Raw genomic sequence first — 72,089 nt, 5'->3', positions numbered from 1 at the left:
TCCTTTATTCATCTTCTAATCATGGCAATTTTACCCTCCAAAGGGTCTTCAATATTGGAGTATGGAGGGTGCTTTGATCATCAAGATTCTTGTGACTCTCTTTTCCTAATCGTCCTTGTGTGTGCTTTTCATGGTGTTTTTTGAATACATGTATCTGCAATCACTCATGACGAGAAACTATCAACTTGAAAATCTCCTATTCTACAATGATCCATGCATCTTTTTTTCAGGCCTTTTCGGTGTGCTTAAGATGAAAAAAATGGGCTTCAAGGACATGGGTGCACTCTAAAAGGCTGAAGGGATAAAGAGGAGAGGATTCAGGGATTATTTTGTAGCAACTGATGAGCCTTAGTATTGCAGCAAGAATGTTGCAACTCCTAGGACTACCAACTTTACTTTATCAACCTGGGGTTTTGTACAAACTTAGAGGTGACAGTGCTATATACACAACATATGGATCATTCTACTCATGTCGCTTCTCAACTAGGGCACTTGACCATTAGGGTTCCAGACCATTCCTCTATTAAACTAAATGGAGTTTGACTACTGATAGTGGAATGTAAAACTAGTTCTAGTGCAGGAAAAGTAAATTCTTATCAATTCAGGAAATGAAAGTTGCTAACTTGTACATGTTATGATATGGCATAGATCATCTAGCTGTGAAATGACACAAATCACTTACAAGAAGGAAACTATCTAACCTTGCACTTGATAATATAGCTACCAAAATGGCTTTAAAATAGGAAGTTATTCTACCATTTCAAAATCCAAACATGCATGCATTTAATTATCTCCTTCACATTTGTAGAATAGATAAAAGTCTTGATTGCTAAATTCAGAAAAATAAAAGCTAATGCTATCTAATCTTACAGGAGAGAAAGGAATGAAAAGGCTGGTCTAGGTGGCACTTCTGGTCATGGATTCCAAGCTGAGGGGTTAACCAACTCCTACAATAGGCTATATTACCATTTTAGGTCACAACAAGGTCAAAACAGGAAGCTACAGGTTTGCTACAGGAAACTGCTATAGGATGTCCTGAACTTCTACAGGATATCCTGTACTGCTAGAAGAAGTTGGATGAGAGGTTTTGAAGGACAATAATGATGAGATGAACTGTTGGAAAGGTTCATGACAGTTTTTTAAGGTCCACGGGATGTGAACATCACCTAAGGACAAGACGAGCACTCCAAGAAGGCTAGATTTGCCTAAGACATCTTGCTCACGGTGGCTGGAAAATATAGGGTCAAAATATGGCTAGTATGCTTCAAAAAAAGGTGGAGAAGACCTAGGTGGAGTTGGTTGGAGGTGTCCCTTCCTATATATCAACAATCCCTTCAATAAAACATGTTTCTCTTTTCATTTACAAATAATTTCACGTCAACATGGAAAAGATGAGTTGAATTTAGAAATTATGACCCAACTATTAATAGAGACTAGATCTATGGAATGGACTGCCTTCTAAGCTACAACTGTTGAAAATGCAACAAGATGATGGAGCTTAGTGGAAAGGAGTCGCCTTCACTAAGTGGGCCCACAGGGTATTTTTAGACTACGTCTATTTTTAGACATATGGATCATGGTCTATGAGTTGCAGGATGTTGTTTATGGATGATTGGTCATGTTGGGAAAAATAGATGGACTTCTATTTTTGGTTCACAGCGGAGTGATCAGAGTCTATTTTTAGACTGCCAGGCTAAAAATAGAAACAATCAAATATTATTAGCCCTTAGTAATATTTGGACTCTAAACATTATCTTATTCTCTTGGAGCACTTCAGTTCGAGCTATGGATGTGGCACATGCAGCTGAAAAAAGGAATCACATGGTTTCTTATGTGTTAGTTGAGCTATTGCATGGAGGAATTCAGTTAGAACTCATGCATGTGAGTTCTGTGGAGTTGGATGTGGAGTTGATGGAGTTGTGTTCAGTTTGACTTAGTTGAACTAGTTGTATTTAGTCTAACTAAAGAATACACTAGTGATGAGTTGTGTGAATTGATTGTTAATTAATTCACTAATTATTAACTCATAAAGAAACTAAAGAATAAATCAATTAACTCAGTGCATGGACAGTTCAACAGAGACAGGTGTTAGAGGTAAGTGAAAGGGTGAGTTGTGACTATCAGTTGTGCATGAGATTTGCACATGCATGGATTGAGTAATGCCAATGAGGATTGCGCAGTGTGGGCCAATATCAAGGCAATTGTAGCTTGTGCTCACGTGATTTTCACTTTGGATTGTGCAGTGGAGGCAAGCAAAGCAGCTGTGGAGATTTGAACCTGTGACTTGTTCGGATCCGAGCTAGTTTTGTGTGTAACAGGTGGAGATAGTACTGAGTACTTGTGAGGAGTATTGTACTATGTATTGTTACATGTTCTCAATCATTATAATATAGAGATAGTGTGGGGTTTTTAGCTATATGCTTTCCCTGGGTTACATATTGTGTTAATGTGTGCATGCGATTGATGTTTCATTGCTTTTTATGCTGCTAAATTGATTATCAACGTAGAGGAGATTATGTATTGTGCATGTATTCCGCAATAGTGTATAATCAGGATAATATCTGTGAATAAGTGTTTATTATTCAAAATTTCTACATGTTATCGGAGCAGAGTTGATCATCAGATCTATTATTCAGAAAGTGATTACATTTTATTTCTTCAGGCAGAGTCTGTAATCGGGCCAAGTAGCCTCTGGATTCATCCTTATTTTGGAAGGTGAGATATCCAATGAATGGCCATACAGTCAATCTCTGTACGAGAAATGCTTTGTTCTCACGAATTTTAGATCAGAAGCGGTTGAGTTTTGAGCTGGTGGAATTCGAATTTGCAGCAGTGTTTTCTTGGTGTCAAAGTTGAAATGTCTTTCAACGGATTGCGATTGGAGTATTCTCTTGAAGGTAGCTCAAATTATATTGCATGGAAAGACAGGATGGAGGCAGTGTTAGATGACAATGGGTTGAAGGATTTCATAGAGGCTGAAGTCCCAAAACCTACTGATGCTGCTGAAGCTGTGGCTTGGCAAAAGAAGATAGCAAAGTGTCGAAGGATTCTGTTGGAGGGTGTGAAGGATCACATTGTATCCAACCTGCATGGAAAGGCTTCTCCATACTTGATGTGGAAATCATTAACATATCTATTCCAAAGCAAGAGAGACCAGAGGAAGCTAGCGCTCAAGGATAAAATTAGAAACATTAAGTGTGAGAATGGAGACAGTATGCCCACGTATCTCACAAAGTTCACCCAATGCCGAGATGAGCTAGGAAGTGTGGGGGTGACTGTTGATGATGAGGACTTGGTGAGCTTGGCTCTCCTTGGTCTTCCGAAGAGTTGGCATTCCTATCAAGACTCTATCAATGGTCGGGAGAAATTGTCATGATGGGAGAGACTTTGGTCGGATCTTGTGCAAGAGGAGATCAGGTGGAATACCAGGGACGAATCTTCATCAAAGGCATCTGATGAAGAAGATTGCGCTTTGGCTTCCAAAGTGAAGAAGGGGAAGGAGAAGGGTTCTCTTTCTGAATCTAGTTCTTCCAATGATGGGAAGAAGGTTGACAAGTCGAAGGTGAGATGCTTTCATTGTCATGAGTTGGGCCATTACGCTACTAATTTCCCAAAGAAGAAATCCAAGAAGGGATCCAAGGAAGGATCTGAAGGTGAGGCACTTGCTTCACAGTTTGAGTTGGATTTCACACTCTTCGCATGCATGGTTTCATCCATGGTGGGAAGTGGTTGGTTTCTTGACAGTGGAGCTTCTTTCCACATGACCGATGACAAGAGTTTGTTCAGTACTTTGGAGGAGAAAGATCTCCAGATACTCATAGCGATGGGTAATGATGAGAAGTATAGTGTCTCAGGTGTAGGCATGGTTATTTTTCAGAGGGATCATGGAGCTCACCTTACCTTGAACGATGTCAAGTATGTACTAGGACTGAAGAGAAACTTGGTGTCGATTGCAATGCTGGAGGACAGAGGCTATGATGTAGTCTTCAGTGAGGGAAAGGTTTTCCTTAGACACATCGTCACTAGATAGGTGAAGCAGATTGGTTCACGGGTCAAGAACCTATATGCTCTTGAGGTTCAAGATGCATGCAAAGCCTTGAGCAGCAAGGCAACTGATGGAGACTTGGTGGTTGAGAGGGAGCGTATATTACCTCTCAACATGTAGAGCCAGAAGAAGTCTCAGACAATTGTGGAGGAGCCACGATTGGTGCAGCAGCTTCAGGAGGTTGTGGAGCAGCCACAACAAGGGAAGCTGAGAGGAGATCGAGTAGAGACATCTACTCATGCAGAGACCTCCAGTAGGGGGAAACTTTGAGCCAGGTGGGCTGAGGGATCACATGCAGCCATACCTCCAGGTAGGAGGTGGGGTGATGTGGATTGATCGTTCCAAGGAGGAGGGGCAGGATCCTTGAGGTACCCAACCTCTTGGATGAGACCTTGCTACGGGAGCCCCGATGTGGAGTAGCAAGAACTGACTGATTGGGTAGAGATAGATGCGGATGGAGCGGCAGAGAGAGCGATAGTGTAGGGAATCCCAGGACAGTGCATAGCTAGCAGGCTGCAGCAATGCGAGAGGCACAAGTGTTTTGCACAGTGCTAGGTGGCACAAAGAAGTGTGCAATGGTGCGAGATGCATGGAGATGTTGTAGTAGCGCAGATGTCAGAGAGGGAGCACTTGTTAGCAGCAGGTAGAGCTTCAGCATCAGAGTATGTTCCTAGCCCAACAGAGTGGTCAGTTGGGAGTGTTTTTGTTTCAAGTGTTGTTGGAGCAAGTGGACCGGGCAAATGTGTTGCATGCAGAACATTCCAGAGTTGCAGGATATGGGTTGCAGATAATCCATATCTTGTTGAGAGGGAGTGTTGAAAATGCAACAAGATGATGGAGCTTACTGGAAAGGAGTCGCCTTCACTAAGTGGGCCCGCAGGGTATTTTTAGACTATGTCTATTTTTAGACATATGGATCATGGTCTATGAGTTGCGAGATGTTGTTTATGGATGATTGGTCATGTTGGAAAAAATAGATGGAATTCTATTTTTGGTTCACAACGGAGTGATCAGAGTCTATTTTTAGACTGCCAAGCTAAAAATAGAAATAGTCAAATATTATTAGCCCTTAGTAATATTTCGACTCTAAACATTATCTTATTCTCTTGGAGCACTTCAATTCGAGCTACGGATGTGGCACGTGCAATTGACAAAAGGAATCGTGTGGTTTCTTATGTGTTAGTTGAGCTATTGCATGGAGGACTTCAGTTAGAACTCATGCATGTGAGTTCTGTGGAGTTGGATGTGGAGTTGATGGAGTTGTGTTCAGTTTGACTTAGTTGAACTAGTTGTATTTAGTCTAACTAAAGAATACACTAGTGATGAGTTGTGTGAATTGATTGTTAATTAATTCACTAATTACTAACTCATAAAGAAACTAAAGAATACATCAGTTAACTCATTTCATGGATAGTTCAACAGAGACAGGTGTTAGAGGTAAGTGAAAGGGTGAGTTGTGACTATCAGTTGTGCATGAGATTTGCACATGCATGGATTGAGTAATGCCAATGAGGATTGGGCAGTGTGGGCCAATATCAAGGCAATTGTAGGTTGTTCTCACGTGATTTTCACTTTGGATTGTGCAGTGGAGGCACGCAAAGCAGCTGTGGAGATTTGAACCTGTGACTTGTTCGGATCTGAGCTAGTTTTGTGTGTAACAGGTGGAGATAGTACTGAGTACTTGTGAGGAGTATTGCACTATGTATTTTTACATGTTCTCAATCATTATAATATACAGATAGTGTGGGGTTTTCAGCTGTATGCTTTCCCCGGGTTACATACTGTGTTAATGTGTGCATGTGATTGATGTTTCATTGTTTTTTATGCTACTAAATTGATGATCAACGTAGAGGAGATTATGTATTGTGCATGTATTCCGCAATAGTGTATAATCAGGATAATCTCTGTGAATAAGTGTTTATTATTCAAAATTTCTACAACAACAATCTTAAGAAGTAAACTAACAACTATAAATATTTCCAAGGAATTATAAATATTTATCTAGCTAAAACTGAAACTTAATCTAAGCAATAAACAAAAGACAAACTCTTTTTTTGGGTTGTGAGAGTGCGATCCCCTAATCTTGATCCCATAAGGGAGATGAGCTAGGGGTCATGATCACAATATTTTCTGGTATATTTTTTCCTTCACTATACTTCAACACTAATCTACTCTTTAAGCTGATGAAAGCATGGATAAGCAACAACTTTGATCAACTTTCTAAGCTACATAGAAAATAGAAATAAACTTGATCACCAAATTAACATTCTAAGCTAAGAATACAGATACAAAGGAGAGGAACTTCACTAGGTTTGGGCGCTAACCCAAGAGCTTCAGCCCTCTGATTTAACTCAGTGCTGGATCAAAACAAAATTTCTCATTATCATAAAAATGTCAAATACATCATAACAAATAATAGTCAAATGTGCTCTAGCTTAATGGCATCTTGGCTATAATACAAATTTGAATTCTAATGAGTCCCTTAGCTTGCTTATTTATACAAAATTGGAGCTACCAACATCTTCCTAGAAAACAAGGATACTAGGCTCCCTAACTCAAGAATAACTTTTCCTTGACTAGCACTGGTTTGGCTGCCAATGGACTCGATTTGCTTGGCTACCAGTGACACTGAGTTGATGCGATAGAGTGGGAGAATCTTCTAATGATTAGAGGAGTTAAGGAGGGAGACCACTTCCTATAATCTCTCTTTCTTGTCTAATCTGAATCCCTCCACTCAAATCAAGTCAGAACTACTCCAATTTCCTACATTTAACACACATTAGGCCATAGGACATAGTAACTCACTTTTACTCTTCTCACTAAGAGAAATATAATAAAATATGTAAATAAATATGAGAAAGGAAAATTTAATAATCTAGAGAGTGGCATTGTGACCCATATAGTTTACCTATTTATGAGCCTCATCATTACCCCTGTACTAAAAATTTTTCTCATCCTATGAGCAAATTATTCATCTATATCCATATCCTTCATAGCCTTGGTGGCCTCCCTAACATCCAAAGCTTTTATGGATGGTGTCCCTTCCTGAGGATATAACCCTACATTTTTCTCGATCTCTTCCCACTGATTTATTTCCTCTTCTTCCTTCCTACCTTTCAGCACACCAAATAGTAAAGGTTGACTGATCTTAAGTCTAATCCAATTGATCTTCAGTCTTTGCTTGGCATTTTTATACAGGTGTGTTCTCTTTAATGCAATACACTCTCTCTCAGGAGAGTGATACTCCCTGATCCTAAGACTGTGTCGCGGGTTATTCCATCTCCTCTGGCATGCTTGTTGGCTCTCAGTCCCCAATATTCTTATAGTGTCCTCAAAAAGGGAGATGACCTGTTCTTGGGTAGCCAAGTATCTTGGTGCAAGTTGAGCATCATTTGAAATGATGATGTGGTTGTTGATTACAACACTTGAATTTATTTTCTCTGCCTTGATGTAGAGGGGTTCATTTTCCTCTTTTTCTACTATTCTCTTCACCTCCTAAGCCCGAGCTTCCTCATGACTCATCCATGATGCAAGGGCCATCAACTGCAAGTCTCCCAAATTTGCATTGGGGTTCCAAACATGCAGGTCAGTTAAGGCAAGGTTGTGTAGGTAGAATTTGGATACCTTGGCCTTGTCCTCAAAGGTACTCTTGTCACACCAATCAATGAACTAACTGTAATCCTAGAATGACATGTTCCCCTATTGTCCAATGTCTTAATTTGGAATTTCATCCATTGGTCCTTGAGGTAAATTGCATAGGATTTGGATGGCACTCTGCATTGAAGTGCCTCCATGGAGAGGCTTTCCATGTTGGAAAATTGGGTCTCCTTTTCTTGCAATTTCCTCCTCATCCATGTGTTTTTTGCCTACAACTGTTTTTTCATGGTGTATTCTCTATCTCTCAATTCACTCAACTCCTTTCCCATCTCTAGGATTTTTTCTTCCATAAGGCCCACATCTTCTACTTTCTTTGATTTAGCAATCTGCATCCATCAATGTGTCCTTCCTCTTTCTTTTTCAAGTTCAAAGAAGAGAGGGATTGCAAATTTCTGTGGGATCACTCTACCTCCTTCAATGAACTTATAGTAGGATCTCAAATTGGGTTGTGGACTAGGCTCTTATAGCTCTGTAAAATCTCCCTCAACTGTCTTTGGAGAAGTTTCCCCCTCCTATGCTTGTGTTTTTGCTTATTTGCCTCCTTGTTTCCGTTATTGCTCTTCCTGTAGCACTTTTTGCCTTTCCTGTAGCACTGTTAGTGTTTCCTATATCACTGTTTTGGAATACTCCAATAGGCCTTTTCCTTTCTATTGGAGTGTTATAGGTGCCTTGGGATGCTTGGTTGAGGTTGAACTGGTGATAGGCTTCCTGACATAGGTAATGGGAGGCTTTGGGGTTTCTCTTGGTGATGTGACTTTCTCAACTTTGATTCCCATGGATTCTAGCTCCACCTATTTAATTGGTGATTATTCAATTACAATATGGCATTTTGTGGGGGTTTATGGCTTCCGCTACTTAATCCTACTGCTTCTTCTTATTTTGAAATAGAGGTGAGTTTGTCTCTGCCTTTTCTTTGTGTATTTGATGGGTGTGATCAAAGCAGCTAAGGAAGCAGATGCCTCCTTTTTAGTGGGTTCAGGAGACAGCCTTCCCTAATCTAGGGATATATCCTCCTCTTAAATTGTATTGGTCTTCTCGAGGCTAGTCTCTTTTTGTTTCTCCTCCTCTTCTTCTCTCTTTTCTTCTTCCTTTTCTTCTTCCTTTTTTTTGTCTGTTTCTGCCTCCTCTTCTTCTCCTTCTCCTTATTCTTCTCCTTCTTCTTCTCCTTCGTCTTCTCCTTCTTCTAGTTCTCATTCTTATTCTTCTCCTTCTTCCTCTTCTCCTTATTCTTCACTTGAAGCTGGGTTCTCACCAAGTGCAAGGACTTGGGTCTCTAGGAATTCTTCTCTATCCATATCTTTAAATGTGGACCAGAGGATAGGGACTCTTGATCTACTCAAAGCATCCTCTACTATCAACTTGATGAGACCATGGTGTGTTAATTGTTGTTGCTTTCCCTCTTTCACCTTTTGGCTCATGTCTATGATTTATTATAGGATGAAATAGAGAACACTTAATCTTTGGGCTATGGGAAACCTAGTTTGAAATATCAATTCATGGAGCAACCTGAACTAGTAGCCATAGAATAAGCTCGGTATCCCCTCAAAATAAATGTATTTAAGGATGTGGTAGGCTACCTCATCCCAGGGATAAGGAAGACTCCCACTTCTAACCCCATTTTTTTCTTCAATTGATCTCTCATCATTGGTGAAGAAAATTTTCTTAGAAAAGGTGTTGTTGGCCTTGTCTTCCCTTCTCCAATTGACCCCTAGAGGAAGTGTGTGGTGTAGGAATATCCTCTCTGCGGACAAAGATGATCCCTGTATTCCAAGAGAGTGGTTCTAGCCACAATCAAGACAATATATTGTAAATTTCCTTAGATTAGAGTTGAATAAGAGGGCCTACCTCTTATAATGCTAATCCACTTGATGGTGATCTTTGTTCCTTGCTCCAGCTTCCTTTCATTCCTTTCGTTCAAGTACATGAAATAAACATGCAAGAAACAACAGCAAATGTGATACCATAAAATCAAATCCAATCTACTTAAAAGGTCATGGAGTTATAAGCTATCAAATGTAATATTACACCCGATATAGGAAATAAACCATTAGTTGTTTTAAAATAAACTTCAAAGAGAAATACAACTGAAGCCTTGACATTGGAGATCTCCTTTGTTGTATCGAAGTCCTACTGCACGCGTTTTCATCACTTGTTTCCTCCTCTAGCTTGACATGAAATGGCTTCCAAGATCTAACTCTCTCTCCTCATGCTCTAGCTACCAAAGACTAGTATTTTTTCATCTAAGACTAATCTTCTTCTCTTAAAAGCTAAAGATTTCATAATTTTGCAGCCGGTTCTATCTCTCCACAACTTTCACTATGTGTTGTATTGTAACCTAAAAGGGTAAGATGAAGCAACTTATATAGGGAGAGGAGGCTAAGAATGAGATCAAATCAAGGGGGGAAGAAGGTCTTATCTCCTTTGGAAGGCCCACTTTTAAGGGGGAAAAAAACCTTATATGGAGTTCTTGACCCTTATCCAACCAAATGAACATCTAGCACATTGCCATTAGAAGTTTCTAGACGTGAAACTCTGTTTCCTTTTATAAAAATAGTCTGGAAGTAGACTAGCGCAGGTATTGAGATAACAATAGCGCTGATCAGTGTGGGTCACAGTTCAAAACTCTGCCATCGGTGCAGGTGAGACAATGGGAAAGAGCGTTGATCTTAAAAACTGGGTTTTAGGAAGGATTCTCTGGAAATGTTCTAAAGGGAGCGGGGACTACTTTCTTCAAACTTAAAGGGATGCAAGAGCATAGGTTCCATGGTGAAAGTATAACACATTAGTCACTACTATGGTTCTCTAGGATCAAGAATGGGGAGTGATAGGAGAGTGACAAATTACTGTGTAGCAGATGCCCCGTAAAGCATGAAGTCAGAGATGAGAGCGATGGATGAAATTCTTTAAGATGGAGGAAGGACTTGGAATACCAGCATTAGAAGACTTGCAACTCAAACATACATGTACATATCTGAAATTTGATAGTCATTCCTGATAAACATGACAGGCATATAACAATACATGAATCCATGGTATAGGCGTAGCTATCCATTAAGAAAAGGATCATGTACATGGATCCTCAGCATGGACGCAACCATACAACTCAAGGGATCATATGAAATACATCCATAGCATGGGTGTAGCCATGCACATATAGAGGATCAAAATGAAAAGACCCATGGTATGGTCGAATCCATTTGACTAAGCAGGATCAAAATGATACCCACTACATGGTTGCAACCATCTGTCTAAAGAATCATGTATATAATCATGAATTACTCATCACTCCTCGCAACTTGGACTTTTTTGATCTAAGCCTAGGGTCTTGCGCTCCAACACGACCTTATCAAAGTACAAATTCTAACATGTGAATAGACGTGTTGAAGTCGAACATGCTAGAAAATCACTTGATTAACAGCCAATGATGTGAACCGTTAACAAGCGCGAGAGAAACCACCCATAATGTCAATGGCTCTCAAGGTACTACCAGTACAATTCATGAAGTGTGAATAAGGAACTGAAGTTGAACACCTGTGAAATCACTTGACTGAAGGGCAATGATGAGAACCTATCGTTGAGTGCAAAGAACTTGCCATTGAGGCATGCAAGCTCTAAGGTACCAGAAAGGAGTTTCTAGATCATCTTCCTGGATAATAAGCTGAAGTCGACATGAAGTGATCCATCGAAGGAAGGTCATAATGGATCCTTCATAATCAGCATGAAACACGAACACAATGAATGAGAGTAATCCAAGAATGTGATAGATGATCAAACAATGTACAGGCAAGAAGACTTATTTTGAACATGTGGATGATAGGACTCGAGAGTTTGACATCATTTTACATCGTAGGATCAAAGGTGATGGTGACATGGTAGAGATCAGATGATAGGTTAAAATGGATAACCCAAATCCAGGAAGGAAAGTGACAGAGTGAGGATGTCCCAAAACCCGACACAAACAACAAATGAGTTTCATTGTTCAAGAGCAACATGTTGCCTCAAGTGAAGAATACAACTGATGAATACTTCCAATTTTCCCCCACCTTTTCTGGCGAGTACCCTAGTTATTTTTGAAACACAATCTTGAAGGGGATAGCATATGCTTGTAATATAGTCCCATCCTTCGGATGGATCCTACCTAGTAAATTTTAATGAGCCCTAGGAAGGATAAGCTCGGTCTCGTCATAATGACAAGTCATATGTCATTTAATCTTTTAACAAGTCCGACAAAGGTGAAACTTGGAATCTTTTTCATATTTAGAGAGTTTGAAAAAGACACGAAAAAGAAAACTTGAAGGGTCCCTTTTCGTAAAGTTGTCTATCGAACCCAAAAAGGTAGAAAACAATATTCAAGAGAACCTCCTAGTCATGTTTTACTAAGGTATACCTTTTTCATAAATAGTTTTATCCCAACCCAAAAAAGTGGTAAACGTATACTGGGTAAACAATGTTTTGCAGCCTTTAACAAGTTCAAAATGAGAAGAGCTTAGCAATATTTTCATATTTTGAGAGTCAGAGAAGAGCTCAAAGATGACTCCCTACTTTTATTTGCTTTAACGAGTCTAAAGGGGAAAAATACTCAGAAATATTTTCATTTTTACGAGTCAAAAAAGAGCTTAAAGGTGACTCACCCTGGAGGAATGAGTGGTATAAAGGGTAGCAACTAGTTCTAGTTATGTTGGAGCTGCTCAAAAAGTAAGAGGTCAAGAGGCTGGCTAGTAAAACCATTCATTGTTGCAGTTCCTCAAGAAAGGGTAAAACAACCAAGTGAAAGCAAATGATCGACCAAACAGATGGTGGCGACGGAATGGAGAGGCTGATAAAAATGGCAATCATGAGGGTTAAAATGGAGACGGGTTCATTTTTATAAAAACCTGAACCATGAGGAACTATGCTTCGATTTGGTTTCATGTTTACACAAGCTTGAAATGAAAAACTATGCTTGGATTCAGTTTCATGTTTACACAAGATTTAAATGAAAAACTATACTTGGATGAAGAAATGACATGCCCCCAACATGATGAGAGCTGAGGCACATGCCAATTTGGGGTGTGGGAATATCCTCTCTGCAGATAGAGATGAAACCTCTAGCCCAAGAGAGTGGGTCTAGCCACAAACAAGACAATATAATGTAAATTTCATTTGATTAGAATCGAATAAGAGGGCCTACATATTATAATGCTAATCCACTTGATGGTGATCTTGCTTCCTTGCTCCATCTTCCTTTCGTTCCTTTCATTCAAGTACCTGAAACAAACATGCAAGAAACAACAGCAAACGTGATAACATAAAATTGAATCCAATCTACTTAAAAGGTCAAGGAGTTCCAAGATATCAAATGTAATATTACATCCGATATAGGAAATAAACCATTAGTTGTATTAAAATAAACTTCAAAGAGAAATACAATCAAAGCCTTGACGTTGGAGATCTCCTTTGTGGTATCCAAGTCCTGCTACATGCCTTTTCAACACTCTTTTCCTCCTCTAGCTTGACATGAAATGGCTTCCAAGCTCTAAATCTCTCTCCACATGTTTTAGCTACCAAAGACTAGTGTTTTGTCATCTAAGACTAATTTTCTTCTATCAAAAGCTAAATATTTGAGAATTTTGCAACTGGTTCTATCTCTCCACCACTTTCACTATGTGTTGTATTGTAACCAAAAAGGGTAAGAGAAAGTGGTTTATATAGTGAGAGGAGGATAAGAATGAGATCTAATCAAGGGGGAGAAGGTCTTATCTCCTTGGGAAGGTCCACTTTTAAGGGGGAAAGAACCTTATATGAAGTTCTCGGCCCTTATCCAACCAAACGAACATCCAGCACATCACCACTAGAAGTTTCTAGATGTGAAACTATGTTTCCTTTTATAAAAATAGTTCAGAAGTAGATCGGCACGGGTATTGGGCTAACAGTAGTGCTGATCAACATAGGCCACAGTGTAAAACTCTTCCATCGGTGCAGGTGAGACACTGGGAAAGAGTGTTGATCTTAAAAACTAGGTTTTAAGAAGGATTCTCTGGAAATGTTCTCAATGGAGTGGGGACTACATTCTTCAAACTTCAAGGGATGTAAGAGCATAGGTTTCATGGTGAAAGTATGACACAATAGTCACTACTAGGGTTCTTTGGGATCAAGAACAAGGAGTGACAGGAGAGTGAAAAATTATTGTGTAACAAAGTGTTGTCACTCTGCTGATTAACATAGGATTGATGGTAATGGACAACCCTCTTACCATAGTGGTAGAATTTTTTCTTGCTTGAGGTTTTAATCCCATGGAAAACTCATAAGTTATATCATCATCATATCCCTTGAGCGACTCAAAGAAGCCTAACTAGTGATGCCTCCTGAAGATGTTTACCATAGGGGGATGAAGGTGAATTCTTGATGTATTGGCGGGTTCTCTTCTATTGAATCCCCCTTCCATTTCCTTCTTTGGTTTCAGCTAAGTACAAGAGGTTTTGTAAGATAGATTTAGCATGAATTTCAGGGTAGCTGAGAGCTAAAATTCTTAGTGGATTACTACAACTACTTATAGCCACAAAATTTTTTCTTTTATAGGTCCAAACCATTTTTAATTCCCAAGATGGCTATAATTGCTAAGATAGTGTAGAGTGTAACAGTTATGCAAACCATTAACATAGGAGAGATAGGCTACTTACTTCTCACTGTAATGCCTGGGATTATGAAAATTGAGGACCAAGTTGACCCTAGGCACACCCTTGCAGACTTCATGTGGAATTTCACTATTTCCTGTAGCCTCTTGTAGCCTTTTGTGATTCCTGTAGTTGTTTCCTATAAGATGGCCAGATTAGGGTTCAACTTTTTTTATGGATTTCCAAGCTGGTCCCTTTCTCCTTGATTTCGAAATGAGTGAAAAAAATTCATGAAAGTTTGGAGTTTTATGCTATTTATGGTCACGACTCGGAGTGTTGTGCTGGTTGGTAGTGGTACGACATTTCCTAATTTGAACCATTGGCCCACCATTGGTCATCATTCACTTACTCCTCGTAATCATCACCCACTCTCTCTTAACTGATTTCTACCACCTTCCTAATTTTTTCTCACTAATGTGACATCCTTATGTGGCATGCTAACTGAAAGATAACTTTTTTATCAAGAGCTGAGGGTGGCCAAGTTAACTGGCCACCTACTCCTTATAAAAAAGGCCTTTCTTTGACATTTATACATTTTTCATCGTATCGTACCTATGGAAGAGCTCTGTAATTTGCCATACCTGAGCCTACCTTTTGTTTATTGGTACATGCTAGAGTAGTTGACTTCTATGTTAGTGCTTAGGGAAGTGCTTCCTTGCTTTCTTTCTTTGTTTTCCTTTTGGCTTTTGTATAGATGATTGCTTGTCTTGTTCATGTGTGTAGGTTCTTGATATAGTTTTGTCATTGTTGCTGCTATGGAGTCTTGCTAGGAAAAACAAGGTTCCCATGGATGATGGTACTCTTCCTTACTCTACTTGGGTAGACAAATTGAACTTCAAGCTATTTGCAGCAGTGGCACAAGCTACTACAGGAGATCTTGTAGCTGCTAGAGGAAATCCTATAGCAGCCCCTTTTTCTTCCTTTCCAAGGTTGTTTCTTCATAGGGATGGTGGAAAGTGGTGCAGGGTTTAGAGGATGATAGCAGAGCTCTAATGGAGTGGTGAAGGGTTGTGGAAATGGAGAACATGTCTCCCTTTTTTTGTGACATTTTCCTTTGTTTTTTGAATGAGACAGTGCTAGATATGGTTTTTTGTTTTATTTGAATTAGGGGTACATGGGTGACAGGTGAGTGGTTTGATCAATTGTAGGGTTCCTAATCAACCTATAATAGGCATGCAAGATGATTTTCTTATCGGGTTCCCCTTTCCTGTAGCATGTCAGGACATCTTGTAGTGCTATAGGATCTTATTGTAACAGTTATAGGACATCCTGTAGCATGTCAGGACATCTTGTAGTGCTATAGGATCTTGTTGTAATAGTTATAGGACATCCTGTAGCACACCAAAAAATGCTAAAAAAATTGATTTTTGAGGACCAATAATGGATATGAGTGGTAGCGACATGGTTGGAATGGATGAGATGGAGTGGATGGAGGGAGAAATGGAATGAAATTGAGCATGTTATCCCCGTATCTCTGCATTTTCCACTATATTTAAAAACCTACAAAATGATGGAATTTATTAATAGATAGGTTGGAGTTCCCTGTCATGGTATTTTTTGTTTTTTTTTTTTTCTTCTCTTTTTTTTTTGGAGGGACACACAGGTTGCCTCAGGAGAGGTTTTCAACCTGCTTGCCTGCCCTGGGCACCTCAAGGGAGGTTTTCACCCAGGGATCTTTTATTTTTCTTTATTTTTCTCTTTGTTCACTCTTGGGCTGCCTCAAGGAGGTTTCACAGGGGATTCACTCAGTGAACCTTTGACATATCATGTGCATTCATGATATATTAAAAAATACCCTTAATTTGACTACATATTGGAAAATCCCTCTAAAAATAACATTATTTAACCCCCTACCAATATGAACTCAATACAACTTCCCAATTTAAAAAATCCCTACTTTCACTAAATATTGTAGGTATCCATTTTTTCATTAACTATTTTTATACTCCTTTATATTTTTTCATTAACTTTAAGCACCATTTTTTATATTTCCTAATATAAAAGCCCTTTATCCCCTATATATCCCCCAATGTATTATGTCATTTTTTCCTCAATATATATCCCCCAATATGAACGCACGTGGTATGATATTGCTCCCCTAGTGAAGCCCCCATGGGAGGTTTTCAACCCAAGAGTTGGCCTCATATGCCTCATAGAGGTTTTCATCCAAGCCTCTTATTACATTTTTCTTTTTTTCTCTGTTTTTTCACAATTAAAAACAGTTTCCAAAAATTTTGTGCCTTGGAAGCTAGAACAATTCCAATTAAATTTACCTCCTTGCTAATGGTGTTGATGAACTCTTACCTAGATAGAGGTATTTTGTAAGCCTTCAACCTATATCCATTGCCAAGCAAGGGAATACCTTCCTCATCAATGGTCCTAATTTGTATAACTCGATTATCATGGCACTTCTCTAGTAGGGATGGGCCTAACCACCTTGTCATAAATTTTCCTTTGAAGTCCTTGAACCTAGAGTCATATAGAAGATCCCAATCCCCTTCTTGAAAAACCTTGTCCTTTATTTTATTTCCATGCCAAACCTTCCTCTATACTAGGATAACTTTAGTGTGTAGGAGGGCCTACATCCTGAATTCATCTAGGTCATTCAGCTGGAGCAGCCTCTCTTGTTGTACCCTTTCAACATCCAAATCCAACTATGATTCCATTCTCAAGGTGTTGTACTCAAACTCAATGGAGATCAGAGCCTTGTTTCCATAGACCAAGTCATAAGGAGTGAAACCACTAGTTGTCTTCCAAGTTTTATTGTAGGCCCAAGTGGCCTCCACTAGTCTGTCAAACCAATCCTTTCTATTGTTGTTCACAACCTTAGTCTGGATGCCTTCTAATGCCCTATTGGTGACCTCTACTTGTCCATTGAACTGAGGATGATAGGCAGTATATGTTTTGTGCTTTATCCCATGTTGTCTTAACAAATTTTTGACCAGATCTGATGTGAATTGAACTCCTTGATTAGTGACTAGCTCTCTAGGGTACCCAAGTTTGTAAAACACATTTTCCCTCAAGAACTCAGTCACTTTCTTATATGTTTCTACCTTGACAGCCTTGTTCTTAGCCCACTTTGTCAACTAATCAGTGCATACAATTATGTACTTTTTCTGCCCTGATGGTGGATCAATTGGCCCAATAAAATCCATGCCTCACTTGTCAAATGGATCTAAAGCCACCTGAGGTTGCAAGGGAATTTCATCCTTTGGAGTAGTTTTCCCTGTCCTTTGGCACTAATCACATCGATTGGTGTACCTTCTTGCATCTTGGTGGAGAGTGGGCCAATATTAGCTGGCTTGCAATACCTTGAAACATGTCATCTTAGTAGCAAAGTGACCTCCACAAGGCCCATCATGACAAGCTAAGAGGATGTCAAAGAATTCCTCTTCCCTGACACATCTCCTCAAGACATGATTTGGGCCTAACTTGAAGATATTTCCCGTAATCCAAGTGAATGGGGTACTCTTCCTTACATTGTTTCTCTTCTCCCTGGATGACATATTTGGAGGGAACTTTACAGTAACTAGGTAGTTGGCTATGTTAGCAAATCATGGAGAGAGAACTCAAATAGAAAATAGGTGTTGTTGGGAGCGGTATCCCCAAGGGCAGTTTTGGGGCTAAAATCCCATGTTAAGTCAATTTTTGTAATATAATTGTAAAGACTCTACATTTTGTGGTCGCAGAGCGCAAAGGTGTTATGTGTCAAAAAGGGTAGTTCACCCTTAGTTTTGTAAAGTAAAGTTTGTTGTAAAAGACCTACCCATGGTCTGTAGACCATGGGATTGTATAAAAAGAGTTAAGCTCTAAGTAGTTTAAGAAGGGAATTGAACATGGAATAAGTTCATAGATTTGAAGCAAGAAGTCTAAGTCTTGGATTGTAGTGTGCATAGAAGCTCTACAAATGAGTGCATAGAGGCCTAGGGTATAAGTCTGCATCTGAGTGTGCGGACCCCTGCAATTATGTGTGCAGGGTGAACAGAGTCTGTAACACTTGGGAGATATTAATAAAAGGAGTTATTCTGTAATTTCTGTGTATTTTTTTTGTTGATGGGTTTGGATATTTTGTGTATGAATTTCCTTTATTATGCTTATATGATTAGCGAATGAATGCAATTACATTGAACAATTGAATGCAGATACGAATATATACTTATGCGGTAATAACTTCAAGTATTTGACAAGATAAGCAAATCACTTAGGATAATTGAGGAATTTGCACTGTACACTGCCATAGCAGCATGAAAGTACCTGAGCCATAGGTTATGGTTGTGCAAAGGTCGATCATATACTTTCGTGAAGGTATTGAAGGCCGGAATAGAGGTTTTGTCTTATAAGCCCTAGTGTGAGACCACCTGCGCGAAGGCAGGGATAGAAGAAATCAAATGACGTCATAACCATCTTAGGGTGCAGAAACTTGGTTCCAGCTTCCCTCCATACTGCTTCGAGTGAGACTTCATTCCACGCTCCGTGGTTTGATGCCGAAAGGGCCAGTAGTGTAGGGATTTGTTTGGCTAATTAATGTTGAACCTAGGTCAAGCCCTCTCAAGCCAACAAATGGTTTCGTTGTCGGGACCAAAATCTGTATAAGAGATGTGTGATGTCGTATCACTGGAATCCAACTAAGAAGGAGATTGGAGACTGCTTATATAGAAATATCCATGAATTCATGGCACAAGATAACAAAAACCCGCGACTAACAAAAGAATAGTGGTTGGATAGATACCTATATACAGAGATCCACGAGATCTTTTTTTGCTCCTTCCCTATCGAGCTATATGAGTGGATCACAAAGCTAGCAGATAGCCAAGGAAGGTGGAAACTTGATGGTCCTATTGTGTGGACCCCGAACCTAGTGCAAGGGTTGGAAGCATCAGAGGATAAGATTGCCTGTGCTATCGATCATTGGCTCGATCACGTCATAGGAGGATTTGTGACTGAATTCGCCTCAGTCAGCTACAACAAGGTGAAGCGATGCTTTTTCAAAGGACCGCGAGGTAAGTACGTAAAATATTTGAAAACCTGGATTAAAATGCTATTGTGTGAAAAATGGGTTATGTAGCTACCTTGATGTTCAGGACTATGTGAAGCAGAAAAAATTACAGGAGCGAAGGAAAAAAATGGTCCAAAGTATAGTCCCCTGATTTCACCTCCACAAGGTGACGAAGAAGGGAGATCGAAGGTTTCTCCATGAAGTGATATTCAGTTAATAAGACAAGGATTCTTGTGAATACCACCTTCGCCCACACCACCTCCAACTTCACCTGTACCACCTACACCTCCACCTCAGTTCAGTATGGCAAATACAGTGAAGTTCCCTTTGTTCAAAGGCTTGGGAATCAAGGACCCGGACCAATTCTGGTTCATTGTGAGGGTTGTATGGGAAGCTCAAGGTGTTACAGATGATCATAAAAAGAAGGAGACACTGGTTAGTGCCCTACAATATCGTGCATTAACCTGGTATATTAATTAATCTAATGATAACCTGAATGTTGGAGTAGTGGACATCCAGGTAGCACTAAATAGGGAATTTAGTAGGCCTAAATCTGAGGCACAACCGATTGTGGGATTCAAAGATATCGCAATGCAACCAAGAAAGACACCTTGGGAACTAGATCAGAGGCTGAAATGTACAATCCGCGAAGCCAACATGAATTTGACAGATCGACAGCATCGCGAGTGGTTTGTGTCTTCACTACTACCACACTTAAAGAGTGCACTATCGCAGCAGAAAATAACAACTTAGGTAGAGGCCTTGGAGATTGCCATGAGACTACATGAAACACCAATGTAAGATACTAATCTAGGAGTTCAGCAAATCCATGCGTAGCTGAAGAATCTGTGCCTTGAGATGCAAAGTCTGAAGCAGGATAGGATGGTTTGACCAGAGGTACCTGAGGAGGTATGGTGCTTGAAATGCAAGAGTCAGGGTCATGATAAAGACCATTGCTCGGTCTTTGCAAACTATATTGTAGGAGGAGGACTGATGCCTTTAAGGCCAGAAGCTCAAGCAACACCTAGCGTGGGGCCTTCATTATGGTGTGCTATCTGCTAGGTAGCCAGAAAACATGCAACAAATGACTGTCACTTGCTACAGAAGTTTGTACAGACACTGCAATAGCTTTTCTACAATTTTTGTAGGTCGGTAGGGCATGATGAGCGTACTTGCAGGAGCTATGAACTGGTGATGGATAGAACTCCCATCTATAGGGTTTAGGACAAAACGTTGCCCCTTGACCAGAGCACGGGGATGGCACAAATAGTATTTCAGGGGCGTGGAAGAGGCTGAGGTGGAGGAGGACCTGGTAGAGGTCGAGGATAGTTGATTTGCTACAATTGCAGGGGACCAGGACACTATTCCCGCAATTTCACTAATCCAATGCATCCCTCGTGAAAGTATTGCACATTGTTTGATCATGAAACAAAAGATTGTCCTACGTTGAAAGCTAGGATATGTGACAAAAGGGCGCTACCACCTCTACCGACACAGAACCTGCAGATGATGAGGTCTGAGCCACGCGAGGAAGATCCAAACGTAAATATAGTGATCAGAAGTGGAACCACGACAGGAGATGACAAGGGTAAATAGCCAGAAGACAATACATGGGTTTGCAAAGCCCCAGCAAAGGAGGTTGAGTTTGATTTGGAGCATGTTCGTGAAGCCTTCATGGAAGCTAAGAAGAGCTTCACAAAGGCCTCCACCTCAGGAAGCAAGGATAAGCCTGAGTAGGACATGGACCCCTCTATGCTCACAACTTTCCTGAAAACTTGTATGAAGTTACTGCACAATAGTAAGGCTATGAAAGGATCACAAGAACTCATCAATAGGTGCACTGGAATCATTCAAGATGAGCCACACATAGTATGAAAGATTAGCAAGCATAAAACAAGGACAAGATGGGAGATGAGACTAACCACATAGATAAGAGAATATGAAATGGATTAGGTCATTTTGGACCTAGGGTCAAATGTGAATGTCCTACCGAAAAGGACTTGGGAGTGAATGGGAAGACCTGCGCTGCAATGGTCTCTAATTCAGCTAAGGATGGTGAATCAGCAAAAGATCATCCCCATGGGGTGGTTGTAGGGGGTGACCGTGGATATTGAGGGAGCGAGCGTGCTGGATGACTTTGAAGTAATAGAGATAGTGGATGACAACAATCCCTATCCTGTGCTCCTAGGAATTGAATGGGCTACTGATATGAATGGGGTAATCAATCTGAAGAAACGAAAGATGATATTTGAGAAGAAATTGATGCGCGTAATAGTATCCCTCGATCCTGCTAAAGGATTGCGCTATATTGAACCTGTCCACGATTATGAGAGTGATGATGACCTAGACTATATCTAGAAGATAATAGTGCGAGACCAAGATTGGGTGAATCCCACCACAGATGAACGGATTACATGGGATCACAAGAGTTCCTGCACTTTGCACTCCGACAAAGAAATAGGACGCTAGCAGAATTGGTTACATGAAGTAACTATGCTGAATTGCAACATGATGACCCGATCCCTGCCCTAGGTGTCATCAAAGGTAAGAAATTTTCCTACTTATGATGGTTTGAATGAGGTAGATATCTTTTTGGATGCATTTATAAGGAAGGTACTAGAAAAGCAGCGCTTCTGGGCCTTGAACTAGGCACTGCGCGCTACACCCACAAGATGGTGGGGTACACATAAGGGAAGCTTTGATGATTGGTGCGAATGTAGGAGGATGATGAGAACAAAATTTGGGAAGCCTAAGATGCGACTGACAGACAAGTATGATGGGAAGAATGATCTGCGTGTGCATTTGGCAAAATGGACCCAAGAATATGGAGAAAAGCCCCAACCTGAGTGGGTGCACCTGTTCTATCATACCCTGGATGTTATCCCAATGAATTGGTATATAGAAATAGAGCTCCGCCATGGGACAGGAAAATGGGATATCTTGCATGAAGGATTCATGATGACATTCAGTTTTGGGGACGGGTTTGATAGTACTGATGAAGCACTACAAGAAATGAAAGTAGCAATCTTTAGGATATGCAAGATCCTTTAGACCTAACTTGGCCTGAATGGGCTACTCAGCTGAGTCACATGCTAGAATGTTATAATGTAACTACTGAAGAAGAGGACAAGGATCCGTGGAAGATTAACATTCCAGAAACATAAGGTCATTGCGAGATTCAAGGACTACAGATTGAGAACCCTGATATAACCGCATCATTGAAAACAAAACAAGTAAACATTGGTACATAGGCAGAACCCAAATTCGTGAAGATTGGAAACTAATAGGATGACACGATGGTGGATAAGGTCGTTGAACTGCTCTGTGAATACCAAGACTTATTCCCTATGAAGTTCATGGATCTGAAAGGAATAATCAGGGACATAGGAATGATGAAGATCACGTTAAAGCTTGACGCAAAGTCAATTAAGCAAAGGCCTTACTGTCTCAATCCAAAATATAAGGAGAAGATCCACTTAGAGCTAGACAAGATGCTCACAGCAGGCATCATTGATACTATGGAAGAATTTGATTAGGTAAGCCCAATGGTGGTGCAAGGGAAGAAGCAGAAGGATGAGATAAGGATATGCGTGGATCTTAGACAACTAAATGGCACTTGTGTGCATGATCCTTTCCCAACTTCATTCATGGATGAACTGTTGGACAATGTAGGTGGCCAGGAAACATATTTCTTCACTGATGGGTTCTCTGGGTACCACCAAATCAAAATCGCGCTGGAGGATAGGAGCAAGACAACCTTCACAACTAAGTGGGGTTATTTTCAATACACTGTAATGCTGTTTGGATTGAATAATGTGCCTACAATATTTTCATGCGTGGTTGTTGTGGCATTCAAGGAATTTATTCATAAGTTCCTGGAGGTATATTTTGATGACTAGACTGTATTTGGGTTGGTTAAGCACCATGTAGCAAGCTTGCACCTGATGCTGGATACCTGTCAAAGATACCAGATCGCGCTCAATCTCAAGAAGTGTATGTTCTGTGTTCCTTTTGGGAACCTATTGGGGAATGTGGTTTGCAGACAAGGACTGATGGTAGACTCCGTGAAGATCATGGTGATACTGAACTTGGAAGTGCCAAGGAGTGTGAAACAGTTGCGCTCCACTCTGGGACATACGGGATATTACAGAAAGTTTATCAAAAGCTATCCCCAGATCACTGCACCTATGGAGAAATTGTTGAAGAAGGATGTCGCGTTCTACTAGAATGATGACTGTAAGAAGAGTTTGGATATATTGAAAGAAAGGATGGTTACTGTACCAATTCTAGTCTTCCTGGACTGGAAGAAAGAGTTTCATGTACATGTCGACACGTCATGTATAGCACTAGGAGCAGTACTGACACAGGCTGGTGGAGAAGACTTGGACCATCCTATCACGTTCGGAAGCCACAAATTATCCAAAGTAGAGAATAACTATATTATCACTGAGCACAAGGGGATAGCTATGGTGTATGTGCTCTAGAATTATAGGCACTACCTGCTAGGAGGCCATTTTAAGATGTATACAGATCACTCTGTGCTGAAGTACCTAGTCAATAAGCATGTGTTTGGGGGGCGAATCTGCAAATGGCTTTTATTGTTCCAAGAGTACTATTTTGAAGTTGTTGTGAATCCTGGATGATTGAATGTCGGACCAGACCAGCTGTCACACATCGAAACAGAAGAGGATCCTACTAACTTCAAAGAAGGATTTCCTAACGCATAGCTATTTGCAATGTGTGTCGTGGATGGTCATTTTGAGGATATAATCCACTTCCTAAGAACAAGAACTGCACCAGAAGGATACACTGTCTAGCAAAAGAAGGAATTAGTGGTGTGCGTGGTCGATTTCTCTGTTATTTCTAGGCATCTATACAATATGGGGACTAATGAGATATTGCAACAGTATGTACCTGAGTTCAAAAGAAGAAACATCCTCATGGATGCTCATGGGGTCTCCACGGGAGGACATTATGCAGGGAGAGCAACCGTGTAGAGGATTCTACGTGCAGGGTTGTGGTGGCCAACCCTTCATCAAGATTCAAAAGCATATTGCAAGGCGTGTGATGTATGTCAAAGAATGGGTAGGATATCGTCAAGGGATGAAATGCCTTTGAATCCACAAATGATGCTGCAACCCTCCGAGAAGTGGGCGATAGATTTTGTACGACCCATTAAACCTCAACGGAAGACAGAAGCAAGGTACATTATCACTGTGACGGAGTATTTTACTCGTTGGGAAAAAGCACAGCCCATTAAGGATTGCACAAGCACGATGGTCACAAAGTTCCTATTTGAGCATGTACTCACACGATTTGGATGTCCGAAGATCTTGATGAGTGATCGTGGTATGCACTTCCTAAATGAGATGATCAACGCACTGAAGGAGGAATTTCAGGTACATCACCAGAAGAGCACACCTTATCACCCACAGGCTAACAGGACAGTGGAGGCATTCAACAAATTGCTCGAAAATGCACTGATCAAGGTTTGCAATGCCTAGCGAAGTGATTGCGACCTACGTATCCCTGCAGTATTATGGGCTTATCGAACAACATGCAAGAAGTTAACGGGAAAAACCCCTTTTAGGTTTGTCTATGGTGTGGAAGCCGTAATGCCTATGGAATACATCATGCCTAGTCTGCGCATAGCAGCACTCATAGGTATAACGGATCGCAAAGCCTTGGAAGAGAGGCTCACATAGGTGGATGAGCTCAAGGAAGAAATATTTTTGGTTGGATTTCACCAGCAGGTCCAAAAGCAGCGCGCAAAGGCATGGCATGATCGACACATCAAGATGCACACATTTAAGTTAAATGACTTAGTTTAGTTATATTATAGTAAGTTTGATAAATTTCCAGGGAAATTCAAGATGCACTGGCTAGGGCCTTATGTTATTAATGAGATTACTGATAGAGGAGCAGTATAGCTAGTCAATTTAAATGGAAAACCCTTCCCAAGAAAGGTGAATGGAAGTTGCTTGAAGCCATACACCGGTAGTCCAGCCATGTGACTAAATGAAAGTAGCATAGTCTTAGTGCTCAAAGAAGTTGAATGGAGGCACAGGACCATAAACTACACTTCCCGGGGAGGGAAGTTGTGTGATTGGAAGATGGTGCGAAGCATGGACGTGTCACTGGGTCTGCAGTAGCATGGAAGGAGCTGCGATACCCAGGGAGATATCGTATAGGTTTACTGAAAAGTGATCTTTAAAGTCACTGTTCATGAAAAGATGGGAGAAGTGAGGCCAAATGGAACAGGCGGCTAGCATTTAAGATGAAATTTATGGCTTAGATACTCAAAAATTTGCCGCCAATCTAGCATTAATGAACCGATTTTTGGGGGAACGGTCAGATTTGAATTCGAAATGCCCTATAAATTACAAGTGGCTACCCAGCGAAAAACACTTGGCATTTTGAGAATAGAGTTGTTGCACTTTCAGGTGGACATGAACTGTGAATTCTTTCAAGATTTGATCATGAGTCTAGTGTTTGAAAAATTAACAAAGGGGACACAAGCACTAGTGAATAGCATCATGTTGACCCACGTAGAAGCTATGAACACCAAAGGAGTTGAAACCAAGGAAAATGTGAAAAAAATTGATATGGGGGCTGAAGTATCTGCCCTAGAATTGGCGGAAATATTGGTTGAGGTCCCTAAATCCCCAAGAATGCTGAGACCAAAGCCAACCAACCAAGGAGATAATGAAAGATAAGAATGGAAAGCAGCCTTCCATACTGGTGCATTTGTCGCCAAGATGAAACCCACCAAAGCCCACTGCCCAGGAGAAAGGCAAGGCTATAAACCTAGAAGCAGAAGAGGAGGATATTGAAGACATCCCCATGGACAATGAGGATGTGGGAGTAGAAATAGAGGAGGTTGAAGCCCAGGGTGTGGACCCTATTACACGGCTGCTAGAGTATGTCCCTCCACACAAGCCTAAGTCTAAGGTCCCGAAGGACATAGATGAAAGTAAGACTCCCCTGCAAACCCCTCTGCTACCAGATGAAATCGCTTTTGATGGTCCACGTCTGCCACAGGTACCGATATTGAAGGTTGAAGACTAGGACTTGGCAAACCACGAGAAGTTCCCACACCTAGAAACCAAATAGTTGATGCATCACATCATAGACACGAATACCGGGATGACTACACTGGAGCCACGGAAGTGGCTCAGATGAGTAGAGAAGGCAGGATTACTCAACCTACTCTGGGTGCCTGTTGGGAATGGAATCCCCCCACGGCATGTTTTGGGGCTCAAAGCCCATGTTTTGACTTGATATGGTTGTAAAGCTCTATTAATTGCGGGCGCTAAATGTATGCTAGAGTCAGAGGGTTTTCCGCCCTAAGTTTTGGATGTAATGTCGGCCTACCCATGGTCCGCGGACCATCAGATTGTATAAATAGAGCAAGGCTCTAAGTTGTAAAGAGATCTAATAGATAATAGGCATGAAAGGTCTTAGAGATTAAGTCGAAGTGCGAAGCGTGTCTTGGGTCATAGAGTAGGAGAAGGCTCTATAACTGAGTGTGCAGAGGCCTAGTTGTCTGCAGCTGAGTGTGCAGACCCCTGCAACTAAGTGGGTAGGGCAGAGTCGAGTCTGTAACCGAAGAAGAGAATAATAAAATAATTTTAATCCAAATTCTGTTTTTTTGTTCTTGAGTTATTACATGGTTGATATCAATTGCTAATGTATTGTTTATTTGTTGCGCGCACTTGTATGAATGATTTATATTGCTAAGTATACTTTACACATGCAAGTAAGCTAAGTTAATCAACTAATATTGGATTACTAGTAAGGACTTGGGTAATAACATTGGTCGGCCCCCGAGTAGGGTTGCGCGAAGGCAGCACCTCAAGATGCAAGGAATGGGTAAGTGTGCATAGCGACGTGCACATAGGGTCGAACCATGGACCACTTGAATCCATCAAACATCTCTAGGGTGTGGAAACTTGGTTCTATCACCCTCCCATACTACTTTGAGTGAGACCTCAGTCTGCGCTCTGCGGACTGTTACCGAAAGGGCCAGTAGTACCGATATTTTTTTGGCTAAATCACCTTCGAACCTGGGTCAGGCCCCAACAAGCCAACAAATGGTTTCGTTGTCAGGACTGGGATATGCATAAGGGATGTCTAATGTTGTGTCACTGGAATTCGATGAAGGAAGAAATTGAAGGGTGGTTGGACAGAAAGATTCACGAGTTCACGGTGCAGGAAAACAAGAATCAGTGAGTATCAAAGGAAAAGTGGTTAGAGCACTACTTATATACGGAAATCCAGAAAATTTTCTTTGCATCCTTCCCCTCTGAGTTGTATGAGTGGATCGCAAAGCTAGCAGATAGTTAGGGAAGGTGTAGGCTCAATAAACCGATTATGTGGACTCCAGAATTGTTGCGCAAACTAGAAGCATTGAAAGATAAGATCGCACGCACTGTGGACCATTGGCTCGATTGAATTATAGGAGAATTTATCACCAAATTCGTGGTAGATACTTCAATCAGCTACAGTGAGGCAGAATAAGGCTTCCTCAAAAGACTGCGAGGTAAGTACATTAAATCTTTGAACACTTGGATTAAAATGTTATTGTGTGAAAAGAGAGTTATGCAAATAAATTGATGTTTGGAGCTAAGCAAAGTGGGAGGATCTATAGAAATGAAGGTAGCACAGAAATAGAAACTAGCCCCTTGATTTTGCCTCGGCAAGAAAGTGAGGAAGAGCTTGCGAAAGTTTCACCGAAAAGTGTGATCAGTCTGATAAGGCAGTGAATTCCACGCATACCACCTCCACCTACACCACCACCAATCTCACCATATTCACCTCCATCACCACCACAGTTTAATATGGCACACGCGATAAAATTGTTGTTATTCAGAGTAGGGAATGAAGATCCGGACCAATTTTGGTTTGTGGTAAAAGCTATATGGTAAGCACAAGGAGTCGTGGATGACAATATAAAGAAGGCAACACTGGTAAGTATGTTGAAGGATTGCGCACTAACATGGTACATTAAGCATTCTAATGACCATCCAAACACAGGGATCATAGATATCCAGGCTGCGTTGAACAGGGAATTTAGCAAACCAAAATAGGAGACACAATCAATTATCGAGTTTAAGGAAATCGTGATGCTTCCAGGCAATATCCCATGGGATCTGGATCAGAGATTGAAGAGTATGATTCGTGAAGCCAACATGACCTTGACGGATGGACAGCACTGCACATGGTTTGTAGCGTCACTAACACTGCATTTAAGGATGGCACTGTCACGGCAGAAGTTATCCACCTAGGCTGAAGCTTTGGATATTTCAATGAGATTGCACGAGACCCTAATACAAGATCCTGGCCTGGGAGTCCAACAATTCCACGTGCAACTGAAAAATTTGTGTCTGGAAATGTAGAGTTTGAAACAGGATAGGACAACTTGGCCAAAGGCACGTGAGGAGGTATGGTGCATAAACTACAAAGGCCAGGGGCATGACAGGGACCATTGTCTAGTATTCACAAACTACTTGGCAGCAGGAGGGTAGATGCCATTAAGACCAGAGGAAGATGCTGAACCGAGCACGGTGCCTGCATTATCGTGTGCAATTTTTCAGATAGGAGGAAAACATGCTACGGATAATTGTCATCTATTACAGAAGTATATGCAGATGTCCCAACAATTGTTTTGTAATTTCTATAGGTCAATATGCCATGATGAGTGCACCTACAAACGTTATGAAATGATGATGGATCAGACTCCTACCTACAAAGTGCAGACTAAAACGCGAGCCCTTGATCAAAATGTAGGGATGGCGCGCACTGCATTTCAGGGGCACAGACAAGGTCAGACGAGGTCAAGGTGGAATGGGACCAGGAAGGGGTCGCAGACAGCTGATTTGTTACAATTGCAAAGGGCAAGGCATTATGCCCATGATTGTACAAATCTAACGAGAGCATCATGTTTATATTGTACTCAGTTTGATCATGAGATAGAGGACTACCCTACACTGATAGTGAGGTTGCGCGATAAAGGGATACTCCAGCCTCCCCTGACTCAGAATTTGCAAATGATGAGGTCTAAGCCATGCGAAGAGGACCCGAATGTAAACATCGTGCTCTGAAGTGGTATCAAGATAGGAGATGACATGGGCAAGCAACCCGAAGAAAGTTCTTGGGTTCGTGAGGCTCCTACAAAGGAACCTGAATTTGATTTGGAGCACACGAAGGAGACATTCGTGGAAGCTAAGAAGAGATTCACAGAGGCCTCCACTTCAAGTAGTAATGATTAACCAGAACTAGAGATGGATCCTTCAATGCTTACTACCTTTCTGGATACATGCATGAAGCTTCTGCATGACAGCAAGGTTGTGAAGGGACTGCAGGAACTCATCACTAGGTGCATTGGGTCAAGAGAACCGCGTGTAGTCCAAAAGCTCGGAAAGCACACATCGCAAAGAGGAAGGGAAATGAGATTGACTATGCAAATCAGGGAGTATGAAATGGACCAAGTAATTATTGATCTAGGATCGGACACGAATGTACTGCCAAATCAGACATGGGAGCGCATGGGTAGGCCTTCATTGCAATGGTCCCTTATTCAATTTCCAATGGTGAACTAGCAGAAGATCCTACCGATGGGAAGATTGTAGGGAATAATGCTAGACATCAAGGGTGCGAGTGCGCTTGCAGATTTCAAAGTGATAGAGATTGTCGATGACAGCAATCCCTATCCTGTGCTACTGGGAATTGATTGGGCCATTGACATGATCGGAGTGAAAAACCTGAAGAAGCGCAAAATGATTTTTGAGAAAAAGTCACTACGCATAGTGGTACCTTTAGACCCTGCGGAAGGATCGTGCTTCACAGAGCCAGTGCGTGATGATGAGAGTGACGACGAGCTAGATTATATCTACAAGATAACCGCTCGGGAACAAGATTGGGTAAATCCTACAACGGATGGCAGGATTTTGTGGGAGCGCGAAATATCCTACACATCAGATTCAGATGAGGAAATAGAATGATGGCAGAACCAGTTACATGAGGTAACCACGCTCAATTTCTACATGATGGTAAGATCACTACACGGCATGAAAATAGAGGTAAGGGATCTGCCTATGTATGATGAGTTGGCAGTGGTGGACAAATTCCTGAACAAATTTGAAAGAGAAGTTCCAGAACAGCAGCGTTTTGACACTCTAAAATGGGTACTACGTGCTATGCCTGCAAGATGGTGGGGTATGCATCAAAGAAGTTTTGAGAACTGGCACAAATGCAAAACAGTGATGCTTATACATTTTGGAAAGCCTCAGATGTCGATGGAAGCTGAGTATGATGGAAAAAATAGCTTGTGCGCCCACCTCTCTAAATGGGTACAAGTGTATGGTATGCAACCTGCACGAATGCACACCGTCCTCACAATAGAAGGCAGTGATAACAAGCAGAAGCGTCAATACAAGGACACGAACAACGAATTTGGACAAGACCAAGCATGCTAAAAATGATACACATAGAAGCCTTTGACAAGGTGTGTGAAGTGTTGAACACGGTCCACCAGGTGAGACGCACTGATAGGGACCTCCGCGTCCCAGTGGTTCTATCGGCTTATAGGACCATGTGCAAAACCATGACCATGCAAGCACTTCTGAAGCTGAAGTATGAAGTAGGGGTTGTGATCCCTATGGAGCATGTGAAGCCTAGTCCACACATAGCAACATCTGTAGATACAATGGTCCGCGACGCCCGGAACGAAGGAATCACACAGCCGCGAGAAATAGAACATGTAAGACTCGAGGAAGAAATCTGATAGGGAAACCTTACAATTCGTGAGCTTGAAAAAAATTAGGTACAACTAAGGGAGAAAATCACTTTGATGGACACAGAGGTCAAGAAGCTGGAAGACGAAATAAAGGAAGCATTTCTCTTCGAAAAACTAGGAATGGTAAAACAGGGTGCGTACGATCATATTGACAAATGGGAGAACTATCATCATGGGCTGGTTAGTTTATTTCCTTGGCTTAGACTGCGTCTCACCAAACATAGTGACCAGGGTAGTGCGTTTCAAATAGTAGAGTGTGCGATGCCGACCACAACTATGGAAGGTGGGGATTCTCCGCGAACCATGGTGAAGGACGGGATGGAGCTCCACATGGGTGGTGCGACCACCTGACTAGCCATAGGAAGGATGCTCTTAGTGCTCTAGGTAGTTGAAAGGAAGCGCAGGACTATAAACTATTCTTCCCAGAAGCTGTACAATATTGGGGATGCATGCAGAAGCAGAGCGTCACAGGGTCCACAACCATGCATGGAGGGTTATGTTGCCATGTGGATTGGCCGGAAAGTGACCATTGGTGTCACTGCTCATGATGGGATGTTCGATTTGAGGCCAAATAGAGCGGGCATCAATCATTTAAGACGCTATTTATGGGCCATGTTTGGGAAAATCTACAGCCAAGAAAACATTAATGGCCCGAAATTGGGGGGAGTGATCAAATACAAATTTGAAAGGTGCTATAAAACACAAAGGGCTAGCCAGCGAACAACACTGGGTCATTTGAGAATTAAGCACTTGAGCAGAGCACTGAGCATTGAGAGCAGAGCAAGAATTGAGCCCCTAAGTTTGCAAGTGACAGAATACAGCATAGCTATGATGACAGCCACTAAGGATGGTTTAGGGATTGAAGAGGTAACCGTCGGCAAGGCTGCACAGACCCAAATGATGGAGGATCTACCCGAAGGTGCCAGGGTTGTGACAGAAATCCTGAAATCATGACGAACACTGAGGCCCAAGAAGGATAAACAGGCAATGGGTCCAATATGCGTGTCCCTGAGGAATCTGCAGCACATAAAACTATCCATGGCAGAGAAGGGGAAAGAAATCACAATAGAAATGGATGAGGAAGAAGAAGACTTGCTAGCCCTGACTGCCGCAGAAGAGGAAGAAGAAGACATGGAGGAGGATATCCAACCATTACGCTCTACAACAAAACTGCCCACATATGTCTCTCCACAGAAAGGGAAGACTAAAGTACTGAAGGATCCGGATGAAACCAAGAGTCTGCTCTAGATCCCACTCCTCCCAGACGGCATCGTGTTTGAAGGCATGCACTTGAGCTGTGTACCAACCATGAAGTTTGAAGACTGGGACCTCGCTGACCACGAGAAGTTCCCGCAGTTAGAGACCAGGAAGCTAATGAAGTAGAACACTGAGGGGGTGGTGATAATGTTAGAGCCACGAAAGTGGTTGCATCATGTGGAAAAGGTCGGGTTGCTGCACTTATTATGGATACCACATTTCCACCATGGGCCCATCACCATTTTCGTCATTAGGCAGCTACTCTGCGTGGTGCATGATGGGTATGTATGGCTGGAGGAGCGCATTCCCATCATGGCCAACCTCATTCACCACATTTCTCGACTCCCCTATAAAGGAAAGGACCCCACAACCATAGCCAAAGGAAAGGGCAGTGATTTGGCTCTCACAAAAGCCATGAAGGAAAAATACAAGCTAGAGAAGAAGAAGAGAGGCTACACCATCTCCAGCATCAAGGATAAAGGGGTACGTGTAACAACCCAACTCCTGGCCAGAAAATTTATAAGTGTCGCGTTGATGAGGTACCGGCACTGGTGGTCGTGATGGCTGAGCAGTGCCTGGAAGGGGTCCATTTCAACTAGTCTGAATTGCTCTATGAGGAATTTTTGAAAAATTGTCATGAAGTCCAGGAGCAGGGTAAAAACTTCCACTACGCGTGGTTACTTTTATCCATAATGCTCATAGTAGGGGAACTACCAAAGGACAGTCAATTCCCCAACATTGAGAAAGACGTACCGGAGGCCATGAAGTACGCTTCGATCTGGGCCACAAAGGATGCAAAACGGATTTGCGACACCAAAATTTGCAAGGTGCTCATGCATATGAATATCCGAATGTGGATCAACCAGATGTCACGCCTGTCACCCACGGTGTACAATAGTCTGCAAAGTTTTGTAGACTTCAAAGCTGATATGCACAACATTTATATTAGGGCACGAAAGGATCCGGTGAAATATTGGATAAAGCTACTGTTTGTAGCCACTGACGACATAATTTTTACTGTCTTGGAAACATGGCCTCCTGAATGGCGTGCCCCATATCTGGCAGAACCGGAGAAGGCGACAACACAGAAGAAAAAGGGACGATGCGAAGCTACATGTCATTCAATTAGCAAAGAAAAGGCAGAAGGAAATCAGAACAGCTAAGGAAACAGTAGCGTGGGAAGCAACAAAGAAAGCCGTGGAGCAGAAAATGCCTACAGAAGCAACAGCAGTAGCACAGGTAGCAGAGGCAGAAACAGCATAGGAAGACGAGGGCCAAGCAATGTCCTCGCAAAGGCAGGAAGCAGAGGAAACAAAAACAATAGAAGGGAGCGTGGACCCAGGGACCGCGTTGACACAGTTAAAGCGCCCATGCATCGCAGAGAGATCAGGACCAAGGAAGAAGGTCAAGGCCTCAAAGTTGGCCATTGACCCAATCACCTTAACCGAAGGTGATCTCCATGACATCGGCGAAATAGTCCGTGCTGTCACCAATGACGCACTTCAGGAGTTTATGCAGGAGCATCAGACTGTGTTGTGGGCCCTTAGAGCGCAACTGCAGAAGTTACAGGTGCGCCCCCCTCCGGAAGGTACCCTATCAATCCATGTCGCAGCAAGAACTTCAGCAACAGAGCAGATGTTGCGCGCAAGGATGGCAATTACAATAGTGTTTCCAGAGGGATATTTAGTGTTGTCGAATGCGATGGATCAATTGTCGATTAGCATGATGAAAGGACTTGGCCTTAATCTGGCTACCCTTCCCTGGGAAATGTTGAATATATTACAAGATGGGATAACGGCAGAGCTACAGGCTAGGGAGAGCCGCGCGATCCAATTTCTTAGTGAGCAGAAGATAAACATAAAACATCTTAGCTTGCAGCACGAAAAACTGGTGTCACAAAATCAACATTTGGTGTAGACGGTAGATGACGATTGCTGACATGTCCTGGAGCTAGCCATCGTAGCAGATCTACTGATAGAAGTGTGGATCCACAGTTTGGCAACTGGAGTCTACGAGGCTAGGGAAGAGATGACAAAGGTACAGCTGGAGCTAAATCTCTAGATTGCCCAGCTATAGTTGAAGGCGCAGCCTTCCACTCCCCCAGAAATCAGAGAACAACATGCTAATGCTATCACAGCAAGGTTGGAAGAAATTGGAGGTGCAGTGCGCGAATGTACCAGCATGTTGGAACAAGCGCTTGAGGTCCTCATGACTTTGCAGGAGGACCCCAACATCCAATGCCTGGAGATAGAGGTGCACAAACTCTATCAATAGTATGATAGTGTAAGAGGAACTGCACAGATAGTAGTCCTCACTCATTGGCTTGCGAGGATGCAGCAAGTGAAGGCATTAAAGGAGCAGGTGGACGCAGTGCACCATAAGGAAGAAGTTCTCAAAGCACGCATTCAGCCATGGATTGATGAGGCCTTCATGATCACGGAAAATATCAAAGGAAAGCTTGCACACATATAGGAGATGCATGCGTAGATTTAGGGAAGCACGTCAGACACAAAGGTCTCAGAAGAATGGATGCAACAGGTTTAGCAAGCAGCAGCTCAGTGCGCTGCGGACATCAGTACCATTCGAGAATAGTTGGAGGGACTCCACACCAAGATCATCGTGCTTATAGAGTGACTCGAGGGCGATTCATGATGTTTCTGTTGGGGGCATATTATGCGTGGAATCCCCCCACAACATGTTTTGGGGCTCAAATCCCAAGTTTTGACTTGATATGGTTGTAAAGCTCTGTGAATTGTGAGCGTGAAATGTATGTTAGAGTCATAGGGTTGTCCGCCCTAAGTTTTGAATGTAATGTTGGCCTACCCATGGTCCGCGGATCATGGGATTGTATAAATAGAGTGAGGCTCTAAGTTGTAAAGAGGTCTAATAGAGAATAGGCATGAAAGGTCTTAGAGATTAAGTCGAAGTGCGAAGTGTGTCTTGGGTCGTAGAGTAGGAGAAGGCTCTGCAGCTAAGTGCACAGAGGCCTAGTTGTCCGCAGCTGAGTGCACGGACCCCTGCAGCTGAGTGCGTAGGGTGGAGCCAAGTCTGTAATCAGAGAAGAGAATAATAAAAGAATTTTAGTCCAAATTCTGTGTATCTGTTCTTGAGTTATTACATGGTTGATATCAATTGCTAATGTATTGTCTATTTACTGCGCGCACTTGTATGAATGATTTATATTGCTAAGTATACTTTACACATGCAAGTAAGCTAAGCTAATCAACTAATATTGGATTAATAGTAAGGACTTGGGTAATAACACTGTTCGGCCCTAAGTAGGGTTGCGTGAAGGCAACACCTCGGGCTGCGAGGAATGGGTAAGTGCGTGTAGTGACATGCGCTCAGGGTTGAACTACGGACCACTTGAACCCATCAGACATCTCTAGGGTGCGTAAACCTAGTTCTAGCACCCACCCATACTACTTCGGGTGAGACCTTAGTCCACTCTCCGTGGACTATTGCCAAAAGGGCCAGTAGTACCGAGATTTGTTTGGCTAAACCACCTCTAAACATAGGTTAGGACCCAACAATCCAACACACTATAATTGCACCCCCGTGATAGCATTGGTCATCAAGAAGTTGTTGTGCTTGGTGCATGATGGGTGTCTGTTGCTAGAGGAGTTGATACCCATCACTAATATGTTGATTCACCACATAACACGCTTGTTGTATACAGGAGAAAATACGGCAATGATCTTTGGCAGCAAGGGTGGCGAGCAGGCACTCGTAGAATCAATGAAAGAGAAGTTCAAATTGGTAAAGAAGTTGCATGGGTATGCTATCTCCAGCATCTGTGACCCCGCTGTAAAGTTGGTGATGCAGATCCTTGTAGGGAAGGTGATGTGGAAATGTTGTGCCGATGAGGTGTCGATGCCTGTCGTCACGCTCACACAGCAGTGCGTGGAAGGAGTCTAGTTTAACTGGTCAGACTACCTTCATGGAGAGTTCCTAGCGAATTGTTGTGGCTCTTACTATCGATTGTGCTAGTAGTATGGGAGCTACCAGAAGAGAGCCAATTCCCATTGGTCATGCCAGACCTTCCTGAACCAGCGAAGTACGCTTCATTGTGGGTGACCAAGGACATGGAGCATGTTTAGGACAACAAGATCTTCTGGATCTTGATGGAAATGAATATCAAGATGGCCATCAATCACAAGCCACGATTGTCACCCACAGTATATGCTAACTTGCAAAGCTATGTCGAATTTAAAGTTGATTTCCATCAGATACCAATCAAGGCGCAGAAGGACCCTGCCTAGAAGTGGTACGATTTGTTGTACCTAGCCACAGATGATGTCATCGATGCGGTGTTGAATAAATGGTCGGAGGAGTGGTGCTCTACCACAGACTTGGCGGTGGGTTGAAGCAAGTCTGCTGCACAAAATAAGAAGGAAGAGGCCAAGCTGAAGATGGTGCAGCTGGTCAAAAAGAGGAAAAACAAGGCTACTGAGAAGGCCCTGGTGGAACAGGAGGGAAACCAAATAGGTGGCGCAGAGTGGGGCTCTGACAAAGATGTGCAGTCACCTTCACCTAAGACCAAAGAGGAAGACACATAGCAGCATGGCGCAGACCCTTAGGAGACGTTCGCCCACATTAAACGCCCAAGAGAGCTAGAAAAGGGAGGGTCCAGAAAGAAATCTAAGGTGACCAACACCTCGCTGGACCATATCACACTAACACAGTCAGAGATGTCATTGCGGAGGCCCTACAACAATTTGAGAAGCAGCAAAAAATCATCCTAGGTGCCATCCAGACCAAGCTACAGGAGTTGCAGACCCACGCGTCACAAGCTGGTACGATGTCCATTAGCTTGGCTATTGACATGTCAGCGGTTGTCGATATGCTGTGCCTGAAGGTTTCCAGCATGATAGTGCTTCCAGATGGAGCACTGACCATGGAAAATGAGGCTGACAGGCCCACTATCAGAACCTTGAAGGGTGTTGGACTGAACTTGGCAGCACTCCCGCGTGAAGCATTCCACCTCTTGCACGACAGAGTAATCGTAGAGCTGAGGGCCTGTGAGTACTGCGCCCTCCAAGTGATCAGTGAATAGAAGATAAACAACAAGTTGATGGCCCTACAGAGGAATTCTCCCATCACCACTAAGGCTGAGGTGAACAGCCAGAGCAAGAAGATCATATAGATCATGGAGAAGGCCTACAGAATGGTCCCAGAGTTGGCCATTCCGAAGGAGGAGCCAGTCGAGGTCCGCATCAGCAAATTGGCCACAGGGGTGTGCAACACTCAGATAGAGATGGTGCGGGTTTAGTTGGAGTTGAACCTATAGATTACAGAGCTCTAATTGATGGCCCAGCCTTCAACACTGCCAAAGGTAAAGGAACAGTGGGTGACCGCTGTCACAGAAGCAGTCACGGCGGTGGAGAGTGTAGTAGCAAACTGCACACAGTTGTTCAGACAATCGTTTGAGGTCCTTACCATCTTGTAGGAGGACCCAAACATCCAGTGTCTAGAGATGGAAGTGCACAAACTCCAACAGCGCTATGATGAATTTAAGAGCACATCGCAAACCATCGAGCTGACACAGAGGTTAGCCAAGCTGTAGGAAGCCAAGTAGCTGAAGGAACAGGTGGATGCAACATTGCACAAGGAATCAGTGTTGAAGGTGCAACTAAAGCCCTGGCTGGAGGAAGCTTACACCATCACAGGAAACATTGAAGGCAAGCTTGTGTCTCTGCAAGCAACGCAACAATAGCTTCAGCCTGACAGCATAGGGGCAGTAACCAAGACAACAGTTGAAGATGTGAAGCAGGCAACAGCTCAGTGCATAGCCAAAGTTGCAGTCATTATGGTCGATCTAGATGTGTTTCGGGCAAAGCTCTCTGTGCCTACTACGTGACTCGAGGGTGAGTCAAGATGTTTGTGTTGGGGTCTTGTTGGGAGCGGGATCCCCCAAGGGTAGTTTTGGGGATAAAATCCATGTTAAGTCAATTTTTGTAATATAATTGTAAAGACTCTGCATTTTGTGGTCACCGAGCATGAAGGTGTTATGTGTCAAAAAGGGTAGCCCGCCCTTAGTTTTGTAAAGTAAAGTCAGCTATAAGAGACCTACCCATGGTTCGTGGACCATGGGATTTCAAAAAAAGAGCTAATCTCTAAGTAGTTTAAGAAGGGAATCGAACATGGAATAAGGTCATAGCTTTGAAGCAAGAAGTCTAAGTCTTGGGTTGTAGTGTAGATAGAGGCTCTACAGCTGAGTGCGCAGTGACCTAGGGTAGAAGTCCGCAGCTGACTGCGTGGACCCCTATAGTTGTGTGCGCAGGGTGAACAAAGTCTCTAACACCTAGAGGATATTAATAAGAGTTATTCTGCAATTTCTATGTATTTGTTTTGTTCATGGGTTTGGATATTTTGTGTATGAATTTCCTTTATTATGCTTATATGATGTGTGAATGAATGCAATTACATTGAATAATTGAACACAAATATGAATATCTGCTTACGTGGTAATAACTTCAAGTATTTGACATGATAAGCAAATCACTTAGGATAATTAAGGAATCTGCATGGCACACTACCATAGTGGTGTGAAAGTACTTGAGCCACAGGTTAGGGCTACGCGAAGGTCGATCACATACTTTTTGTTAGTGTCGGTATCTTCATCCCTCCATCAGTGATCAAATTATCTTGTTGCATTGCATGTTAGATGTCTCACTTGATCAGCTGCATTCAATTAGGGTCATGGATCATCTGATGGTAGCGGTATATTATACATTTTTCCTCATGTCCTTTACCTGCTGGCTTATTTTCATACATCTAGATCATCTGCAGTCAATTTTTGTCTTTAAATTTACAAAAGTCATTGTTAGGGTTTTAGGTCTCATTAGGTATAGGGTTTCATCAATAAGGTCTTCAAAATGCTCAATAACGGTCAGAAGGCACATGAGGAGGTCAAATAAAGTTTCAGCAACAATAATTTCCATAATCACATGCTCAGTGATTGATTTTTCCTCAAAACCATGTTTTGAGGAAAAATAGAATTTTTTATCTTTTCATGTACAAATTTAATGTAATTTCATTTGTTCCATATGTAATAACTTCAGATACAGCCCTGGTCACCTTGCCAAGCCTCTACAACTTCACCACTTGCAAAGCAAAACAAAAATTCAAAGCACAAAAATAAAGCAAACTGCCTAAAAACAGAGTTTTAAAAGCAAGTTAAAAGCAAACATTAGAAGAGTGGGTTTTTGTAAATGAAAAATCAAAACTATATGTATATAAACTATTTTTCATGTTTAAAAAGTTCATTTGTATCCTCAAGAGAAAGAGAGCAAGTGTATTGGTCTTCCAAGAGCCAAGAGAGTGAGTTTTGTGCCAAAAACAAGAGAAAACAAGGGCACGGTGCACTGGGTCATGGGCATGGCACATTCATCCAGCGCGGCGCATTGGGTAGTGCTCTGCAGTGCAAATTTGTAAGGGGCGCAGCACACCTGTGAGGTGGCACAGCGCATAGGGGTACAAGGCTCGAAATCACTCCCAATCTCTTCCAAAACTTCAAATTTTCTAAATCCTCACTTGTACAAGTTAACATCCCTCTATGACCAATGAGTGAGTTTATCTTGGTGCTTATGGTGATTTAATGGGAAAAAATTGAAACCCTACCTCCTTGCATTTTTTGTCAAAAACAATTGCATAGGGTTTATAAATTGTATTTCTTGCTGCTAATTCCACTCCTAAGCATTTTTCACTCCCTCACTCCTTCATTCCCTCATTCCTTCACTTCATTTTCTCCCTCTCTTTACATTCTCATCTGCGCATTTCATATTCCTCATATCCCTAAAATAACTAACCCTAAATCCATAATACCATTATCCCAAACCCTAATTGCTATTCCCAAACTCTAAAGGTCATCCCCTAAACCCTTCTATTCCTCAAAACCCTGTCAACAACATTCCAAAATCCCTCATACACAGTCACTCATACATTCATATCCTTGGCAACAAAAACCTAAAGACACCATAAAATCTCTTCATACTCACCTAAGAAAACTCAAGCATTGGAAAACATGGAGTCAAATTCTTCCTATGACAGAGATGAGGAGACAGTCAGTGATTCTTCTAGAGAAATGCATGCACCAAGGACGCCTCACAAGGGTGGAAAACATAATAGGGAGGAGCCTACTTCACTTGCCGAGCTATTGGCCTGTCCTCTTGTTGTCACATGCTTTCAACACCAATCTTGTTATCAGTTCTGTGAGATGGTGGAGAGAGTCAAGTATCACCTTGAGTTGGCCAGATTGTTTGTGCTCCATCTTCATAATGGCCAAGTCACTTTGGTAGGTGTGACATTCACCTTAACACCTGAGACTATTTCTCAAGCAACCGGCATTCCAAATGTAGGTGAGAAATGGTATAAGATGCAGCTAATAGACAGAGATCATTACGAGCCTTACATCAAGGCTGGTTTTCAGAGACATATCATTAGAGTTTTTCCTTTCAAGTACCTACAAGACACATATGCTCCCCTGACGAAACTCATAACTAGATATTTCAACTGTGAGAGCAGATTTTCTCGTCTGTATGCCTATCATATCAGATTGTTGATGCACTTTACTAGTGTGAGGATGATGAACCTCCCTTATTTCATTTGCCGAAACATTGAGAAGATGACCACCTCAGTACAAAAGAAGCCTCCTCAGCAGTAGTATAACAACATATATCATCTTTCACTAATCAAAATTGTGATCTTGCATCAGCATGGTTTACTGAACATCTCATGGGAGGATTTCATTGCACATGAGGTCTTTACAGGTCCTCAAGTACCCCCAGCAGTTTTTCATTAGGCGAGAGAGCTTTCACATCAGCAGGAGATTCATAAGACACAAACCACTAGTGTGCTAGTGTTTATCACATATCAAAAGGGCACTAGAAGGTTGTTTGCAGCAACAAAACGAGTACTATCTCCACCTGGGGTGGAAGGGGTCTTGTTTCCTCCATCAACAGAGCAGGTACAAGACAAAGGCAAGTAGCCCTTGCATGATGAGGTACTCTCAGGAGGTCATGAGACAAATTTCATCCTCATTCAGGATGAGGACACCGATTTGGGCTCACAAAGCTCAAAGCCTAAAGAGATCATTCAAGAGCAGCAAGATGACTTTCAGCATTTGTCTCTCAACATGGAAAGAGCCAAGTGGATCATTAATTATTTGGAGTAGAGGAACAAGCAGCTAGAAGATCAACAAACTATCATGGAGCTCCAAAACATAAGGGCAAACTGGCAAGCTGCCAAGAGGAGGAAAATCAAATTGACCACACTTGAGCAAGAAATTCAAGCTAATTGTGAAACTTGGCTTGAGAGGACAAACATGCACTTAGAAATAATGTTATAGAAGGCCAAAAACAATAAAAACATGTTGGGGAACATGGCATACCACTACTCGGCAAGAAACATGGTGTGTAAAGCAAGAATCAGGAATTTGAAGGCCAAATTGAAGAAAGCCATGAGGAAGAGAAAAGAGAAAAATAGACTCCAGATCTTAGCTAAGGATTCCTTAGCCCAAGAAAGCACTTGATGAGGAACACTCAGCCCAAATTTCAAGAAATTTGGGAAACTTTTTGCAAATTTTGAAAGTTTTGGCCTAAAAAACAGGTTTTTCTGCCCAATGAGCCATGCCACCAATGCTACGCATTGAGTTGGCTAGGAATTTTGCAAAATGGCTTGCATTTTTGGATTTTTCATGGAAAAATATGAATTCCTTCACATTTCCAAGAAATTTTGACAAGTTTTGAGCTTCCAAAAAGGTCAAAAACACCTCAAAAATGACATTTTTGCCCCTTTTTGGACACACAAGAGGCAATGTTGGGAGAACTCAATTTTGGATGGGAAAATGAAGGCCAAATTCAGAAACTACACTTGTTTTGGAAATTAGACAGGCAGACCTTTCCAACAAGCCCACTTGGAGCAAATTTGGTGCATGTGAAGGCCTCCAAAATCAGCTGCAATAAGGCGCTACGCATAGGAAATCAGCACAGCGCATAGGAGGAAATTTGCTCATTTTGGGCAAAAAACTCTATTTTTCACCTAGTTTCTTCACATTTTGACTTTTCTCTTTCTAATAGTCAAAATCATGATGTAATTTAATGTGAAATGATGTATTTTGATGTAATTATGCTAAATTTTCACTCATAGAGGTAGATTCATCATGAAAAAGTAGTTTGCAACTGAATGAATCAGTTTCCTAGGTTTTAGAGGCATGCTGTTCCACTGCCTACTTTTTAGTTCTTAGTTTAGATCTTGTTGAAACAACTCCTAAACTCATGAACTCAACCCCTAAATCCTAGCATGAGTTTTTTGATGCCTATATCTAGTAGTTTTTCAGTCATTGAGAAAGGTTGGACTCTTGTGAATGCTTTGAGCATTGTTGTACACTCTTTTCAGCAGTTTGGCTAAGGAATTGACCAAGGTTTGCAACACTTTATGGGATTCTTGTGGAATATTGATTTGGTATTGTGTTTTCTTCTATAATTGCAAGTTTTACATGTGTTTTACGTATGCCATTATCTCTCTTTACTTCATCTTAACTAAATCAAATAAGGATAAAAGTAGAATCCATTGAAATTACAGTGCTCTACCTAGGGTTTGTTTAGTTATTTATGTTTTTAGCTATTTGAAGAGGATCCCTGAGACTTTCATGCCCTCCCTAACTCCTCACTAGTCTAAAATCTCTCCATCTCACTCAATTTTGAAGTGCTAAACCATTTTCCTACCTCGCCCCATAGAGATCTCTACAAGATTGTGTCCATTCCCTGGACCCAAATCTGCCTTTCACAATTGAGCAAGAAAACCCGTATTAAATTCAATATAACACCTCTGTACACATACCTAGCCTAAAATCAGTCATTATATCAGTCATCTCAAGCTTCATTGGCCATATTTTCTGAGATTTAAAAGGAGAGAGCCCTCTCCCATCCTAGTAGGGATAGCTACCAGGTTAAGCGTGGTTTGATGTTACCCTAGATCCTGCCTTTCTCAGCCTAAGGTAGATTTAGGCCCTAACATAGTGGTGACCATACTGGGGAAAAATGAAAGTTTATTATCATTGTTTTGCTTTGTAGACTATAGACGGAGCCTGAAGTTAGCCAGGTAGCCTTCGAAATGCTCTTGCATTACATTAGTGAAAGTAGATGAATGTTGCTTCAATCAATCTCCAATCTAGTTTATAAACTGAACAGCTGATCTAAACGATTACCCCAGTATCATTAAGCAATTCTAGACCTTGGATGATGAGTTTAGAATTTGATAGGCTAAATAAGTTGATTTTTTCTGTTTGATTTTTGGGATTAATTCAACACACTGGCTTCCAGATGATACACCAGAGCCAATCCTGATCCTGATCCTCCTCCTATGTATGAAAATCCAAATCTCATCCCAAGAATTCTCTGACAAGAAAGTTCTGTGATCCCCTGTTTTTAAATCTCGTTGATGTCCTGTTGTTTTTTAATATCTTGAAGATCTTGAATTTGATGAATGTTTTGATCTGTCATTGTTTGAGACTAAATCTGAAAGTGTTGTTGGTTTTACTATTTTAAATCCGAAGTTTGTCAAAGATCTTGAAACTGAAAGGGAAAATAGATCAATTGACAATTACATCTTGAATCTTCAGACTTCCATTGTGGCTTCAAATATTCCCGAGTTCTTAGAATCCACGTCAGCAACTCTTGGTTCATCCTCAATTGCATCTAGTTTAGGAATTCCTATTGAAACTCCATTCATTCCCACCATTCCCGTGCAGCCCACTAAATCAAATCAGAGACCTCCTATCTCTTCTCCCCCATCAACCGCATTAACACCTCAAACATCCCGTAGTTCATCCCCTCCATTGACACCTCATACACCGAATACATCGTCAGCTGCTATCATTGTTCCAACTCCTCCTACATCTCCAAGGCTAGTTGTAAATCCACCTAGAGAAATGGTTGCCCGATATGCACCCCTTGTGTTGCCTCAAAATTTGGATGACATGCCCATTGACTACCAAAGCAAGATCCCATTGTTTGATGGCACTCCTCAAAGCATCACAGCTCAGCAGCATGTGGATAGGATGATAGATTTCTTTGACCTTCATGAGATTGATGCCGAAAATGTGACTACGAGATTATTTGTGCAAACTTTTGGAGGTGAAGTACAGAAGTGGTTCAGAGAGTTTCCAGCTACAAGTATCACTACATTGACAAATCTTCAGAGACAATTCTTGGATCGCTGGGAGGTAAAGAAAAACCCTCTTCAAATTCTTTCTGAATATGAGAACATCAAGAGGAATGTTGGTGAGAGTGTCCAAGATTATTGTGTCAGATTCAATACTGTTTACAATGCAATTCCTGCTAATATAAAGCCACCTATGGGCTTGGATTTGATTAAATTTCCTGATGGCTTCGATCCTAACATGGCGTATCAATTGAGGGAGAGAGATCTAGCAACATTGGAGGACATGCAAAAAATTGCAGTCAGCGTTGAGGCAAATCTACTTGCCAAGAGAGCTAGAGCAAAGGCTGAAAAGAAGGTGACCATAAAAGAGGAAGCTTCTTCCTCTGATCATTTGCTTTGCAAGATTGAGAAGATGTTTGATAGGCTCACAATTGTTGATAAGCCTGAAGCACAAGTCAGAAATCCAAACTTTCATGGCTAGCAGCAACCATAATTCAAAATCAAGCAATGAGAACAAAGAGCACAAGACCAAGTGGCACAACAGCAAGTGAAGACAACCCTACAACAGAATTTCGTACATGGTCTGGAATCAGATGATGATGAGAACATAATTGGTGAGGAGAATCATTTCTTTACACCTGATGATCTACCCATTTATATCACCGAAGATGAAGAGTATTCAGAAAGCCCAGCTATACAAAAAGATGAAAATTTCATCTTGGCAAATGAAACAGTTCTTGAAGAAGAGTCTGATGAATATCAGAGGGGATACATGAATGCTTTGACAGCCCAACAGTGACAATATTCACTTAGGAGTAGAGAAGCTCCCATCAATCCAATTTAGAAAAGGAAGGAAGTGTCACCGCCAAAGAACAATTCTCCCATAGCGCAGAGAAAGGGAAAGGAGACAGCTGATCCTAACACCAGCAAAACACAATCAGTAAACGAAACATCAAATCAGTCAATTGTATCAAAGGAGAAGACGGGAAAGAAGGATGTTCTAGTCAAAGAGGTAGAGAAAACATCAGCCTTTAGCTTAGAAAATGAAATTTCTAAGTTGAAAGTGTCAATTCCTTTGACTGAATTAATGAAAAACAACAGCTATAAAGGTCAAGTGTCTAAGATTTTGAATTTGGATCCATTATCTGATATGGTAAATGTGGAGGATGATCAGCCCGAACTTATCTTTGGGCCAGCATTAGAAGGTCAGTCTAAGGACAGTGATGTAGCTCCATTTTACATCAGCCTTAGACTGCATGATTTTGTATTGCACAATGCCATGTTCGATTTCGGAGCCTCTCATAATCTCATGCCTAAAGCAATCATGGAAAAATTGGGTCTAGATATCACTCGCAAGTACCATGATCTATATTCCTTTGATTCTGGTAGGGTCAGATGCATTGGGCTTATTAAAGATTTGGTTGTCACTTTAGATCAGATCCCGGCAAAGAATGTTTTGATGGATGTAGTTGTGGCAGATATTCCTCCTAGATTTGGCATGCTTCTTTCCAGATCTTAGGGAGAAAAACTCAAAGGGACATTGCAGCTTGATTTCTCCTATGCTACTATTCCTGTGTTCAGTTAGTTGAGGAAATTATACTGGGAGAAAAAGATGAAGTACATGATCACTAGCAAGGAGAAACCTCTAAATCATCCAATCAACTATGTACATACTGATTTGGAATCTTTTGTTTTATATTCTGATAGTTTTAATGATGTAAATAGTCAAGTAGTTGAAGTAGAAGATATTCCAGAGATCACTGAAAATTTCAGAGCTGTACTAGATCAAGAAAGATGAAAGCTTGATAGTACTGCTAAGCAATCAACCTTCTGACAGTAGAAAAATGTTGATGGGCAGAAAACAAAAGAAGAAGAGCAAAATGAATTTCAGCATTTGGAAGATGAGGCTGGGTTGTGGAGCATGGACTTTGATGGCGCGGTAGGAAGAGAAGGTGCTAGAATTGGCATTTGGATACACAGCCCTGCATTTCTTCCAAACAAAGTGCCAAGTAATGTAAGGGTATGTTCGTATAAATTGGCTTTTGATTGTTCAAATAATGAGGCTAAATATGAAGCCTTAATTGCTAGTCTGAAAATCCTTAAGAAGTTAAATGCTAAAATAATTTCAGTATATGGCGACTCCGAGTTAGTTATCAAGCAAGTGAAAGGTGAATACCAAGCTAAGCATCCTCGCATGCGAGCTTATCAGAATGTGGTGCTAGATATTTTGAGAATGTTTCCAGATTACACTTTGACATGTGTCCCTCGTGTTCAGAATGTTATTGCAGATTCACTTGCAATAGCTGCAAGTAATTTGAAGATTCCGATGAATTCAAACAATAAGTTTGAAATTCATGTGAAACATCACCCTGTTGTCCCAGATAACCAAAGATATTGGCAGGTGTTTCAAGATGATAAAGAGATTGAGGAATTTTTGTAGAATGAAGGCAAATACAAAGACACTTCTATAGATGGAGAAAACGATGATGGTGAAGTAGATATGGAAGTAAATCAGATGGAAGTTTTGCGGCTCAAGGACAATGTCATTCCTAAAGGTCTAATACATTTAGAGGAGTCATTTGATCAAGATGATGTAGCCCGGAAATCGAGCTTGACACCCACCGAGAAAGGAGTTGAAGATGTAAACATTGGATCAGTAGAAAATCCTAAAATGGTCAAGTTATCAAAGGATATGCCTCCACAGGTAAAGGAAAAATACATTAATTTATTATCTTCATTTATTGATGTATTCGCTTGGGACTATTCAGATTTGAAGGCATATGATAAGAGTATAATTCAAAACATCATCCCGATCAAGCCAAATCAAAAACCTTTTCGACAGAAGCTAAGAATGATAAATCCAAAACTACTGCCCTTAATAGAGAAGGAAGTGAATCGATTATACAAAGCTAGTATAATCATTCCCATAAGATTTTCAGATTGGATTTCTAATTCGGTGCCTGTACGCAAGAAAACGGGTGATATTCGATTATGTATTGATTTCACAAATCTGAATAAAGTATCTTTGAAAGATAACTATCCATTGCCCAAGATGGATCATATACTTCAGCGAGTAGTTGGAGCATCTCGCATGTTGCTACTCAATTGTTATTCCGATTATAACCAAATTCTAGTCCATGAGGATGATAGAGACAAAACAGCATTCACCACTCCGTGGGGAACTTTCCATTACGCCAAGATGCCTTTCAGATTGAAGAATTATGGTGCAACCTTTCAGCGGGCTATGGATATTGCATTTGCAAATGAGAAAGATGTATTTTTAGTTGTTTATCTTGATGATTTGATAGTTTTTTCTAATTCAGATGAATATCACCTTTATCATTTAAAGATTGTATTTCGGCAGTGTAGAAAGTATGGCATATCCCTCAATCCAAATAAAAGCTTGTTTGCCATGGATGAAGGCAAGCTTCTTGGTCATATCATATCCAAGGAGGGCATCCGCATTGATCTAGCTTGAGTGGAGGCCATTCAGAAAATTGATTTTCCACAAAGTAAAAAGGAGATCCAGTCATTTAACGGTAAGATGAATTTCTTACGTCGTTTTGTGCCAAATCTTGCAGAACATTTGAGGGAGATCACAAACATGTTAAAGAAATATAGTGTTGTGAAGTGGACTAAGGAAGCCATCAAGTCTTTCAATTTGGTAAAGCTAGCCCTCTCTTCAGCTCCAATTTTGATCAGCTCGGATTATTCCCAAGATTTTATTTTGTTTTCATTTGCTTCGGATCATACTATGGCAATGGTCTTAATGCAGAAAAGAGACCAGCTTGAGAAACCAATTGCTTTTTTCAGCAGAACGATAAGAGATGTAGCTTTAAAGTACAATATTATTGAAAAGCAAGCCCTTGCTTTGGTAAAGGCATTGAAAGATTTTAGAGTTTATATTCTGCATTCTCATATCCTTGCCTATGTTCCTAACGTTGTTGTTAAAGATGTCTTAGTGCAAACAGATCTAGAAGGGAGACGAGGCAAATGGATCACTGCTTTGTTAGAATATGATGTGGAGATCAAACCAACAAAGCTCATCAAAGGACAGGGGCTGACCAAACTGGTGGCAAAATCTAATTTGCGTGCCTTGGACATAAATCTCATTGTTGCTATGTCTGAAGATGATGAGGAAAGTTCTCTTGTTTAGGTAGCTAAAATGTTTTTACTTTCTCCTTGGTATTAGGATATTATTTATGTGCTCCAACATCTTTCACCACCACCCAAATTGGCTAAGAACAAAATTAGGACCCTGAAATTAAAGGCTGCAAAGTTTTGTACAATGAATTATGCACTCTATTGGAAAGATCCCGGTGGTGTCTTGTTGAATTGTTTGGCTGAAGAAGAAGCAAAATAGGTCATGGGTGATTTTCACAAAGGAGATTGTGGAGGTCATTTATTTTGGAAGACAACAGCCAATAAAATTTTGAGAGCAGGATATTATTGGCCAACTCTCTTTTCTGATGTGTACAAAACGGTTACAAGCTGCCATGAATGTCAGATTTTTCAAGGTAAGAGAAAATTACAGCCTTTACCACTCAAACCGGTTGAAGTAAGCGCTCCTTTTCAACAATGGGGTTTAGATTTTATTGGTGAGATCCATCCTACTTCTTCAGCACAGCATAAATGGATCCTTACAGTGACAAACTACTTCACTAAATGGATAGAGGCGATTCCTACTCGGCAGGCCACTGATACGGTAATAATTCAGTTTCTTGAGAACAATATTTTGTCACGTTTTGGTTGTCCTAATAAGCTGATTACAGATAATGCAACAGCTTTTAAATCTAAAAAGATGATTGATTTTTGTAATAAATATCAAATTACCTTGGGCCACTCAACTACATACTATCCACAAGGTAATGGTTTGGCAGAATCCTTGAATAAATCTTTAGTCAACATCATCAAAAAGCTGTTGGAAACAAACAAGAAGAGCTGGCATAAGAAATTGGTCAATGCACTATGGGCGGATATAGTGAGTTAGAAAAATTCAATAGGCATGTCCCCTTTCGAGATTGTGTATGGTGTGGACACGGTTTTTCCTACATCTCTCGCAATTCCGGTTGTTAAACTTTTGCAGGAAGCTGGTAGTGAGGAAGATCATTTGCAGCAGAGAATCAATCAAATGATCCATTTATAGCAGGCTAGAGAGGATTTTTTTCAGAATATCTTCAAGCTACAAGAGAGAATCAAAAAGATATATGATTGAAAGGAAAATGCGGATAAGTTTCAAATTGAAGACATAGTGCTGGAATGGGATGCCCGAAACGAAGATAAAGGGAAACACGGCAAGTTCGATAACCTATGGAAAGGATGTTTCAGAATTGCTGCATATCAAGGTCAGAATGCTTTCTTTCTAAAAGAAATGGATGGAGAAGATTGTCCTGGTGGGCCAGTCAATGGTTGGCTGCTGAAATGGTACCATCTTTGAAATATTTCTTTTTGTCATATGTATCACCGTATATACCATTTTATTTCCTTCATTGCAAGTGCGTACTGTAATCACTCATTCAGTTTGGGGCCCGAAGTGAAGGCTATAAAACTGAAGGTTTGATTTCATTTTTGGTTTGGATTGTTTGAGTCAGTCTGAATCCGATTTCAGTCTTGAAATTGAGTCAATTTTGAGTCAGATTTTAGTCCTGAAATTGAGTCAAATATTGGTTTCGATTTGTTGAAGTTATTGATTCCATAGCCCAATGGAAGAAGGCACTGTCTAATTTCCACAGGTCTGTAGTTCTTGGCACCTCCAAGGAGCTACCATCCCCATTGAAGCCAATGTTAGTGTCGATATCTTCATCCCTCCGTCGATGATCAAATTCTCTTGTTGCATTGCATGTTAGGTGTCTCACTCAATCAACTGCATTCCATTAGGGCCATGGATCATCTGATGGTAGTGTTATATTATACATTTTTCTTCATTTCCTTTACCTGCTGGCCCATTTTCATACAACTAGACCATCTGCAGTCAATTTTTGTCTTTAAATTTACAAAAGTCATTGTTAGGGTTTTAGGTCTCATTAGGTCTAGGGTTTCATCAATAAGGCCTTCAAAATGCTCAATAACAATCAATAGGCACATGAGGAGGTCAAATAAAGTTTCAGCAATAATAATTTCCATAATCACATGCTTAGTGATTGATTTTTCCTCAAAACCCTATTTTGAGGAAAAACAGAGTTTTTTTTATCTTTTCATGTACAAATTTAATGTAATGTCATTTGTTCCATATGTAATAACTTCAAAGGCAGCCCTAGTAACCTTGCCAAGCCTCTCCAACTTCACCACCTACAAAGTAAAACAAAAAGTCAAAGCATTCAATCCATCAAAGGCAAAAATAAAGCAAAATGCCCAAAAACAGAGTTTTAAAAGCAAGTTAAAAGCAAACATTAGAAGAGTGGGTTTTTGTAAATGAAAAATCAAAGCTATATGTATATAAACTATTTTTCATGTTTAAAAAGTTCATTTGTATCCTCAAGAGAAAGAAAGCAAGTGTATTGGTCTTCCAAGAGCCAAGAGAGTGAGTTTTGCGTCAAAAACAAGAGAGAACCAGGGCGCAGCGCATTGGACAATGCTCTGCACTGCAAATTTGTAACTGGCGCGGCGCACCTGTGAGGTGGCGCATCACACAGGGGTACAAGACCCGAAATCACTCCCAATCTCTTCTAAAACTTCAAATTTTCTAAATCCTTACTTGTTCAAGTAATTTAACATCCCTCCATGACCAATGAGTGAGTTTATCTTGGTGCTTATGGTGATTTAATGGGAAAAAATTGAAACCCTACCTCCTTGCATTTTTTGTCAAAAACAATTGCATAGGGCTTATAAATTGTATTTCTTGCTGCTAGTTCCACTCCTAAGCATTAATCACTCCCTCACTCCTTCATTCCCTCATTCCTTCACTTCATTTTCTCCCGCTCTTTACATTCTCATTTGCCCATTTCATATTCCTCATATCCCTAAAACAACTAACCCTAAATCCCTAATCCTATTATCCCAAACCCTAATTGTTATTCCCAAACCCTTCTATTCCTCAAAAACCTGTCAACAACATTCCAAAATCCCTCATACACACTCCCTCCACAGTCCCTCATACATTCATATCCTTGGCAGCAAAAACCTAAAGACACCATAAAATCTCTTCATACTCATCTAAGAAAACTCAAACATTGGAAAACATGGAGTCAAATTCTTCCTATGACAGAGATGAGGAGACAGTCAGTGATTCTTCTAGAGAAATGCATGCACCAAGGAGGCCTCACAAGGGTGGAAAACATAATAGGGAGGATCCTACTTCACTTTCCGAGTTGTTGGCCTGTCCTCTTGCTGTCACATGCTTTCAACACCAATCTTGTTATCAGTTCTGTGAGATGGTGGAGAGAGTCAAGTATCACCTTGAGTTGGCCAGATTGTTTGTGCTCCATCTTCATAATGGCCAAGTCACTTTGGCAAGTGTGACATTCACCTTGACACCTGAGACTATTGCTCAAGCAACCGGCATTCCAAATGTAGGTGAGCAATGGTATAAGAGGCAGCTAATAGACAGAGATCATTATGAGCCTTACATCAAGGCTGGTTTTTAGAGACATATCAATAGATTTTTTCCTTTCAAGTATCTACAGGACACATATGCTCCCTTGATGAAACTCATAATTAAACATTTCAGCTCTCAGGGCAGATTTTCTCGTCTATATGCCTATCATATCAGATTGTTGATGCACTTTACTAGGGTGAGGATGATGAACCTCCCTTATTTCCTTTGCTGGAACATTGAGAATATGACCACCTTAGTACAAAAGAAGCCTCCTCAGCAACAGTATAACAACATATATCATCTTGAACTAATCAAAATTGTGGTCTTGCATCAGCTTGGTTTATTGAACATCTCATGGGAGGATTTCATTGCACATGAGGTCTTTATAGATCCTCCAGTACCCCCAGTAGTTTTTCATGAGGTAGGAGAGCTTTCATATCAACAGGAGATTCATGAGACACAAACCACTAGTGTGCCAGTGTTTATCACATATCAAAAGGGCACTAGAAGGTTGTTTGCAGCAGCAAAACGAGTACTATCTCCACCCAGGGTGGAAGGGGTCTCATTTCCTCCATCAGCAGAGTAGGTACAAGACAAGGGCAAGCAGCCCTTTCATGATGAGGGACCTTTAGGAGGTCATGAGATAGATTTCATCCTCATTCAAGATGAGGACACCGATTTGGGCTCACAAAGCTCAAAGCTTAAAGAGATCATTTAGGAGTAGTAAGATGACATTCAGCATTTGTCTCTCAACCTGGAAAGAGCCAAGTGGATCATTAATTATTTGGAGTAGAGGAACAAGCAGCTAGAATATCAGCAAACTATCATGGAGCTCCAAAACATAAGGGCAAACCGGCAAGCTACCAAGAGGAGGAAAATCAAATTGACCACACTTGAGCAAGAAATTCAAGCTGATCGTGAATCTTGGCTTGAGAGGACAAAAATGCACTTAGAAATAATGCTATAGAAGGCCAAAAATGAGAAAAACATGTTGAGGAACATGGCATACCACTACTCGGCAAGAAACATGGTGTGCAAAGCAAGAATTAGGAATTTGAAGGCCAAATTGAAGAAAGCCATGAGGAAGAGAAAAGAGAAAAATAGACTCCAAATCTTGGTTGAGGCTTCCTTAGCCCAACACAGCACCTGATGAGGAACACTCAGCCCAAATTTCAAGAAATTTGAGAAAAGTTTTGCAAATTTTGAAATTTTTGGCCTAAAAAACAGGTTTTTCTGCCCAATGCGTCGCGCCACCAGCGCTATGCATTGAGTTGGCTAAGAATTTTGCAAAATGGCTTGCATTTTGGATTTTTCATGGAAAAATATGAATGCCCTCACATGGCCAAGAAATTTTGATAGGTTTTGAGCTTCCAAAAAGTTCAAAAACACCTCAAAAATGACCTTTCTGCCCCTTTTTGGACACACAGGAAGCAATGTTGGGTGAACTCAATTTTGGATGTGAAAATGAAGGCTAAATTCCGAAATTCCAATTGTTTTGGAAAGTAGATAGGTAGAACTTTCCAACAAGCCCACTTGGAGCAAATTTGGTGCACAGAAAGGACTCCAAAAGCAGCTTCAAAAAGGCACTATGCATAGGGAAATCAGCGCGGCGCGTAGGAGGAAATTTGCTCATTTTTGCCAAAAAACTCTGTTTTTCACCTAGTTTCTTCACAGTTTGACTTTTCTCTTTCTAATAGTCAAACTCATGATGTAATTTAATGTGAATTGATATATTTTGATGTAATTATGCTAAATTTTCACTCATAGAGGCAGATTCATCATGAAAAAGTAGTTTGCAACTGAATGAATCAGTTTCCTAGGTTTTAGAGGCATGTTGTTCCAATGCCTACCTTTTAGTTCTTAGTTTAGATCTTGTTGAAACAGCTCCTAAACTCATGAAATCGACCCCTAAAGCCTAGCATGAGTTGTTTGATACCTATATCTAGTAGTTTTTCAGTCATTGAGAATGGTTGGACTCTTGTGAATGCTTTGGGGATTGTTGTACACTCTTTTTAGCAGTTTGGCTAAGGAATTGACCAGGGTTTGCAGTATTTTATGGGATTCTTGTGGCATATTGATTTGCAATTGTGTTTTTTCTATAATTGTAAGTTTTACATGTGTTTTATGTGTGCCATTATCTCTCTTTACTTCATCTTAACTAAATCAAACAAGGATAAAGGTAGAATCCATTGAAATTGTAGTCCTCTACCTAGGGTTTGTTTAGTTATTTATGTTTTTAGCTATTTGAAGAGGATCCCTGAGACTTTCATGCCCTCTCCAACTCCTCAACAGTCTAAAAGCTCTCCATCTCACTCAATTTTGAAGTGCTAAACCATTTGCCTACCTCGCCCCATAGAGATCTCTACAAGACTATGGCATTCCCCGGACCCAAATATGCCTTTCACAATTGAGCTAACAAACCCATCTTAAATTCAATCAAGCATCTCTGTAAACATACCTAGCTAAAATTAGTCATTAAATCAGTCATCTCAAGCTTCATTGGCCATCTTTTCTGATATTGACAAGGAGAGAGCCCTCTCCCGACCTGGTAGGGCTAGCTACCAGGTTAAGCGTGGTTTGATGTTACCCAAGATCCTGCCTTTATCAGCCTGAGGTAGATTTAGGCCCTAAAACTTTCCTAAAGGTATTGAAGGCCAGAATAGAGGGTTTGTCTTACAAGACCTAGAGTGAGACCACATCCGTGAAGGTAAGGATAGAAAAAATCAAACGACATCACAACCATCTCATGGTGCAGAAACTTGGTTCCAGCATCCCCCCATACTGCTTCGGGTGAGACTTCGGTCTACACTCCACGGGCTGATGCCAAAAGGGCCAGTAGTGTAGGGATTTGTTTGGCTAATTAACATTGTACCTGGGTCAGGCCCCCTCAAGCCAATATGTGTTCATTTAGAAGTTGGTCATCAACCATCCCTTCTCCACTTGTAGGCAAAATAAGCCTAGACAAAAAATCTACAGCTACATTTTCTTTACCTAGCTTATCAATGATGGTTAAATCAAATTGCTGCAATAAAAGAAACCACATAATAATTCTAGCATTCACATCAGGCTTGTTAATTAAGCACTTGATATCAGCATGGTCAGTATGCACAAAGGTTTGATAACCAGTGTTGTAGTGTCTAAATTTATTCAAGGAATGGGCAACAGCTAGAAGTTCCTTCTCAGTCACATTGTAGTTCAATTAAGCCTTAGACAGATTTTTTCTAATGAAGCAAATGGCTTAAGGCAACTTGTCATCTATTTGTCCTAGAGGTGTTCCTATAGCTTTTTCAAATGCATTAGCATGGATGTGGAAAGGAAGATCCCAATTTGGGCCTCTAAGTATGCGTGCAATAGTCATCTTACCCTTCAATATTTCTAGGGCCTCTTAGCAACTATCTAACCAGTAAAATTCAAAGTCCTTAGCTAGTAGTCCAAACAATGTTGAGGCTACTTTGCTGAAGTATTTGATAAATCTCCTATAGTATCCAACTAATCCCAAGAAACTTCTAACATCCCTCTGCTTTTGAGGAGTGGGGACCCTTTTTATGATGGAAATTTTATTTGGGTCCACTTGTATTCCTTCCTGGGATATTGAATGACCCAAAATAGTCCCTACATTAATTAAGAATTCACACTTCTTGGGAATAAGTGATAGGTTCATTTAAATGCACATATTTAATACTTTCCCCAAGTTAGAGAGAGCCTCCAGGAAGTCACACCCATAGGGAGTGAAATCATCAATATAGATTTCTACAGAGTCATGGACTATCTCAAAAAATATGCTCAGAACTGCCCTTTCAAAAGTGTCAAGGGCATTACTTAATCCAAAAGGAAGGACCCTATAAGTAAAGGTACCCTAAGGACAAGTGAAGGTGTTTTTATCTTGGTCCTCTGGGTTGATCTGGATCTATTTATAGCCACTAAATTCATCCAGGAAAGAGAATAACTTCTTCCCTACAAGACCATCCAAGACTTGATCAATGAAAAGTAGAGGAAAATGGTCTTTCTTAGTGGCTTTGTTTAGCTCTTTATAATCCAAATAGATCCTCCACTTTTCATTCTTCTTTAGGAGAAAAACTAGACATGACACCCACTCACTATCTGAGATGGGGTAAATGAACCCTGCATCCAACAATTTTTGCAACTCTTCCTTCACTATGTCTTTGAGGGTTGGGTTCATTCTCCTCTGAGGTTGGCACACTGGTTTTCATCCTTCCTTAATGTATATGTGGTGAGTACACACCAAAGGATGCACTCCCTTAATTTCCTTATAGCTCCAGGCAAAATCATCCAAGTTCTCTCTCAACGTGTTGCACAACTTATCTTCTTGGTTGGTTGAGAGAGAGGGGTTGATTTTCAATGTTTTAGATGGACCAAATTCTACCATTTTGACATGAACAGGACTAGGGTCAACTAGGCATAAATCATACCAAGTGTTCTCTTCGTATTCCTTCACCATCTCATCAAGAGGCAAGGTGTTGGGGGGTTGGGTCTAGAGGACTTGATCAATGAGGCCATCTTCATCAGGTTTCCCCCCTCCTGTAATAGCATCTAGGGTACAAATTGGATAGGATGTGGTATGATATACTTCATATTCATCTTCCTCTTCCAACCATAAGGGTAGGTCATTCTCTAGGGATGGTTTAGCAGGAGGGTATAGGACCAAATATTTTGACAAATTCCCATTCTTAACGGTCATGTTCCCAATGCTACAACTTATGTAAGCATCAACAGTGGCTAACCATGGCCTTCTAAGGATGAGAGGATAACCCTTGAATTTGTTCTTGGGCTAGAGAACTAAGAAGTTAGCAGGATACTCATAGGAATCAATATAGACCATTACATCCTCAACAACTCCCTCAGGAGCTATTGTGGACCCGTCTGCAAGTTGCAGTTTGTTGTGGTCATTCTTAAGGATAATTGGAGATTTCGTTTGAGTCTGGTCTCCTTAGTCATCACATTAATGGAAACCCTGAGATCAATCGAGATGGGAGGAACAATGATCCCTTCAATGTGCACATCTACAATAGGATATCCAGGCTCTAGATAATTTTGGAAAGTTACTCTCCCCAACATTAGGTCAAACAATTAACCAATGACATTGATGGTAGGGGTGTCTTTCTTTCTCCTCGTGGGATGTTTGAAGAATTTATCCTTTATTAGATTGTTGTATATGGGGAAATCCTTGATGGCTTGGAGGAGTGGTATTTTCACACCCAATTTTTTCAATTCTCCCAGAAGTCCAGTCTCTTTTAGGGTTTGTTGGTTAGGATGGGTCAATATTTTAGGAAAGGAGGTAGATTTGATTTGAGAACACTCGCTTCCATTTCCTCTTCAATCTCCTCACGTGCAGATGGAGGTTGGTTATTTGGTAGCACTCTTCTAGACCTGAGGTGAATTTCTTGTATCTCCACATCGTAGGCAGGGTAAGATGTCTCCCCATTGTAAACATGTTGTGTCTTCTTGTTGTTCAGGTTCAGATTTGGTTGGGAAGGCATCTAAGGTTTCTTGGGTGGAGCAGGATTAATTAGTTGTGGTTGATATGGATGTGGAGGAAGTAAAGTAGGAGGGTTGTTGAACTGAGGCCTCCAACCTTTTGATGGGGTATTCCACTGAGGATGTGGAGAATCATATGGCTGAAATGATTGATTGGCAGGTTGGGAAGGATATTGAGGTGCTTAAGACTAAGGAGAAGGTGTGGACCATGAAGGGTGAGTAGGAGAACACCAAGGGGGCAGGGATGCATTCTGATTGCAATGGTAGTAGGAATAGGATGCACCCTGCATTCCCTACTAATATGGCCTAGGTTCTTGAGGCCTCCTTTCATTGATATAACAGAGTTTTTCAACCCCACCTTCAGCCCCTTAGCATATAGCCTTCAATCCAGGAAGGGAAGGAAACTTATCTGTGGAATGGTTTTCCTCATAAACTGAGAAGACCTCTATAATTTTTAGTGGACATTCATTTCTGGGGTGCCTCCTAATGCATTTAGGGAAAAATATAGCTAAACCTCTCTCTTCTTCTTCTTGTTTCCTCTTGATCTGCATAGTATCCATTCGTAGAGAAAAGGTGTACATCATTTCACTTTTAAAGTCCTCCAACATGTTTCCAAATTCACTCTTGATAGATGTGTTGGAGGAAGAGTAACTGGCTAAAGCTTGACTAGCCCTACCATTATTTTTAGTAGCCCTAGAATGGTTTTTGAACACTGTCTTGATATCATTATAGGGTAGTTGATAAATTTCCCTTCTAGACAGTACGTTTAAGGTTTCCAATATGTCCTCCATGATTCCTATAAGAAGGACTAACTTGAGTGATTCAAGTCAAAGGGTGCATCTGCTCCTTTTGTAACTGAGTTGGAACCTCTCCTCATAATTCTCCAAGGATTCATCAGGTCCTAGGGTCATTCTAAAGACTTCATCTTTGGTGTCTTCAGAACTACAATAGTCCTTGTAATTGCAGTTGAAGAATTGTTTCATTTGAGCCCAGGTAGTGATGTTATACCAAGGTAGACCCATGAACCAACGAAAGGCTTCATCCTTGAGGGTGGATGGGAATAACTTCAACTTCTGGTCATCAGAGATATAATCATAGGTTCTAAATATGGAAACAAACTCAAACAAGAAGGTGTTAGGGTCCTCTGAGGTTATGCCATGGAAGTGAGGAAGGGAAGAGGCACTTATGTTTTTCATTCTAATATCTCCATTAGTCTCTCTGATGGGAAAAGCACCCTCATTTCTGTTTTCAGCCTCATTTATTTTTTTAGCCATGGTGTCAATGTGTGCAATGGTCTCTTCTTCTTCTTCCCCAATAGGCTCTTCAAATATTTCAGGTTGTTCTCCTAAGGGATCTTCTAACTCTCTTGCAGTAAGAGAGGGAAGCTAACAGTCACCAAAGGAGAGGGAAGGTTGACTATTTGATGGTGTGGGGGTATTTGGCAAGAATTTCCCTAAAGTTCTCTACTCTTACGAGGCATGAAAGAAATATATTTTTCTTATTTTCATTAGTTTTTTTCAAAAACAAATGCAAGACAGAAAGGAAAGCAAGATTAACATCTATCTAGCAGATGAAAAATAGAAAGAAAAAGTAGAAATTACAACTATCTAGACACATCTCCAGAAATGACACCAAAAAGTGATGAGCCTCAGTATTGTACCAAGAATGTTGCAACTCCTAGGACTACCAAATTTACTTTATCTACATGTGGTTTCGTAAAAACTTAGAGGTGACAGTGCTATATACACAATAGATGCATCATTCTACTCATGTCACTTCTCAACTGGGGTACTTTACCATTACGGTTCCAGAACATTCCTCTATTAGACTGAATGGAGTTTGACTATTGACAGTGGAATGTAAAACTATTTCTAGTGTAGGAAAACTAGATTCTTGTCAATTCAAGAAATGAAAGTTGCTAACTTGTAAATGTTATGATATGACATAGATCATCTAGCTATGGAATGACACAAATCGCTTGCAGGAAGGAAACTATGCTAACCTTTCACTTGATCATATAGCTACCAGAACTACTTGAAAATAGGAATTTATTCTGTCATTTAAAAATCCAAACATACATACATTTAATTATCTCCTTCACACTTGCAGAATACATAAAAGTCCCAATTGCTAAATTCATAAATATAGAAGCCAATTCTATATGGTCTTGCAGGAGGGGAAGGAATGAAAAGGCTAGTCTAGGTGGCACTTCTGGTCATGGAGTCCAAGCTGAGGGGTTAACCTACTCCTACACTAGGCTATACTACCATTTCATGTCACAATAGAGTCAAAACAGGCAGCTACAAGTTTTCTATAGGAAACTTCTATAGGATGTCATGAACTGTTACAGGATGTCTTGCACTGCTACAAGAAGTTGGCTGAGAGGTTTTGAAGGACAATAATGGTGAGATGAAGTGTTGGAAAGGTGCATGAAAGTTGTGTAAGGTGTAGGGGAGGTGAACATCACCCAAGGCCAAGCCCAACACTTCAAGAAGGTTGGATTTCCCTAAGACATCTTGCTCATGGTGGCTGGAAAACAAAGGGATAGATTATGGCTGGTATGCTTCAACAGAAAGTGGAGAAAGCCTAGGTGGAGTTGGTTAGATGTGTCCCTTCCTCCAGATCAACAATCCCTGCAATAAAACATGTTTCTCTTTTAATTTACAAATTATTTCATGTCAACATGGAAAAGATGAGTTGAATTTAGAAAGTCTGACCTAACTATTGTTAGAGACTAGATCTATTGAATGGACTACCTTCTAAGTTACAACAGTTTTAAGAAGCAACTAACAACTGCAAATATTTCCAAGGAATTATAAATAATTATATAGCAAAAAATCAAACTTAACATAAGCAATGAACAAAAGACAAACTTTGTTTTTGGGATGTGAGAGTGGGATCCCCTAATCATGATACCATAAGGGAGATAGGGTAGGGGTCACTGTCACATGATTTTCTGGTATATTTTCCTTCACTAGACTTCAACACTAATATACTCTTTAAGCTAATGAAAGCATGTATAAGAAACAACTTTGATCAACTTTCTAAGCTAAAAAGAAAAAAGAAATAAACTTTAGGAGTAAATTAAAATTCTAAGCTTATAATACCAATACAAAGGAGAGGAACTTTTGCTGCTAGGGTTGGGCCCTAACCCAAGACCTTCAGCCCTCTGAGTCAACACAGTACTAGATCAAAATAGAATTTCTCACTATCATAAAAGTTTCAAATACATCATAACAATAATAGTCAAATGTGCTTAAACTTAATGACTTCTTGGCTATAATAAAACTTTGAATCCTAATGAGTCCCTTAGATTGCTTATTTATACAAAACTAGAGTTGCCAACAACTCCCTAGAAAATAGGGATACTGGGCTCCCTAACTCGAGAATAACTCTTCCTTGACTAGAATTGGCTTGGGTGCCAATGGACTCGGCTTGCTTGGCTTCCAATGAGATCGAGTTGATGCAATAGAGTGGGAGAATCTTCGAATGATCTAAGGAGCTAAGGAGAGAGACCACTTATTGGTTTGAAGGGGTCTGGACCCAAGTTCAGAGTTAGCTGTGCAAACCAACAAAACCCTTCACTGTCAGCCCTTTTGGCAACAACCTGTGTAGCGCAGGCTGTAGTCTCACCCGAGGTAGTATTGGGGGTTGATAGAACCAGGTTCCTACATCGAGAGGTCTGTGTGATGGGTTTCTGTTACTTCTAGGGCTTTATACTGACCTTAGCGAACCCTAACCCTTAAAATGAAGAAATCACAGTAACTTTGTTATAGCACCATTTACCACACTTGGTAGATTTGATGCTCTATGATATGGCCTAGGGCAACCCTTCCCTACCAGACTTGGTCCATTTTCTAAAAACCAATGTATTAAATTCCATACGTGATTATGCTTTATATAAAGAGCATGTACACATGGGTCATCCTATATCCAACATGCGTATAGGTGTTAAAAAATTAAAAAATATATAATCTCCCTTAATTCGAGCAGATTTTACGGGTTTGACCAGATACCCACCTACTATATCCCATGGGCCAACTGTTTCCCAACTGAAAAAACTAATTTGGAGAAGTATAAATACATCTCCATGGGAAGGCATAAGGGGAGGAGGAAGGATTAGATATTGATATTATAGTGGATTACATCCCCTTCTACACTCTCGGTCATAGGAAACCCTTATTTCATTCTTGAGATTTTCATCATCCCTTCATGACATCCTTGTGTATACTTATGTAGGAGGATTGTTGAGGTTTGGGTAGGACGGATCTAGAGGATGGTTTTTCTTGGAGCTGGCAGATGACTCAAGTTGTAGTTGTTCAATATTTTCTTTAGCTTACATTAATAAAGAGGTGTTATCTTGTTCTTGATGATTATGGTGTTTATACATTAATTTATGTCATGATTTGCTTATAAAATCTTACGTTAATGCTTATATGCTTACATTATTATATGATCTAACCTTGATATCATGAACATGCTTTTAGTTATTTTTGGTGTATATGCTTTGCCTTGAATGAATTGCAGGTCTTAAAGTGCAAGGAAGAAGCAGAGGGTTTGAACCCTACGGGAACGACCTCAAACGTAGGACCTACGAGTAAGACCTTTTGTACCAAGTTTAATTGTTTAAGTATTAGGAATGCTTATTTGTGTGTCTCTTTATGTTGTATTCCCTCCGCTCTATTGGGGTTCCCAACCCAAGACCCTAGGGTGATTCTACCCGAAACATAATTAGCGACTCCACTGGGGAAAGCATTCTTGTTTTTCCTAGATTGGGTTGTTTCTTCTTGATCAGGGCCTGCTTGATTGATTTCTTTCTTTTACAATGTTTGTGACCTGTTTGCTTCCTGGGCATCAAGTTTGATCTTTTGGATTAGCCCTGGATTTTTTTTTTCTTTATTGAGCTTTATATACGTGCTTTTTAGAGGATACAGTAGCGTATACATGCTAGTTTCATCAAAGAAACTCGTGTATACGCAAGTTTCCTTTGTTTCAATGGTGTATACATGCTCCTTATTCTTTTCACTATCACGTATACCTTATTTTGAATAAATATTTCAAAATCTTGGACCCAGTTAAGATTGTTTCCTGTCGGTTTTTGTTGTTTTCTGGTCATTCACTGTCGGTAAATCTCTTCTTTCATGCAACTTTTTAGTTTCTAATCTTCTTCTTGTTGAAAAACCTAGTCAACCTAGGGTTTTATTTTTTAGTAAAGTTTCAGTTTGGGCTTTGGGTTCAAGGATTTTTGTAGAAGTTCTTGGTTTTTCTGAATTTGTGAAACAAGAAATTGGTTGCAGTTTTGTTTATAACCCAACTTTTGGATTGCTTTGCTTTGCTTTCCTTTTTTGATTGACCTATTTTTCTTTTCATGGTTTTTTAGTGCCTCTTCGGCGATCTTGAAAGTCTTTCTTGACATTATTTTGGTTTGCTAAAGTCCTTTATACTGGTATTGAGATCAATCTATGCAAGTCTGTAGTCCTTTGTTATTTCAAGTTTTATTATATTAATGATGTGCATAACTTGCGAATTTTGTGACTCTTTATGCTTGTTGTTGGTCTTGGAGTTTTGGTAGTATTTGTGTTCTCAAAAAATTCTTTGGGTTCTTTAAAAAAGAAAAATACAAAAACATTGTTCTTGCCTTTCTTTTTCTTTTTAGTTTTTGTTTTTTGGTTTCTTCATTATTTTTTAGCAATTGTGAACTTTTTTCGATTGGTTTTTCTTGGTTTTGAGGTAAGTTTGTCATTGAATTTGTTCCCTCCTTGTAGTCAAGTTGGCCTATTGATCTTGTGAAGGAACACATTTTCTTATTGTATGAGCATCCATAGAATCTTGCACCATCATTATAGTTTGCATTAAGTTAGTTTGCACTACAAGCATTTTAGTCTTTTTTTAGATTTTGAGTCTGTAGAGTGTGTTTTCTGAAAAATAAAAAAAAATTGCTTCTACAAATTTATTCGTAGAACCTTATACAAATCTCTTTTCATAGAAGAAAAGTAACTGCATTTTCATATAGCTAAGTTTTTATTGATTCTTTTGCGACAAAACACCACAACTTTCACTCTGATTTTACCCATGACCTAGAGAACAATCTTTCAAGATCAAGCGCTTAATTAAAAAGAACTAGAATATTTTTTTATTTGTCATTAATTACATCAACAAGTCTAACTCTTTAGGACCTTGGAATAGGTGAATGGAGAGTTAACTCTCCAAGGCCACTCAAATTGTTAAACATAGATGTTGAATAATGAGTGAAATCCAGTGTTGTTAGAAAGATCGAGAAAGATCCTTTCTACTAAAAGTTAAGCACAAGGGAGAGTGAAAATAAGGAAAGAGAGATACCCCCTCTCCTACTTGTTGGATCCTGCCCTAAGACTGTTCTGCCTGGATTTTGATATCAACTGGTTTCCATAGTTTCTATTCCTAGGGACCACATAGGTCACTGTGGAGAGCAATCCCTTGGCACCTGAGGTAGACATTGCATCAGGTTCATTAGTACTTCTAGAGGGTACCCTTGCGAAGCTTGGGTACTTGCACTAGAAAAGTATTTTGTCTGGGGGTCAGCATAACAGTTGTTGTCACCTTCGCTAGTAGGCTTGGGCCATCATTATCCCAAACTATCTTCAGAATGTCCTTGATTTCACTTTCTTGTATTTTGGTGTCCGATCCTCATCACCCAGAATGGAAATACTTGGAAGTTGCTTGATTGATTGTATCTTCTAGGGACTTTGTCAGAGAGTGTTGTTTGCTCCTAATTGGCCATAGCTTTATAAAAAATTTAAGTCTTTAATTAGTTCTCTTAAATAATTAAAAGTGGTTGATCAACCAGTTCTTTGGTCTAAGAGGCTTCGTGGGATTTCACCTATGAGTGTAGAGCCTTCTTCAAGAAGGCCTAGGAGCAATTCTACTGGTGATTTTCAATCAGTGGTAGCGGATGTAACAGATATTGATCCTCCAGTTCAAGCTATTGTTTCATAGAATAGACCTAGTGTAAGTCGAGATTTGGAGAGGAACACTCCAGTCCTTTCTAGATTCCTATTCCCATCGGAAGACATTATAGAGGTTGAAGAACTCCCTAAGTCTCCTGTAACTCCTTCTTCTCCTCTCCCTCTCGATTATCTAGACATTCTATTATACGTTGGTACCATGACCCATAGGCCTTCGAGCCCTGGTCTATATCGGTATTTTCCTTCGATGGCCACTACTGGGAGCATGGTTTCAACTATGAGTGCTACTAGTGTACATACTCCTTTCTCAGTACAAGGAGGAGGTACAATTTCCATACCTTCAATCACTCCTAGCACTGCAATCTTTGGCTCTACCTTCATTCCATATTCGAGCGGCAACACCTAAGCTTTTGCCTCCAACACTAGTTCTTTCCCCTTTGGAATGCCTTCCAATGCAATTCCTTTGGTTCCATTAACTTTTCCATCAATTACTTCTACATCTATGACTTCCATGGCGAGTGGGTAAACTTCTTTTCAGGGTTTCTCTTTTAGGAGTGGTCATATACCACATTCTAACCTATCTCTAAGATCAATACCTTTTCCCTCCAAAGGTCAAGGTTATAATCCTTTCCAAGGATGGACTAATCCAACTGCTAGGAGCTTGGGAGCCAGGAATCAGTTCTCTTTTGGCCAATAGGGGAACATTTCGTACTCCTTCATGAGTTCATTTCAGATTTTTTTCTCCCTTTTCTAATGCATGGAACCCTTACCAAGGGCTCTCTACTTCATTTAATACCTCACTAGGGGGAAATTTCACTACATATGGTAATTTTTTGGTAGGAGTTCGAAAAACTCTAAATTTTTCTAGACTGCAAGGTTTTCCTTATGGTTTCAGAACTTCTAAAAATCACCTCAGGAAACTTGGTGCCTTCACAAATCTAGGATATTCTTTTCATAACATTGGGAATTCTTCCTAGAGTGGGTGGAATCCTCAAGGTCCTCCACGCTTACCTTTCCTGGCAACTTTAAACTTGTTAGATCTATCAAAGTTGACTAATGATCCTATCCGATACAACCTGGTTTGGCCTCTGGTTCCAACCAAACTTCCATAATACATACCCAAATTTAAAGGGAAGACTGGTGAAGATCCAGCTAACCATATAACCACATTCCATTTATGGTGTTCGTCAAACTCTGTGATTGATTATTCAATCAGGTTGAGACTATTTCAACGCACCCTAAATGGGAATGTGGCTAAATCATATATTGAGCTTCCAGGGGGCACCTTCGCTTCATTTGGTGACTTGGCACCATATTGTTAAACCATTTTCAGTTGCTCATTCGTTATGATTCTGGAACTAATCTCTTAGCTAATTTCCACCAAGACTAGGCAACCAACATTTCTGATAGCATCTGGGAATATAGGAGAAGGAAGAGGCTCATTAAAGCTGATATTCCCGAAGAATTCCTTCTTGAATGGTTTCTCAAATATTTGTAGCCTGAAATTTCTAAGGATGTATCGCTCTCTGGTGTATTCACCGAAGAACAAGCTATTTTTAAAGCCCAACAGTTAGAACTCATATATTCTCAATTTGGGATTCTTGAGAAAATTTTGCCTGATTCTCCTAGATCTAAGGTTGATCTTTCCAAGCCAAAGCTGGGTCCTCATGCCGACGGGAGAGTTAGATCAATTGATAATAGCATGGATAACCTACTAAACCAATTGCAACAGTTGTCTTTGCAAACTGGTTCTTCTATTCAGGCATCACCATCAGTTCTCATGCTTTCTCAACCTTTGTCTATCAATGTTGTTCAAAAACTTCTAAACCTAATGGAAACCAAAAATCTGATGGGAAGAAAAAAGGACATGGTAAGAAAAGGAATCAGGATGGGGAGGGAAATGAAACTAAGCTCGGCAGTGATGCTGGGGAGGGTAAAAAAGAGTTCGAGAAGAAAGTGAAGCTTCCATGTAAGCTATGCAATGGTGACTGTTTGAATCATATTTACCCAAAGATCTATGATGCTCGGCGCTTGTGGGTTCCGCAAGGGTCTTCTAGCTCCCATGTTGTGTTAACTAACCCTTTTCCCTAAGGGTAGTAGTTTCTAGTTGACGCGAATGCTACTACTGGTACCCCCTAGGGGCAACCACGAAGGGGAAAATCCATCAACTATTTATATGATGGGTTAGTGTCAGTCTTGTCATATTGCCATCAGTGATAAAAATCTGCTCTTTTGCATTTGCATAATAGGAGTCCCATACTGTAAATTTTCATCACTCCATTAGGTCATGGATCCACTAATGGTAGAGGTGACTTTAGGTTTCCCTCATGAAATGTACTTGTTGATCCTTTTTTCTATAGTCTTTAGTCATGGTTCATTTTCATTCTGCAATTTCATTTCATTAGGTCATAGGGTTTGGTCCCATTAGGTTTAGGGTTTCCACATAATCAAATTTAATGGTTAAATGCCAATAAAGATCAGCAAGGACATGAGGATGCCAAATAAACTCAAGCATAGTATCTGGAAAGTCAAAAGTTGTTCTTTTTAAAGCTTAATGTAATTTTCACCTCAAAACATGTTTGGAGGTGAAAACAGAGTATTTTGTTTTTATTGTCATTTCTTATGTAATTTCATATTCCTATATGTAATATTGATTCCTAGCTACTCCTAAGCATCAATCCATACTGCCTAGCTACAAACACTGCAAAAAAAAATCAAGTTAGCATGAGCTAATCCACCTACAAAGGCAAAAGTCAAACAAGCATTAAAACAGGGTTTTCAAAAAGGCAAAGAACATTGGAAAAGTGGGTTTTCAAAAAGTAAAAATCAAAATGGTGCCCATATATAACCCCTTTCATTCTATTTTCATTTCATTATGTTATTTTGAAAGTCAAAGAAACCAAAGGAGAGGAGAAAAAAATGATTTCTAGCAAAGCAGGGGCGGCGCTGCACATAGGCAATTGGCATTGCGCTTCTAAAGTTGTTTGCTCGGCGTTGCGTATAGGGAGGAGTACGCTATGCGTAGGGCCTTGTGCTATGCATAGGGAGTTTTTTCATAGTGTGATTTTCAATGGGCACTGCGCATAGCACGTGGCACTATGCGTTTGTGCAGGAGCACTATGCGTAGGGCAACAAACAATAAAAACACTCCAATATTCATATTTTGCCAAATTTCCTACAAATTTCACCTTGTACAAGTAAGTACTATCACCTGCTTGATGATTGGCTTGCGTATGTGAAGTTTTAGACAATTTTTCATTCCTAATATAAATTCCTAGTGTTTCACTATAAACCCTAATCATTTTGTTTTTCCCATTGCCTAGTTTCATAACTAAACACCTTACCCATCATTCCCTTCACCCTCATCTACATTTCACCATCTATCACTCATTCCCTAAACCCTCCCCTCACTCTCATGGTTTGTCCATAACTACCTAAGCTCACTCAAACTCATCCCTACAAACCCTAGAGTATCCCATTCATTCCCTTTTATTGTCTAAAATTGTGCAAACTAAGAAAGCTGGTTAAACATGAATAGAGGTGACTATGATTATGATGAGGAGGATACAGCAAGTGATAGTTCAGTTGAGAGGAGCAGGAAATAGATAAAACCTCATTAGTAGTTTCTTGTTTTAGACACCTTCAACGTTATGAATTCTGTGAACTAGTGGAGAGAGTTCAGTTTCATCATGAATTGGCTAGACTCTTTGTAGCCCACCTGTACAACAATGAAGTGACTCTTGTAGGGGTGACTTTCATAGTGTCACCATCTATTATTCTAGAGGCCACCAGAATCCTTGATGTTGATGAGAAATGGTATAAGGCTCAGGACCTTGATGAGCATTATTATGAGCCTTACATTAAACCTTAGTATAGAAGTCAGGTGAAGAGTCTTTTCCCTTTCAAATTTTTGGAGAACAGGTATGTCCCATTGATGACGATTATCATCAAATATTTCACTTGTGAGGGCAGATTTTCTAGGTTGTATACTTACCATATCAGGCCCCTCATTCACTTTACAAGGGTGAAGATGTTGAACCTTCTCTACTTTTTGTTTAGAAACATTGATAAGATGTCTTACCTTGTGCAGAAGAAGCCATACCCTCAGCAGATGAACAACATATATCATTACTCCTTGATCAAGATTATTGTTCTTCATCATCTCAGTCTCTGCAACATCCCTTGGGAGACTTTCTTTGCTTATGATATGTTTAGGGGGGGCCAAATTCCTCCATCCATGGTTCAAGAAACATGTGGGCCTTCTAGTCATGTGGAAACAGGAGAAGAAAACAAGGAGACAAAAATTGCTAAGGTGTCAGTATACTTGACATATCAAAAAGGTACAAGGAAGTTATTTGCAACTGCTAGGCAAGTGTTTTCTCCACAAGATGTGGAAGGGACCTTGCCTTCTTCATCAATTCAGAGGCAAATGTTATCTCCACAAGGTGTGAAAAGGGCTTTGCCTTCTACATCAACAAAATAGGTACAGGTTGAGTAGATGAACAAAGGGAAGGAAAAATTGCAGGAGGAAGACCTTGGTGATGAGGAAGAAAGAGATTTTGACTTGACTGAGCATGAGGAGCCGTAGCAGCGTTATACTCATCATGGAATTGATATCATTGACTTGGAGGCTCAGGACAAAGAAACCATCAAAGACATCATCATACAAGAAAGGGAAGCTCAAATACAAGCTTTGGTGGACAACCTAGAGAGAGCCAAGTTTGTCATCACATACTTGGAATAGGAGAACAAAAAATTAAGTGATAAACAGGTCCGCATGGAGCTTGAACTACTGAAAGCAAAGATGTTAACTGACAAAGAGGCTCATGTCACTTTGACTCCTATCAAGAAAGAAATTGAAAATGATAGGGAGACTTGGCTTGAAAGAGTCAACATACATCTTGAAGGGCTCATTAAGAAGGCCAACAGGGACAAGAAAATGCTTAGACACATGGCATACCATTACATGACTCACAATAAAATTTGTAACATGAGGATCAGAAAGTTGAAGGCTAGATTAAGGAGAAAAGGAGGAGGATAGATTAAAGATGTTGGCTGAAGCCTCCTTGGCTAATCAAAGAAATTCATGGTGGTGCCTCATACCAATTTTGGGAAGTTTTTGACGAAATTTTGTCATTTTTTAATTTTGGAAATTCAATACACAGAAAATTTGCCTAGAAGCGCAGCGCCACCGCCGTTGTGCTTTTTCTAGGGGAACCCAATGCACAAATGGCTTGCATTTCTGGATTTAGGGCATCAAGGACATGTACCCTAGCAATTTTCAGAATTTTTGGAGTAGAATTAGTTCACCAGAAGGTCCAAAAACACTCAAAATTTGACCTTTCTACTAGTTTTTGGACACGCAAAAGCAGCCTTGGGAGAATCAGTTTTTGACATGATAAATGAGCTCCAAATCTAGAAATTCTAGGTGTTCTAAAAACTATACTTAAATACCTTTCTAATGAGCTATCCTGGGCTCAATTTGGATGATGGTAAGGCCTCCAAAAGCGGACTCAAAGTAGTGCTATGCATAGGACTAGTGGCGCTGCGCGTAGGGCATTTTTACTCAAGATGACTGTTTTTATAAATTTCGACTATTTTCTTGTTTTCTCTCTCATGGAGGTGAATTTACTGATGTAATTAATGCCATGGTTTTTAAATTTAATAGTCAAGCACTAGTAGATGGTAGATTCATTAGATAAAAAGTGGTTTTGTGGGTAATGAATTAGTTTCCCCTCTTTTAGAGACTAGTTGTTTGACTACCTAGATTCCCAGTATTTGTTTAGAAATGGTTGAAACAAATCCTCTTCTCATGGTTTCAACCCCTGATGGTTAGGATGAGTGATTTCAATTTCCATATCATGTATTTTCTTTGTCATTGAGAAGGGTTGGACTCACATGGATGCTCAAAGCTTGATTGTACATCATTGTAAGCAGTTTGGCAAGGATATTAATAGGATTTGCAGCTATTTTTATGGGATCCCTGTGGTATGGAGTTTTAGCATAGTTTCTTCTTTTGTAATCATTTTTTTACATGTTTTATGTATGCCATATTCCATTTCATTGCTTCCAATTAAATGTTATCAAGTTAGATAGGTAGAATCCATTGTTACAGTGCTCTACCTTGGGAAATCATTCAATATTTTATGTTTTCTACTATTTGAGAAGGATCCATGATTGTCACATTCCCTCCTCAGCTCCTCATCAGTCTTGAAAGCCTCACACCATTAAGCCTTAAGTGGTAAAGCCTATGCCTACCTTGCCCCATAGAACACCCTGCATTTCTAACCTAATTTCCTAGACCTAAACTGCCTAGCTCCATCTGATCTAGCAAACACCAACGAATTCAATCAAAACCCTTAGAGCTACTATAACTAACCTAAAATATTTACCTGATTCAGGCATTTTGATTGAGATTCTAAAGGAGAGAACCCTCTCCCGGCCTTGTAGGGCTAGCTACAAGGTTAAGCTTAGTTAGCGGTTACCCTGGAATTGCCTCCCTTCAACCTGAGGTCAATCTAGGTGATAACATAGTGGCAACCATACTGGGGATGAAAGACTGATCACCCCAATAATATCTTTCATATAAATTCTTGACCTTTGGATGGTGAGTTTTAGAATTTTCTAGGCTGCAACAGAAAGTTGTAAAGCAATATAAAAATTTCGAAATTTGAGTACACTGGCTTCAAGAAAGTATACGAGGGCCAATCCTGATCCAAAACCTCCCCCCGTATTTGAAAATCCCAACCTTATTCCAAGAATAATCAGAAGACAAGAAAGTTCAGTAAGCCCTAGACTTGTTTTTAGATCCAATTCCTATCCCAGTGAGTGGTTGTTCATTGAAGACCTCCCTTTTGACGAGTATTTTTACCTTTCTCTGTTTAGAACCAAATCTGAAACTGCACTGGATGATACAGTTCTAAACCTGAAATTTGTTGTAGATCTCGAAATTCAAAGGGAAAACAGATCAATTGACGAATATATCTTAAATTCTCCTCAATCATCCATCACTACTGCCAATATCCCTAAGCTTTCAGAATCGGCATCCACTACTCTTAGTTCATCAGTATTCCCATCAATTTTTGAAGTCCATTCTCAACCTCAATTTATACCTACCCTTCCCCTTCAACCTATCATATCCGATCAAAAGCCTATCACCCCTACTTCTCCATCAACCACTCCATTAAACCCTAGTAGTCTAACCATTGTTTCAAATCCGCCTCGAGTCATGGTTGCCTGGTATGCACCCCTTGTTTTACCTCAGAATCTGGATGATATGCCCGCTGATTACCAAAGCAAAATACCACTTTTTTATGCCACTCAAAGTATTACAGCGCAACAACATGTTGATAGAATGAATGACTTCTTTGACCTTCATGAGGTAGAGGTAGAAAATATGACTATGAGATTGTTTGTTCAAAGCTTTGGAGGTGAAGTTTGAAAATGGTTCAGAGCTTTACCAGCAGCCTCTATCAACACTTTGCTGATTATGCATAGACAATTCTTAGACTGGTGGGAGGTAAAGAATAACCCACTCCAAATTTT

The sequence above is a fragment of the Pinus tabuliformis genome, chromosome 5_1 (assembly GCF_031772625.1).
Source record: "Pinus tabuliformis cultivar Carrire ecotype Pingquan chromosome 5_1, CPIR1, whole genome shotgun sequence".
NCBI lineage: Eukaryota > Viridiplantae > Streptophyta > Pinopsida > Pinales > Pinaceae > Pinus > Pinus tabuliformis.
This window is presented reverse-complemented; position numbering follows the sequence as displayed.